This window comes from Lactuca serriola, chromosome 1 (genome assembly GCF_051521515.1).
Source record: "Lactuca serriola cultivar US96UC23 chromosome 1, Lser_US96UC23_V15, whole genome shotgun sequence".
Classification (NCBI taxonomy): Eukaryota; Viridiplantae; Streptophyta; class Magnoliopsida; order Asterales; family Asteraceae; genus Lactuca; species Lactuca serriola.
In genome coordinates, this window is record NC_136408.1 from 107,052,484 (window position 1) to 107,124,572 (window position 72,089).

Sequence of the window (72,089 nt, forward strand, 5' to 3'; positions counted from 1 at the left end):
CATGAGAATAGGTTTAAGAGGTTACCTTGATTGTTATGTAGCAATAACAATCCAATTCCTCCTTGTATTGACTTTAGAAAGCTTAGAGTCACAAATGTCACTCCTCTAATGGTTCACAAACACCATAAGCAAGAGGATGAAGAGGAGAGAGGATGGAGGCTGCCCAAAAACGTGTTCTAACCCTAGAAGAATGCTTCACCACGTTTTTGGGTCATAAGGGTCTTATATATAGTGAGGCTATTAGGGTTATCTAACAAGGAAACCCTAATTTGGATGCTTAAGCCCTAAGCAACCCATAGACTCCTTTAATTAAGGCCTTGGATGATTTCCTTATGGGCTTCCCCATAGAATTCGTCCACTCCTTAATTTAAGGCAATCCATAGCCCAAATTGCAATTATCTTATAATTACAATTCCAGTCCCTTAAGTTTAATTAATCTCTTTTAGTCACAAAACTAATTATCAATTAATTCTTGACTAATATTAATTAAACAATATGATTTCTCCTTTAATATATTATTCTCATAATATATTAATAAATCATATTTAATCCTTTCTCTCCATAATTCATCCTATCAAGTTGCTTTGGTGAAGGCAACCCAAAAGGACTATGCACCATCGGGTCAAGTACATACCAAAATAGTTATAGACTTAGACACTAATCCAACAATATAGGGGTTTGAGTTTGTGGCCCTGTGTAAATTTACACGAGACTGACATTAAACGGGGCGTATGGTCGTCCCGATTAAGTGGTGGTAACTCAACGTGGTCGTCATCTAAAAACTTTTCAAAGGGATATCGAGGATGTTTCACGTGTTTCTAATTTTTTTGGACACTCATGAAGTCAATATAAAAGTCCCAATTTAATTAACCTTATCCAAAAAGGCTAACGGAACAATTTAATAAAACGAGTTTTATTAGCAGAAAAGGGTTTACTGTGACGGGATGAATTTCAATTTGTCACACCGCTAAGCATGGTTAGCAACTACTTTTGGAGATTTACGCTCTACCGCTTATAACCTCTTTTGAAGCATGATTTTGTAATTAACTTTTAAACATGTAATAGATTGCAATCATATAAACTTTATGATATATATATATATATATATATATATATATGGTGTGTACTTTCCTTACTATGCAATTGTTATGATATTGAATATGACATCCTCCGCCTTCGAACGTTTCTGCCATTCTGGTTTGGGGTGTGACAGAATGGTATCAGAGCATTGTTTATATTGAATTAAGTATATAAAAACCATTTTTGGTATACAACTATAAACACAACTGGGCAAAAACACTCTGGTAGAGAGTCATAGTTTTAAGAAAAAAAAATTATAAAGTATGCATGCACTTCATTTCATAACAAGTTTAGTATCATAATAGAAACAATATAGAAGTATTATAGATAAGTTGTGCAGTGCAAGTATGCCTTGGAACATGTGATCAGAACTGGGATGAATATAGCCTGATCAACTATATTTGTCCGAGATCCGGCTAACGTGTACTAGGGAGTGTCTGCAGTGGACAACAAGTCTAAAACTTACCAAACCCTTTTGAATCAAGAATAACATTTAAAATAATATAGGAGTATTTGGTAACATCAGTAATTTGACTTAATGCTAAATTTATGATCTTTAGTTTATGGCAAATTCTTAACCCTATTCTCGTATAGTCACAATGGCTGGATTCCATCACCCTAGAGATCCCCATTACCCCAATCAAGGTAACGGAGGATGGGTGGAAGACGACCCAGAAGGGGACGAGGAACCCATGGAAGAGGAAGGCTCTAACGGGACTGACTCAGAACCTGAAATAATCAACCTGTCAGTCGTCCGACCTCCTGCTATTAGGATGGGTTTTCAAGGACCAACTCCCGTCTAAGGAAGTCACATCCACCATTGGAGCCAGTAGTAAGGATTGCGTCCTCCCTACGGTATGTGTCGAGACTTCTATGAGGTCAGTGGAGGAAGTTCATGTTGGGTTTTGAGCATTATAACACTCCTAAGTGTACATGCAACCCTAAATACCTTGAATCTATGTTTGCTCTATTATACATGCAAATATGAATATTCCAAGGTATTACGCGATCTAGCATACAATCTTTTAATACTTGGGTAATATAACAAGTTAGAATACATACCTCTTGATGTGACTTGACTCCATGAAGCTTGAGAGCCTAGTGCCCCAAGTGTGACACCTCAAATGGTTCACACAACATCATCAACACTTGGAATAACCATGAGAAGAAGACACTTTATGCTCAAATCGGCTAGCCCTCATATATGTATCACTAGTGCCAATTTCTTGAGGTAAAGGGATCCTTATATAGTGTCCACATTAGGGTTACACCATGTAACCCATGACTTTACCCATTCCTTATGCTCCATGGATTTTAACCTCCATGGAGTATCCATGGGTCACCACATGGGTTAAACCCAACATAAGGAATCATGGATCATAAGCCCACATATATAAGAATGAATAATTTACACAATCAATCCCCATATATTTAATTAGTTTCTTTTGATCACTAAATTAAGTCCACATTAATTCTTGATCAATACTAATTAAATAACATGATTTCATATTAATATATTATAACTTATAATATATTAATATGTCACAAATGTCTTTTTCTCACAAACGGTCTATCCAAATGTTCCGATGCCATGCAACCCAAATGGATCATGCCGAGTCGGGTCAAGTACATACCAATTATAGTTATGGAATTAGACACTAATCCAATAGTCTCCCACTTGGATAAGTCTAAAACTATTATTAAGTATGACTTCAAGAACCAACTGGCAATCGTAGCCCTCAAAAGCCGCTGTCGAACTCTGACCTTGTCGATGAAATCTGACCTTTGTCAATAACTTGTCCATTAGATAAGGGATCATATATTCCTCCATTCTGGATATCATATAGACTGAGACATGGATTATAAATCATTCTCTCTGTCCATTTGTTATTTCCTGATTTCCAATCCATGATGACTGACTGATTGAACAGATCAAATCAGTCCTGGTTGGGCCAAGCACTCACATGTATCATCATTAAATCATCGAGGGGTCCACATATATCGCTTTTATCCCGAAGGTAAAAGGAATGGATAAAATTCGACTCATATGGCTTGTTCTACTACTTGTTGAATCATACACAAAGGCACGTTTTATAACATCGAGTTACCAATGCGTTTTCGTGCAATCAATGTATAACCAACTCATAGTAACAACACATATCTCTAGGTTTGAAGAATATATGATATTATCGAATCATGATCACTCGTGATAAAATCCATGAAGTGATTCCAATGAGCACGGGTTGAATCCAATACTCAGAACTTTTGAGTACTCATGAGTGTTGTAGCATCACTTTGTCCAACATCTTAGACCTCTACAAGCCAACCCATGACAGTCTTGATTCATATCTACTTCCAATATATGACCGAATGTGGATGGTTCGAATAACTCAGTCATTTAGGAAGAATGACCTAGTTTATTCTGGAAGTCAAAACATGCAAAATGAAACACAGGAATAATTGAATCTAGTATGGTATCAAACCTATGAATATAAATAGAACACTTTTTATTTATTACCATACTGATTCCTCATTATTCATTTTTTTGGTTTTATCAACTTTATACTTGAATTAAAAACACTAGTTGTCCCATGCTCCAAGCATGTACACTATGTTTTTCTAAACAATAGCTTTGCCATACACCAAGTATGCACTCTATGTTTGTCTATGATCCTTACTTTATGAAATAAACCAATTGAACATAATTTCAATTATTCTAGTTTCACACTCCCAAATCCTTATCGAAAATGTAAGAATTCCAAATTCCTATCATTTATCGAAATCTGTTAGATTCTAAACTTATATGCATCGATCCTCTTGTAATGATTATGCACCAAGTCACTAAGACTTGACAACAAACATTACAGAGCATTCCAAAGGAGATCAATTCCATGGGAAGCATCCTTCTCGCATTAAGTTTTCTAATCTTACATAGATTTAATAACTTCCACCTATGAAACATTCCCATTTTGACTATCACTTCTGAACAAGAGTTGCCTTTTTCCAGAATTTGTCAATATGGTCCTTCCAAAAATTAACACTATACTTCCAACTGTCCCTGAGCAACCAATCTTTGGTAAACCTTAGATTGTCCTCGACAATTGCTTAATCATTTTATTCATATCCAATTCTAGACCCTTTTCCCTCTTAATTCCCCAGGCATTTGGAAAATTTAGAAATGATAAATATTATAGCACATGCAATCGATCCTGTACCCAAAGCAAATGGACACGATTCATGATGTTTCTCATAAAGACTTGATTCTAGATCAAATTTTTGCTATAATATTTTTATTTTCCATGCTTTAAAAAATTTGACTATGAAGAGGGATGCCATAATCATAATCGAATTTTGAGAACACAATATATATGAATTTTCTTAATTTGAACTAAAACAACATAAAACTCATATATATTATTTACTAAAGATGATTAAAACTCAATCTAAGCCTTTTAGAATTGAAATGAAGTATAATTTCCTCTCCCTTAATTATAGAAAAACAACTTTTCAACCCGCTGCAACTCCACGAATTGAACCTTTTGTTTTTCTATAATTAACAATGCTAACTTGCAACCTTTATCATAATTATCATGCTCCCACTAACATGATGATTATTAGCATAACACTTAAGCTCCCACTAGCTTTGACATGTATTCAGAAATCAGTTGGACGTCTAAAAGTCAATACTTTACTGACTTTCTTACCAACGTTCAGATTTCTGAGACAAGATTGCCTTGATAAGACTCTATTAAAATCATACACCTTATATTAGATAGCTCAAAGGTGTGTCCAAAAAAATTTAGAACTATGAAAAGGGATTCCGTAATCATAGTCTCAATTATTTAGACCTTTGATATCTGCTTCAAGTCTACTTGGTGGAAGTGTTTCCTCACCATCATTTTCATGAATCGGAGAGAAACTTTATGACCCTTAGATTTTACGGTGTATGTGTGTTGGATTTTGAGCAATCTAACACTTCCTAAGTGTGCATGCAACCCTAATAAACCTTGGATCTATGTTTTCTTCTAAAATACATGCAAATAATAATTTCCAAGGTTTCTTCCTAACTAGCATAGCATAAGGATTATGAATCATAAAAGTACTAGTAGAAATACATACCTTTTGATGATGGTTGATTGTTTGGAGTTTGAGAGCCAAGAACCAATAGTGTGAATGCCTCAAATGGAATCACAAATCACCACAAACACTTGGAAAACTTTGAGAGAGTAGTATACTTTCTTGTGGAATCGGCCACCACTAAGTCTCACACTCCTAGAGTCTGCCCTTAGGCCTTATTTCTTGCATCATATGCTTCTTTATATAGTGTGCATGGTTAGGGTGAAACCCTAATAACCCATGTCTTTTCCTTTCCAAGGATCCATGGGTTAAAAGCTCCATGGATCATCCATAGACTTCCATATTAGCTTAGCCCATTAACAAATGAGTATTAGCCCACACTATATAAAATATAATAGCCCATAATTTAATCAGTCTTCTTTTTAATCTCTAAATTAATTCATAATTAATTTAAGACTAAAACTAATTAAATAACATGACTTCATATTAATATATTATAACTTATAATATATTAATAAATCGTAAGTATACAATTCTCATAAAATTATCCATAAATCGTTTGGGTGAAGTGCAACCCAAATGGACCATGCCGGGCCGGGTCAAGTATGTACCAAATAAGTTATGGACTTAGACACCTTATCCAACAGACTCCCACTTAGATAAGTCTAATAACTATATTTGCGTATGTTACTTTAGGAACCAACCAGCAATCGTAGCTCTCGAAAACTCTGTTGAACTATGAAGCGCTATTTTAGATAAGTGATCATATAATCCTCTATTCTCATGATATTAGCCGGACAAATACATGGAACAACGTCGTACTTATTGTCCAACAATTTGTTTCCCAATTTTCGATTTGTTTGACAAAGAACTTAATCGAACACATCAATTTAGTTCTGACCGGCCGGTACATAGGTCACAACAAAATCATCGAGGGGCCCAGATATCGCTTCTATTTCTAAAAGGAACAGATAAACTTTGACTCATATGCTTGTTCTACTACTTGTTGAATTGTACACAAAGGCACGTTTTATAACATCAAGTTACTTATGCGTTTACGTGCAGTCAATGCACAACCAACTCATAGGTAACAACTCATATCTCTAGGTTTGAAGATTTATATGATATTACCGTCTCACGATCACTCGAGATAAATTCCATGAAGTGATACAAGTGAGCGTGGGTTTATTCCAATACTCATAACTTATGAGAACTCATGAATGTTGTAGCAACCATTGTTATGACTAAACCCATTTAGCCATTTACAAACTCGATTCATGACAGTCTTGATTCATACCTACTTCCAACATATGAACGACTGTGGAGTGTTTAAATAACTTAGTCATTTGGAAAGAATAACCTAGCTATTTAGGAAGTCAAAACATGCAAAGTGAAACACAATAATAATTGAATCCAATATGGTCTCAGAACCCTTTTGAATATAAATAGAACCACCTTTTATTTATCACCATATTGATTACACATTATTCATTGTATAATGTTTCAAACAATCAACTTAAGACTTGAATAAAAACAATAGTCGTCCCATGCTCCTAGCATGTACACTTTGTTTTCTAAACAATAGTTATGCCATACTCCAAGTATACACACTATGTTTGTCTATGATCCTTACATTGTGATGTAGATCAATTGAACATGATTCCAATGATACTCATTTCACAATCCCAAATCCTTATTGTAAATGTGAGAATCCCCGATTCCTATCATTTACCAAAAAGTCTGTTAGATTTTAAACTTTTATGTAATGTTCCTCTTGTAATGATTATTCACAAAGTCACCAAAACCTTGTCATCAGTCATCACAGAGTATTCCAAAGAAGGTCAACTTCTATGGAACGGAAGTCTCATATTCAAAGTACATTGCTTTGAACATCCTTCTTGCATTAAGTTTTTCTAATCTTACATAGATTGAATAACTTCCACCTATGGAGACATTTCTTTAGTCCCATTTTGACTATCACTTCCGAACAAGAGTTACTACTTTTCAGAATATGTCAATATGGTCCTTTCCGACATCATACTTCCAACTTTCCCTGAGCAACCAATCTTTGGCGAACCTCAGATTGTCCTCGACAATTGCTGAATCACTTTAGTCATATCCAGTTCTAGACTTTTTCCTTCTCAATGCCTTAAGCATTTGGAAAATTTAGAAAAGATGAATATTATAGCACATGCAATCGATCCTATATCTGAAGCATATGGGACACGATTCATGATGTTTGACATAAAGACATGATACTAGACTAGTCTTTTGCTACAATATTTTTTATTTGCCATGTTTTCAAAATTTAACTATGAAGAAGGATGCCGTAATCATAATCGAATTTTGAAAACGCAATATATATAGAATTTCTTCAAGTTGAACCATTCCAACATAAAATTCATATATATATATATATATATATATATATATATATATATATATATATATATATATATTCTTGACTAAAGATGATTAAAATCTCAATCTAAGATTTAGAATTGAAACGAAGTATAATTTCCTCCCCCTTAATTATAGCAAAACAACTTTTCAACCCCTGCAACTTCACGAATTGAAACTTTGTTTTCTATAATTAACATTGTTAACTTGCAACACTAAACGTAATAATCATGCTCCCACTAACATGATAATTATTAGCATAACACTTATGCTCCCACTAGCTCTGACATATTTCCAGAAATCTGCTGGACTTCTGAATTTTAGATTCATACACCCTTTCTTAGATAGCTCACATGTGTGTCTAAACAATTTTCAGAACTATGAAAAGGGATACCGTAATCATAGTCTCAATTTCTTAGACCTTTGTCATTTCTCACAAGTCCATGTTAGTGTGCCGGTTAACCACACACGCTCTACTAACGACTTTTGAAAATGCAAATAACACAATTGATATCTACGTAAAATCTACTTAGTGAAAGCGTTTCCTCACCATGATTTTCATGAATCGGAGAGAAACCTTATGACACTTAGATTTTATAGTTTATGAGTTCCTATCCATGTGAATTTGTCAAAACCATAATCACAAGATCAGGTTAGTGACAAATTCAGCCTTACATGGATTAAACTTGTTCAATCTTAGTTTCTTGTCACCTTGGTAGCACAAGGCCCACCAATGCTTCCAAGTTGAACTCTGATAACTCACATGCAAATTCAACTTATTTGAAATAGGTACAGAAATAAGAATTATGTCAACACGATAGGTTGCAAACCTTAAGTCGTGTGCTAGTGATAAATTACAGGTTTTACTCTTGATTAAATCTTGAAACTTTTTCAGGATCTTTAAGGCTCCCACTGTCCCCTTGACATATAAGTTTCCCCAGTCAAGAACCATTCTTTGACAAAACAAATATTCAAGGGATAGTACGGATTCTTATCAAGACTAACACTTTACACAATTGGTCTTAGTTGGTCTTTGTCTCACCCAAGACATCACAACTTACCAATCTCAAATGTACAAAGGTAGAAACATTTTACACTACATTTGATAAGTGTTTTAAACCTTACTTTATGTCACTCAATGTTACAATCTTGGAGTATGACTCTAAGAATTGTTTTGGAACGAAGTATGACTCATCTTCTTGATTTTAACCAATGCAACAATTCATGACCTCTCTTCTTAGCCATAACAATGCACTAAGACGTCCTTAGAGTATGAATTTGTGATATGGTTTCATAATCATTAAGATGATCATGAAATATGATACTAAAGTACTCTCCCATCCTTTCAGATTTGAGAAACTTTTATCTTTCTGCCTAATTTGATTCTTCTCATTTGTTCTGTCATACATTGTAACCTTTCCAATGTTACAGAATTATACTTAACCTCATAAGTATAATCATATTTACTAATCTTTAGTAAATCATGACAAATCAATCTTTGTGGTGGACCTTGACCAGCGCACACCCAGTGTACCTAATTCCTTAGTCCTTCAACTGACTCACATATACATGTGATCAAAGAATTAGTCTTAATTTTCAAAGATGAAAATTCTCATTCATCATACAATACAACTTGTATGATTCCAAGTTTCTGTCCAATTGAAACTTGGGTGATGAAAAAGTTTCTACATTCGGTAAATTCAGACACTACCACAAATGAAGGAATCAAATTCACTTTCCAATATTGCTATTACTGGAAACATATAATCAACAATTTTCCACAGATGCCATTGTAAGGATAATTTTTAAAATAAATAAAATTAAAACCCTTTTTTTCTTCTATTTTAAAACTTTGCGGAAAAACTTATCCTTACAATCCACATGAAAACCTTGTTGTTATCTATTCATAAGCAATATATTATAACTCTTAAGAAACAACTCAAAATTCTGATTACCAAACCATGCGATCGAAACCCACCTTCGCAATCAGAATCAACATATACTTACTTTAAGCTTCCTATTTGATTCTTAAAACATCAGCATGTGACCCATTCACATTATGTAATAAGAATCTCCAAATAGGAACTTAATAGAGTTAGACAGTGGACTTTACCCGAAGTAGAGTCAAACCTCTTGACTTGATCAACCTTATGACCTTTCAGGCGAATAGGGCAGCTTCGCAACCAATGCCCTTTCCTTTGGCAACAAAACACATGGACCCTTTGGTAATGGCACATGGGACTATCTCTGACTTAGCCTTTCTCTTTACCATTTGGTCAACCGAGTTGACTATAGCGGATCCCTTTCCATTGGGAAGAGAAATCTTTTTCTAGATATCCAATGCTACCATTGTCAATGTCCATTTAAGACTTGGGAAGTTGTTCTTTTAATCAAATTTGCTTTACTGGTGTTCCAAATCATTGCTGATTCCACAACACCAAGCAAATAGATAACATAATTAAGGGTCACGTCATAGTCTGTCTCATAGTAGTCCCAAAAAGACTCACTATGTTACTAAGAAAGTGATTGAACATCCAACTTTCACGAGACTTTGACACCCAACTCTCCCGGCTTGTCAATATGTGACTTTATCTCCAAGATGTGAGCACACATAGACTATGCTTGCCAATAGGGATTGAGTGACTTTAAACTTTTCAAGAATTTGTGGATGAGGGAGAATAATTGGAGGAGGTGGAGGAAGTGAAGCATGATGTTGAGGGACACGATCTTCAAGAGATTTGGGAAGATCATAGTTGTCTGAACCAGACATCTATAATGGTTGAAAATCAAGTTAGTTGATTCAAAATCCTTAATATAACACCCAATATGAAATATTAAGGCTAGGACCCAACACAATATTTTATAATTTGGAAGAGGGATGCCGTAATCCAAGCTATAAAATATTTGAAGGTAGGCGAATGACGATTCACCAATTTCCACCATGAAAAACGAAATAATTTATTAGGTTTTAGTTGGATTTGAAATTCCTAGATCTTTTGAGATTCATTGAACTTTTCAATGGCATGTTTCAATCTCGAGTGTGCCCTCTCAAATTTTGTGACTGGGATGCCGAGGATCACAAAACAAGGTGTGAATAACCATACCAATTCACTTGGTACCCTTAATATTATCACCCAATCAATGTGCCGGTTAACCACACACGCTCCATTGATGTATGACAAACATTAAGTCACCCTTCGTGATCCTTACTAGTCCAAGTTAGTGTGCCGGTTAACCACACACGCTCAACCAACGACTTGGTAAGGTACAAAGTGTGAATTCCATGGGATAGCACCAAATTCACATTTTTCCTAAAGTAACTAAGATTGGGAATTAAATAAAACATTTAGTTACTTTATAATAATCATTATACTTTTAATGAGAATTTAAAGTCATCGTCCTACCCGTTCGGCTAACGACCCTCCACCGATCAAGCAAGCGGTGGGTGAGAGTGGACACCCATTAAGTTGCCATTTTATAGGCAACAACCTTATACCCACCTTATAGACCGACTTCGTGAATGAGGCCTACTAACGGTAAAACGACTTGTTCTTATACATATATATATAATAATTAACCATTAATTTTATAATAGTATAAGGGTAGAATTTTAACTTTTAAAACTTCTATGGTATGGAATTAAAGTTTGTGTGAGACTTTACAAATTCCAAAACTTGAGGGCAAGTTTTGAACAATTCATAAACTTTTGGATATTCATAACTTATGAGTTTTAATTAAGTGTTTAATACTTTTAATGAAGAGTCTCTTGGAAATCCATAACTTGAGGACAAGTTATGAAGTCCATAAAAGCATTTATTAGAAAAACTCTTCAAAAGTGTAACTTATGACTTCTTAAAAAAACATTTAAAAGAAAAAACTTTTGGAATTACATAACTTGAGGACAAATTATGAATTCCATTGAAACACATTAAGATCAAGAATTAACTAACAAACAATTTGCAAATAATTCCTATGATCTAACAAAACTCATATGAACATGAACATCCACATCAACAATTTCAAGAATCATATGAACACATATAAACTTGAAATTTTGATTATAACTTTGAAATTAGTCCACCATCATCATTACCACATCAAAAACAGGTTTTATAAGATCAAAACAGTTTAAGGTAATGATTCTAGACCAATTCCAGCACCAAAACTCGAAAATCTGCACTCAGGCCTGCCAACTCGTCGAGTGCATGAACTGAATCGGCGAGTTGGTTGAATATACACATGGACTCGGCGAGTCTGTTGTGCAGAATGCAGTTTTTCGACATTTTTCAGCAATTTGCATCAAGTATTCAAGAAAACAAGCCTAGGCTCTGATACCACTGTTGGATTTTGAGCAATCTAACACTTCCTAAGTGTGCATGGAACCCTAATAAACCTTGGATCTGTGTTTTCTTCTAAAATACATGCAAATAATAATTTCCAAGGTTTCTTCCTAACTAGCATAGCATAAGGATTATGAATCATAAAAGTACTAGTAGAAATACATACCTTTTGATGATGGTTGATTGTTTGGAGTTTGAGAGCCAAGCACCAATAGTGTGAATGCCTCAAATGGAATCACAAATCACCACAAACACTTGGAAAACTTTGAGAGAGTAGTATACTTTCTTGTGGAATCGGCCACCACTAAGTCTCACTCTCCTAGAGTCTACCCTTAGGCCCTATTTCTTGCATCATATGCTTCTTTATATAGTGTGCATGGTTAGGGTGAAACCCTAATAACCCATGTCTTTTCCTTTCCAAGGATCCATGGGTTAAAAGCTCCATGGATCATCCATGGACTTCCATATTAGCTTAGCCCATTAACAAATGAGTATTAGCCCACACTATATAAAATATAATAGCCCATAATTTAATCAGTCTTCTTTTTAATCTCTAAATTAATTCATAATTAATTTAAGACTAAAACTAATTAAATAACATGAATTCATATTAATATATTATAACTTATAATATATTAATAAATCGTAAGTATACAATTCTCATAAAATTATCCATAAATCATTTGGGTGAAGTGCAACCCAAATGGACCATGCCAGGCCGGGTCAAGTATGTACCAAATAAGTTATGGACTTAGACACCTTATCCAACAATGTGTTCTTATCCATGTAAATTTGTCAAAACCATAATCACAAGACACGGTTAATGACAGATCCAAACCCATATGGATTGAACTAGTGCAGTCTTAACTTCTTGCCACCTGGCAGCGCAAGGGCCTGCCATTGCTTCCAAGTTGTTATGCAACCAATTGAGAACTATATGAACTCATATGAAAAGCCAACTTTAACTAGAATGGGCACAGAAATAGAAATATATCAACACAATAGGTTATAAAACTAACGTCGTGTGCTAGTGTTAAACTACAGTTTTTTATTCTTGATTAGATCTTGAAATTCTTTTCAGGATCTTTAAGACTCTCACTGTCCTCTTGACATATAAGACTATCTTGCTAAATATTCAAGAGATAGTTTGGATTCTTTATCAAGACAAACACTTCACACAATTGGTCATAGTTGGTCTTTGTTTTATCCAAAATATCACAACTTACCAATTTCAAATGTATAAGAGTAGGATAATTTTACTCTTACATTTGAATAGTGTTAAGAAACCTTCCTTTAAGATATGTCACTCAAGTTACAATCTTGGAGTATGACTCTAATAATTGTTTTTGGAACGAGATATGAATCATCTTCTTGATTTGACCACTTCAACAATTCATAGCTCCTCTTCTTTGCTATTAGAATGCACTTAGAGGATGAATAGTGATAAGGCCTCTTAATCATTAAGAAGATCATATTACATGATACTAAAGTACTCTCCCATCTTTTCAGATTTTAGAAACTTTTATCCTTATGCCTAATTTGATTCTTCTTATTCGTTATGCTTTACATTGAAACTTTTCCAATGTTTCAGAATTATACTTAAACTTGTAAGTATAACCATATTTACTAAACTTTTGTAAAACATGATGAATAGTCTTATTGATCTTTTTTGGTGAACTTTGACCAGTGCACAAGGATGTGTACATGATCCCTTAGTCCTTCACTTGACTCACACATCCATGTGAACAAGTAATTAGTCTTAATTTTCTAATGCTTAAAAGTTCTCATTCATCATAATGTGCAACTTGTATGATTCCAAGTTTCTATCCAACTGAAACCTTGGGTGATGAGAATCCTTCCTTATTTGGTAAATTTAGACACTTCCACAAATGAAAGAATCAAATCCATATGTCCATTATTGCTAGAAACATACAACCAACGAGTTTTTCATAGATGTCATTGCAAGGAGATATAAAATAAAGTAAAACAAACTTTTATTTATTTATAAAATGCGGAAAAAAACTTTTCCTTACAATACAACTTTAAATGAAAACTATGCTATTACATGTTTCCTAGCAATCTATCATAACTCCTAAGAGTAGCTCAAGAATCCGATCTTCAATCAAGCGATAGAAATCCATCTTTGCGATCAGATTCAACATACTCTTTCTTTAAGTTTCCTTTACTTTTCCTTTGATTCTTAAAACATCAACATGTGACCCAGTCACATCATGTAACAGGAATCTCAGAATAGAAACTTAACAGAGTTAGATAATGGACTTTACCTGAAGTAGAGTCAACCTTATCATCTTTCATGTAAATTTGTCAGCTTCGCAACCAATGCCCTTTCCGTTTGGCAATAGAACCATATGGACTCTTTAGGAATGGTACACGGGACAATCTCAGTCTTAGCCTTTCTTTTTACCATTTGGTCAACCGAGTTGACTATGACTAATCCTTTTCCATTAGGAAGAGAAAGCTTTTACTAGGTATCCAATGCAACCATTGTCAATGTCCATTGAAGGTTTGGAAAGTTGATCTACTAATCGAATTTGCTTTACTAAAGCTCCAAATCATTGCTGATTCAGCAGTACCAAGCAAATAGATAAGATCATTAAGGGTCATGTCATAGTCTATTTCATAGTAGTCCCAAAGGTAACTCACTATGTGACTTAGAAAGTGAATGAACATCCAACTTTCTTAAGACTTTGACAACCAACTCTCCCGACTTGTCAATATGTGACTTCATCTCCAAGATGAAACCACACATAGACTTTGCTTGCCAATAGGGCTTGAGTGACCTTGAACTTGTGGGTTAGGGGAATAATTGGAGGAGGTGGAGGAAGTGAAGTTCCAATAGATTTAGGAAGATCATAGATGTCTGAACTAGACATATTTTGGAAGATATTCAAGATAGTTGATTTAAAGTCCTTAATATAACACCCAATATGAAATATTAAGGCTAGGACCCAACACAATATTTTATAACTTGGAAGAGGGATGCCTTAATCCAAGCTATAGAATATTTGAAGGTAAGTGAATGACGATTCTCTAATTTCCACCATGTAAAAGAAATAATTTAATTAGGTTTTAATTGGATTTTAAACTCCTAGTGTTGGAATAGTGTCTAAGGCTGCAACTATATTAGGCAAGTATTTGACCCGGTTGTGCATGGTCCGTTTGGGTTGCCTTCACCATAGCAACTTGACAGGATGATTTATTAAGAGAGAATAAATATTATTAATAAATTATGAGAATAATATAAAGAATAATAATATTGTTATTTGATTAATATAAGTCATAGAATTAATTAGAATTAATTTGGTGACTTAAAGAGATTAATTAAATAAGAGGGTATAAACTGTCAATTGTTTGATAGTTACACTTTAGACTGTAAATCCTTAAGAGATAAGGATTAGACGAATTCTAGAGCTAAGGATAGCTCAAAATCGTCCAAGGCTTATCTAAGGAAAGGATTTGGATTGCTTTAAGGAAAGATTATCCAACTAGGGTTTAAGTTGAAACCCTTAAGGAGTCTACAAGTATAAATAGACCCCATAGCTTAGGGAAATCGGCACCTCATTAAGAATAGAGAACCCCTGGCCGATTTCCTCTTAGCCTCTCTCTCACAAATCATCTTCTTTGCTATTTGGTGTTTGTAAGCCATTAGAGGAGTGACAATTGTGACTCTAGAGTTCCAAGACAACAAGATCAAACAAGAGATTCAAAGGTATGCTTCTAGATCTGATTTTGTATTGTTCTTATACCTAATTAGTCATTAGAAGTCTTGGATTCAAAGCATGTTTAATTAGAAAGCCTAGATCCAAGCATTAGGGTTTTGCATGCGCACATAGGAAAGTTCTTATGGCTAAAACCCATCAGTGGTATCAGAGCCTAGCTTGGTTTCTATTAAATTGTTGCTTGTTTATTTGATTCTTAACTACAAAATTCGATTTTCATGTTTCTGAGTCATGGACTCGGCGAGTCCCACTGTGGACTCGGCGAGTTGGCTTGACTCGACGAGTCCCTTGGTGCACTCGGCGAGTCCAAGCGTCAGGAAAGGCCAGATTCAGGATTTTTTGATGATTATCTTATGGAAACTTAGCTTAATCATATTAGATCAACCCTAATTCGATTTTTTGATATATATGACTATAATCTTGATCTAATTAAAGATATTTATCAACGAATAAAATGTTTAATTTCCTTATATGATAATTAATTAATTATTTTGATTAAATTGGTAATTATCTTGCAAGAAATCTTGAATAAATAAAATATAGATAATTAGTAAATTAATTGTTAATTAGAATTATTTGTTATTTGATCCTCCATGTTTTAAATGTTTAAAACTTGTCCTCAAGTTTTGAAATTTATTTTTGTGATTAAAAGTTTTAATTTAGACAATTTAAATTTCAAACCCTAAGTTTTTAAAAGTTTAAAATACAACCTTATACTAATATAATATTACAAGATTAATATATATACACACACACACACACATATATATATATATATATATATATATATATATATATATATGTATATCTAAAATGTTAGTCTTACCGTTAGTAGGCCTCATTCACGAAGCCGATCTATAAATTGGGTATAAGGTTGCGGCCTATAAAATGGTGCTTAATGGGTGTACACTCACACCCACCGCTTGCTTGATCGGTGGAGGGTCGTTAGCCGAACGGGTAGGATAGAGAAACCTCATCCTCTCATTAAAAGTATAATATGAAATACAAAGTAACTACACATTTTTAAAATTTCCCAATCTTAGTTACTTTAGGAAAAGTGAATTGATGCAATCCCATGAAATTACACTTTGCACCCTTGCTAAGAAGTTAGTGGAGCGTGTGTGGTTTACCGGCACACTAATTGGTTCTAAGCAAAGGTGGCAAATGGTGATTCATTGTTTATCATAGTTCGATGGAGCGTGTGTGGTTTACCGGCACATCGAATAGGTGATCGTTACAATGAAGGCACCATGTGAATTTGCATGGTAATTCACACCCGCTTTGTGATCCTCGGTATCCCAGTCACAAACAAGAGGGGCATATCGATATTTAAACATGCCATTGAATAGTTTCAATGAATCTCATCCGAACCTAGGAATTCTCAATACATTTAGGACTTATAGTTAGGTTTTTATGGTGGAGAATTAGTGAATCGTCATTCACTTACCTTCAAATTGTTTGCATATTAGATTACGACATCCCTTTTCTAATATGTAAATATTGTTGTTGGATCCTAGCCCTAATTTTTCTTATTGGGTGATAATTAAGGATTCATATTCTAATCTATCTTTGTCCTTTCTATTTGTAGATGTTGAACGCAAAAAACGCTGCTGCTAGTTCTTTCACATTGATGAGCATTTGTCAAAAGGTCACTTTCGATGGGACGAACTTTAGCGAATGGATAAGATACATTCGCACCATTGCTCGCTATGAGGATAAGGAGTATGTCCTCGATGATAAGCTCGAGAAAATTAACCCTGAAATCGCTACTCCGGCTGAAATGACCGCTTTTGAAACTCATGAGCGCGATGCAACGAAGGTACATTGCATCATGATAGCCACCATGAACTCCGAATTCCAAAAGTCCTATGAGGACATGTACCCGTATGAGATGCATCAAGACTTATTGGAGAGATACCACCAAAATGCGAGACAAGAGCGTTATGAGATTTTCACTAACATGATTTCCGCTAAGATGGGTCATGGAGAATCTCTTACCGTGCACCTGAAAAGGATGCAAATGTATGTCAACCGTCTTCGCAAGTTGAATGTTGACTTTGGGGAAGACTTGGCGATCGACATGGTGCTTCACTCTTTGCCTCCGAGCTACAATCAATTTAGGATGACCTACCACATGAACAAAGAGGAGGTCACACTAAGCAAACTCCAAGGTCTCTTGAGGGTCGCTGAGAGCAACTTCAAAGACAAGTCTGTTGCACCAACTCCCAATCCACCCGCTGCTCCTGTCTTGGCTATTGGTCAAGGGAAGGGAAAGAAGAGGAAGGCTTCGTCGAAGAACTATCGCAAGGTTAAAGCCCGAGATGGTGCCTCTTCTAGTGGGACCAAAGTTGATCCCGCTAAGCCATCAAGGAAGGAAAGATCAAGCCGTCTTTCGCAGGTATATACATAATTAAATCTAACGATTCTAATCATGCTATTTCTTGGGTTCTTGATATCGGTTGTGGTTACCACATTTGTTCTAATGTGCAGGGACTAAGAAGAAGTAGGGATGTGGAGCAAGGAAGGATCAATCTAATCATGGGGAACAGAAGATCGTCGTCTGTGACCAAGATTGGAGTGTATTCTTTAGTGCTTAGGAATAATTTATGTTTAGATTTGAACAATTGTTGCTATTCGCCAGAAATGGCTAGAAACATCATTTCATTTCATGGTTTATTTAGACAAGGTTTTAGATTTTCTTTTAATAATGAGTATGGTTCTATTTTGGCTTATCTAAATGGTGTCTTTTAGTTTGAAGCTATACCATGTAATGGAATTTATGAAACTGTTATGATCGTTGATAACTTAGGAAATGATGTTTTAAACATAGATTCTTCCAATAGTATGGATAGAGCATCCTTGTGGGTTTGTCGTCTTGGACATGTCAACAAGAAACGCATAGCCCAACTCCAAAAGGATGGAGTGTTGGAGTCATTCGACCTTAGGGAAGATGACACGTGCGAGTCTTGTTTGCTTGGAAAGAAGACTAAGTCACCCTTCACGAGTACGTGTGAAAGGGGTGAGGGTCTATTGGACCTAATACATACCGATGTATGTGGACCGTTTAGATCAACCACGAAGGATGGGAACCGCTTCTACGTGACTTTTACCGATGATTATAGTAGATATGGGTATATCTATTTAATCAAGCAAAAGTCAGAAACCTTTGAAAAGTTCAAAGAGTTCAAGAATGAAGTAAAGAATCAATTGGGCAGGAAAATCAAGATGCTTCGATCCGATCGAGGAGCAGAGTACCTAAGTCTTGAATTCCACGATTATCTCAAGGAGTGTGGAATAGTTTCACAATTGACGCCTCCTAGGACACCACACTTGAATGGTGTGGCAGAAAGGCGTAATCGAACCTTGTTGGACATGGTTCGCTCTATGATGAGTCGTGCTTCACTACCTATCTCTTTTTGGGGGTATGCCTTAGAGACTGCCGCCCATATCCTTGACCGAGTCCCTACTAAGAAGGTTGCCAAAACACCTCACGAGATGTGGACGGGGAAAGATCCCTCGTTAGCATATATCAAGGTTTGGGGTTGCGAGGCTTTCGTAAGACGAGATACTCACGACAAGCTCGAACCTCGAAGTGAGCGATGTATTTTCATCGGCTACCCGCAGAAATCGTTTGGATATCTCTTCTATAGACCGAAGGACAATGTTGTCTGTGTTGTGAGGAGAGGAGTTTTCCGAGAACGAGAACTCATAGGCCAAGGAGACAGTGGGAGGCAAATCGAGCTTGAAGAGATTCAAGAGTCGATAGATGAAGGAACCTCTACCGCTGGCACACAACCCGAGGAGGAAACTCCGGTTGAACCGATTGACGAGTCCTTACCTGTTAGACATTCCGATAGAGTTAGAGTTCAACCCCAGTTTTATGGTTTTCATATTACTACCGAAGGGGACATGTATATTAGTGATGGTACACTAATAAATCTTGATGAACCTAATAGCTATAAGGAAGCCATGGCAGGCCCGGAGTCTGCAAAATGGAAAGAGGCAATGGATAGCGAGATCCAATCCATGTATGATAACCAAGTTTGGAATTTGGTTGATAATGTGCCCGGACGTAAGACCGTTGGGTGCAAATGGATCTTCAAGAAGAAGACTGACGTGGATGGAAACATACACACATATAAAGCGCGATTGGTCGCGAAGGGCTTTACTCAAACTCCTGGAGTTGACTATGAAGAGACCTTCTCACCAGTTGCGAAGATAAAATCTATTAGAGTGATGCTAGCGATTGCCGCATTTCATGATTATGAGATTTGGAAAATGGATGTCAAGACCGCTTTCCTTAATGGAAAGTTGGCTGAGGATGTTTACATGGCTCAGCCAGAGGGGTTTGTGGATCCGAAGCATCCGAATAGAGTGTGTAAGCTTGAGAAGTCCATTTATGGACTTAGGCAAGCGTCTCACAGATGGAATCTTTGCTTCGATGAGAAAGTCAAAGAGTTTGGATTTGTACGAAGCGAAGATGAATCATGTGTATATGTCAAAGCCAGTGGGAGCATAGTTAGCTTCCTCGTTCTATATGTCGATGACATATTACTCATAGGAAACGACATCCGGACTCTGCAGGAAGTTAAGTCCTGGCTCGGGAAGTGCTTCGCTATGAAGGACCTCAGAGAGGCTTCTTATATTTTGGGAATAAGGATAGTAAGAGACTAATTGCACTTAGTCAGAACACTTACTTAGAGAAGGTACTAAAACGTTTTAGTATGGAAAACTCGAAGAAGGGAGAATTACCGATACAAAGTAATGCCAAGTTGAGTAAGACTCAAAGTCCGAGTACCGAAGCTGAAATAGAAGAAATGAGCCGAGTACCATACGCTTCCGCAGTTGGCTCAGTCATGTATGCTATGACTTGTACTCGCCCTGATGTAGTTTTTGCTTTGAGCATGGTTAGCAGATATCAAGGGAACCCTGGCAGAGCTCATTGGATTGCGGTGAAGAATATCCTTAAGTACCTTCGGAGGACGAAGGAATGGTTCTTAGTCCTCTGAGGGAGTGATAACTTGAAGGTGCGAGGGTATAGTGACGCCAGTTTTCAGACCGACAGGGACAACTACCGTTCGCAGTCGGGCTGGGTCTTTACCCTGAATGGAGGAGCAGTGACTTGGAAAAGTTCCAAGCAGGAAACCGTAGCCGATTCAATGTGTTAATCAGAGTACATTGCAGCGAGCGAAGCGTCGAAGGAGGCAATATGGCTGAAGAATTTCATCGGTGATCTTGGAGTCGTACCTTCCATAAAGGAGCCAATGGAGATTTTCTGTGATAATGAAGGAGCGGTTGCCTTGACCAAGGAACCGAGGGATCATGGTAGATCACGACATATCGACAGAAAATATCATTTTATTAGACATCGTGTAGAAGAAGGACAACTCGTACTGAAGAGGATATCATCAGAAGATAACCCAGCAGATCCGCTTACGAAGGGACTGAGTAGGGTTAAGCACTTGTAGCATGCTAGGAGTATTGGGCTGAAGGATGATATTAGCATAGATTAGATAGATAGTATTAGAAACGTGTAATAGATAAATGTAATTAACATTTGATGATTAAATAAAGGAGTTTATTTATGAGTAATGTTACTGTCTTATGTTAATTGTTTAACTATTGTTTCATTTTTGCATGTTTTGACTTCCAGAATAATTGAATTTATTAAGAATAATCGAATTATTCAAATTGTCCACAATCGTTCATATGTTGGAAGTAGATATGAATGAAGATTGTCGTGAATTGGTGTGTAGATTGTCTAAATGGTATTAGACATAGCAAAGGGTTGCTACAACGTTCATGAGTACTTATGAACTAATTTTGAGCATTGGAACAAACTCGTGCTTGCTGGAATCACCTTATGGAATATGATATAAAAGGGTGATTGCAAGACGATAATATCATATAGTCTTAAAACCTAGATATATGGTTTGTTATTTGTTAATTGATTGTATATTGATAATGCGAAAACGCATCAGTAACTCGGTGTTATAAAACGCATTGGTGTGTATAGTTGATTAATGAATAAGTAAATGCATATAAGTCGAAGTTTATCTGTAACTTTTATCCCAAGAGGGTAAAAGCGATATCTCGGCTGCTCGATGATTTGATTTGACTTATGTGCCGGGCCCGGTCAGAACTGAATTGATGTGTTCGATTAAGTTCTATGTCAAATAAATCAGAGATCGAGAAACCTAAATGCTTGACTAATTATTCCATAGAATTGTCAGCATGATATCTAACAGAGGACTGTACGATCCGTTATCTAAAGGACAAGATTGATTAGATCAGAGTTTGACAGCGTCTTTGAGAGCTACGATTGCAAATCGAATTGTACTTGTGCATATAGTTACTAGACTTATTCAAGTGGGAGACTGTTGGAATAGTGTCTAAGGCTGCAACTATATTAGGCAAGTATTTGACCCGGTTGTGCATGGTCCTTTTGGGTTGCCTTCACCATAGCAACTTGATAGGATGATTTATTAAGAGAGAATAAATATTATTAATATATTATGAGAATAATATAAAGAATAATAATATTGTTATTTGATTAATATAAGTCATATAATTAATTAGAATTAATTTGGTGACTTAAAGAGATTAATTAAATAAGAGGGTATAAACTGTCAATTGTTTGATAGTTATAGTTTAGACTGTAAATCCTTAAGAGATAAGGATTGGACGAACTCCAGAGCTAAGGATAGCTCAAAATCGTCCAAGGCTTATCTAAGGAAAGGATTTGGATTGCTTTAAGGAAAGATTATCCAACTAGGGTTTAAGTTGAAACCCTTAAGGAGTCTACAAGTATAAATAGACCCCATGGCTTAGGGAAATCGGCACCTCATTAAGAATAGAGAACCCCTGGCCGATTTCCTCTTAGCCTCTCTCTCACAAATCATCTTCGTTGCTATTTGGTGTTTGTAAGCCATTAGAGGAGTGACAATTGTGACTCTAGAGCTCCAAGACAACAAGATCAAACAAGAGATTCAAAGGTATGCTTCTAGATCTGATTTTGTATTGTTCTTATACCTAATTAGTCATTAGAAGTCTTGGATTCAAAGCATGTTTAATTAGAAAGCCTAGATCCAAGCATTAGGGTTTTGCATGCGCACATAGGAAAGTTCTTATGGCTAAAACCCATCACCTAGATCTTTTGAGATTCATTGAACTGTTCAATGACATGTTTCAATCTCGAGTGTGCCCTTCAAGTTTTGTGACTGGGATGCCGAGGATCACAAAACTAGGTGTGAAGTAACCATGCAAATTACTTGATACCCTTAAGTGTTTACCCCTCAATCGATGTGTCGGTTAACCACACACGCTCCATCGATACTATGATAAACACTAAGTTACCCTTTGCCTACCTTGTTAAATACGAGTTAGTGTGTCGGTTAACCACACACGCTCCACTAACCGACTTAAACAAAGTGCAAAGTGTAATTTCATTGATTAGCACCTTATTCATATTTTCCTAAAGTAACTAAGATTAGGAATTATAAAAACATTTAGTTACTTTATATTTATCGTTAATACGTTTAATGATGGGAGAATTATAGTCCTTGTCCTACCTGTTCAGCTAACGACCCTCCACCAGTCAAGGAAACGGTAGGTGAGAGTGGACACCCATTAAACTGTCATTTTATAGGCAGTAACCTTATACCCCCCTTATAGACCGACTTCGTGAATGAGACCTACTAATGGTAAGACGACTTGCTCTTATACATATATATAAATATTATCAACTTGTAATATTATAAAGTATAAGGGCTTAACTTGGAATTAAAGTATTCCTAAGAAAACTTTACAAATTCCAAAACTTGAGGTCAAGTTTTGAAACTATTCAAAACTCTTGGATTTTCATAACTTATGGGTTTAATTAAAGATTTAAAAAAAAAACTTGAGGTGACTTGAGCACTAATAGATTATTTATTATAAGTATGTATGTTCAACGAGTTTATCTTTGAGCCTTTTTCATGTCACCTTCAAATTGGTATTGTTTAGATTAATATTTTTACTACTAACACATATAATACTTTAGTTAAGGAAGAAATACTGAATTTGATCTTTTGGCTAAAAGTTTTGTAATGGAACCTTGAGTTTTGAAGCTATTTCTTGGGTTCTTATTATGATTGCTACTAACACATATAATATTATAATTAAGGCTTTCATCTCATTTGGGGGTTTCTTTTACGTGTATATATGGCTTAAAAACAATCTTGATTTGGTATAAGGTGATAAAGATTTGATAGAATTTGGCATGGTATGGTATTTGATAGATCTTATATAATACACATTTCTTTTTAGGGGACATAAGAATTTCGATGCTTTGTCATGGTTTGGATGCACTAAGGTAAAACGAATAGATTTAAGATCTAAAATCTTACTTCTTTTCTCTGATTTTTTTCCATCGCCTTATTTTGCAAATGTTCGTCCAGAAAATGCATTGAACTCATGGTAGATATTGGTTTCATGAATCTTTGTAACCATTTTTTTTTCTGGGTCATCTATGAGCCACTTCAATTTATAGCTCTTCATATCTAAATTTTTGTTTGTCATACTATATTTTTTCAAGAGAAAGGTAATTTCACTTTTGTTTAGCTTCCATAGGGGTATTTGATGAGCTTGGAAAGAACTTAGCATGTGAATGGGGAAAAACAATCTTTAATGGTGTGGAATGCCAAGCATATAAGTGTAAACAATTGGCGAGGATGGGTCAACACTCTTTAACCATTATTTATTAGTTTTTATAGACTATCATCATTTGCTCCAATGACTATGTTTCACTTGGACTCTTAATTTTATTTCAGTTTTTCATTGCATTCTAAAAGATTGGTTTTCTGTTTTATACGTATTTCACTTGGAATCTTAATGGATTTTATTTTCAGTTTCACATATAGATAGTAAAACATACATGTTAGAAGGTTAACGAGTTTGACTGTAAGTTGTTAAATAAAGAGCCTTTTTAGTGTAATTGTTTTTTTAATACATAGTTTTATTTAGCACATGGTGTCGTTTCTAAAAAAAAATGATCATTTTGTCTTCTATTTGTATCTCTTTCATTTCAACTAGAATGGAACAAAATTTGTATTCAAATTTCATTTTGTCTTCTGTTTGTATCTCTTTTAACTCAACTAGAATGGAAGAAAATTTGTATTCAAATTTTATATAATCAATATAAAAGTCTAAACAAACCTTATATTATTAATTTAATAAAATTTTATAAATATTTTACCCATAGTTTACACGGGTTGTAAACTAGTGTATTGTAATATATTCAATGACTAGTTGTGAGACCCGTGTATTACACGGGTTTATTAAAAATAAAAATGTAATATTAATATTTAAATATTAAATATTTTATAAAATAATAATTTTACATATCATAATATAATCTTTTAAAACATTTATAAAAGAAAATCAATTTAGAGCATTTATGAGACTTTATTATCAAATTAATAGAATAATTCTCTTTACTTATATGAAATTTTATTTTAAAAAATGAAAATTCTAAAAAATAACAAGTGGAAAATAATAATTCTAAAATTCTCACAAAATTACATGTGGCAAAACTCTTGAAAATTTGACAAGTGGCAAAAAAAACCTTGGATTACAAGATATATATGGAATAGATATTTACATTTTGTTTCCTTCTAATACTAAATTATACTACGTTATAAACTGTAATGTATTATAATTGTGCCCAAAAGATAATTCTCCTGCAAACATTTTACTATAATAATTTAAACACGAAGCGGCATCTAAATTACAACAAGTATCAGATTGACTATTCCCACTCTTTGCTGTCTTGCGTATAATTAATGTCTTGCTCAGATAAAATAAAGGAGAAACTGCATTGGCCATCATGTGATGCAGTGTGAGTCTAAATTATGGAGGGACTTAATTATACTCAACGGTTATAAGGTTATTTATGCCAAGTATTATAGGTACCCGTTTCTAAGCAAACTGGCCGAGTTCTGTCTATATAAACAGGAACGACGAATCTCTATCTCTGCCACTTTGCCACACATAATCACCACATTTTAGTGCTTTCTTTTTTAGTTTCCTTGTCGTTTAAAAAAGTCATCAGTATTAAGAAAACCATGTCTTCATCAGGAGTAAACGTAGAAAAATATCGAATTCCACTGGATGAGATCCTTGAGATCACAAGTAAATTCAGTCCAAAATCTCTGATCGGAAAGGGTGGATTTGGTATGGTCCACAAAGGAGAACTCTCTAAAGACGGGCAAACACGCACAGTAGCCATCAAACGCCTCAAACCGGATGGTGCTGAAGGAAACAACGAGTTCCGTAATGAACTCGAGATGGTTTCCAGTTTCCTTCATCAAAACATCATTACTTTCATTGGCTACTGTGATGAGGCCAACGAGATGATCATAGTTTACGACCATGCTAAGAACGAAAGCCTTGATCATCATCTCCAAAACCCAGATAAGATGCGTAGCTTAACATGGGCACAACGCTTGAAGATTTGCTTAGGTGCAGCAAAAGGGCTCAAGTACCTTCACTCAGGTCTTGGGGAGCACAATAGTGTAATTCATAGAGACATGAAGAGTGCAAATATACTCTTAGATGTCAATCTTGAAGCTAAAATATGTGATTTTGGTTTGTCAAAATTTGGTGCAAGAAATCAGGAAGATAGCCAAGTTCATACAAAGGTCGCGGGCACAAGGTTTTACATGGATCCGGTTTACAACGAAAGAAGCAGGCTCACCAAAGAGTCGGACGTGTACTCCTTTGGAGTACTCCTTTGGAGTGGTTATGTTTGAAATGTCGAGTGGGACATTGGCATATCATGAAAAGTGTTTTGGAGATGATGATAGGCCACAATATCTCATTGATGTGGTCCGAAGCGTCTATGACGATGACAAAAAGGCTGCGGGGCCAGACAAGTTAATTGATCCTTTTATTAAAGATCATGCTGATATGAACTCTTTTCATACATTTAACAAAATTGCACATGAATGTGTTAACCTGAAGCTAGAGAATCGTCCAACGTTGGAGAGGGTCATCAGGAAAATTGAGCAGTCATTGACAATTCAATTGGTAAGTCTTTTAATTTAATCATTTTAAAAAAAAATCTTTCTGATATATATTATATAGGATAAACTGTTCCATAAATTTTCCGTGATGTGATATTGTTTGCGGGTACCACAATTAACACCGAGATTTCTTTTTAAATTGTAATTCTCACATTATTTATTATTTATATTTATATTAAAATTAGGTCAAATACCCTCCTATTTTTTTTTAACTTACCATCTTCCTATTTTTATATAAGATTGTCACACTTGTCATATTTAATAAAATTAATAAGTATGATGGATAAAAAGAATCAGTAGAAGGATATTTAATTTCTCATTAATTAATTAGAATAATATTTATGTAGCCTTATTATTATTGATGTTTTAAAATCAAGATTTTAAAGGTAACAACTAACAAATCATCTGTACACTATCTTTTTGTGTATAAAAGAACAAATACATTCTTATTCATGGCACTTTTTGGATTTCCTATACTATAATATAAAATATAGAAAACACACCACCATTATTTTCTAGGTCTTTGTTTACAAATGATGTGGTGTGATTAAATCATACTCTGTTATGTTTTTATTCACAGAAGCACCAGGAATCTACCTCTACTACCACCACACGACGCCTAGACAATTTTCTAATTCCACCGAAGGAAATAAACTTGGCAACCCAAAACTTCAATCAGGAAACACGTATCGGATCCTATGAATATGGTGTTGTCCATAGAGGACAGCTCTATGAACGGTGGCAAAACCGCACCATGGCTATCACCCGCTTGAATTCAAAAACCTACCTAAGCGCATGGGGTCAAGATTTTAAAAAGGAGCTCCGTATAACAACTCTGTGAATGATTTTGTATCTGATTATATTGATTACAGAGGAGAATTAAACAATATATATACAAAGATTTCACTCAACTGATTCCTAAATATTAGGTAAAGCTATCGACTAACATGTGAGACTTATGTACATGTGTGTTTGACAAAGTAATGTACACGTGTGTTTGACAAAGTAAGAGTACCGTTATCACCCCCTGCAAGCTCATGGGCAGAACGCACCTGAAGCTTGTGTCGAATGGATGTGAATCGATCCTTGTGCAGAGGTTTCGTAAAGATGTCAGCAACTTGATCAACAGAGGACACATGTGAGATCTGTAATTGTTTGGATTCAACTTGTTCACGGATGAAATGGAAATCGAGTGCGATGTGCTTAGATCGAGTGTTGATTACAGGGTTCTTTTTCATGAAGATGGCACCCACATTGTCGCAGAGAATTAACGGACAATTGAGTTTTGGAGCGTGTAATTCGTGAAGTAACTGTTTGATCCAAATCAATTCTGCTGAGGTATATGCTAAAGAACGATACTCTGCTTCCGTGCTTGAACGAGCCACGACGCGTTGCTTGCGAGAGGTCCAACTAATGAGGTTGGAACCATGGTAAATTGCAAACCCATATTGGGATCGACAATCATCTTTATCAGAAACCCAACCTGCATCTGAGAAAGCTAACAGTTGAGTCTTGGTGGTGGGTGAAAAGTGTAAGCAATGATCATTGGTGCCATTTAGATATCATAAAATTCTTTTGACAGCTTGCCAATGTTGAATTGTTGGTGAATGCATGTACTGACACACACGATTGACCGCATAGGTGATATCAGGTCTTGTGATTGTGGTATATTGAAGGGCACCTACCACTTGTCGATATAGTTTAGGATCAGAAAACGGATCACCAGTCGACGTGAGCTTTGAGTGAGCATCAGCAGGAGTCGAAAGCGGTGTGGAGTCGGACATGTAGGTTCGTTCAAGAATGTCACGTATATAGCCTTGTTGATTTAAGGTGAGAGAATTGTTGGAGCGATTGATTTGAATCCCCAGGAAGTAATGTAAGTCTCCCAAATCTTTGAGAGCAAAGACTCGATCAAGTTGTTGGATGAATTTCTGAATGAGAGTGGGATTGGTACCTGTGATAATCAAGTCATCTACGTAAACAAGGATATAAATGACAGTGGATGAGGAGTGATGCACGAAAAGAGATGTATCAGATTGACATGCACGGAACCCTTGTTGGAATAAATATGTTTTCAGCTTAGCGAACCAGGCCCTGGGGGCCTGTTTGAGCCCATAAATAGCCTTGTTCAGTCGGCATACATGACGTGGTTTATGAGCATCTTCAAAACCACGTGGTTGTCTCATATAAACGGTTTCAAGCAAGTCCCCATTTAAAAAGGCATTATTGATATCCAGTTGTCGTATGCACCAGTGGCTTGAGATGGCTATTGAGAAGACTAAACGAATGGTAGTTGGTTTGATAACCGGACTGAAAGTCTCAAAATAGTCTACCTCTGCTTCTTGACTGAAACCTTGAGCGACGAGCCTTGCCTTGTGACGTTCAATCGACCCATCAGATTTGCGTTTTACCCTATATATCCACTTGCAACCTACAAGATTGACATTAGAGGGACACGGAATAAGAGACCAAGTATTATTTCTCATTAGTGCATTGTATTCATTTTGCATTACATCTTGCCAACATGTATGAAGGCTGGCTTGTTTATAGGTGTGTGGTTCATTGTTGGGGGAAGGGATGAGAGTAGTAGAGAAAGCTTTTGGTTTTAAATAATTTGTACGAGCTCGAGTCACCATAGGATGCGTGTTGCGATTGGCTGGGCGATAATGAGTAGTGGATGGCATGGTGCTTTTGGCTCGTGAGCTTACAGTGGAGCCTTGAAACCGAGGGCTGGAAGAAGGAACAGGAGGGTCGTGAGGAGAGAGAGGAGTGGGGGGGGTGTGAAGGGATAATTGGTGTTGGAGGGGGGGAAGGTGGAGAGGCAGTCAAATTGGCTGCCTGTTCTAGTAGGGAGGAAGAGACTGTAGAGTGAGTTGGTAGGGATGATGTGGAAGTAGGTGGTGCAAGATTAGCATATGGAAAAATATCCTCGTTGAAGAGTACATGTCTAGCAATATATATGCGAGAGGAGGGTATGTGATAACAAAGATATCCCTTGTGAGTAGTATTATACCCGAGAAATACACAAGGTAAGGAACGAAAATCAATTTTGTGGTGATTGTATGGACGCAAAAATGGGTAATAAAGGCAACCAAAGGTTTTTAGAAAACCATAGTCAGGAATTTTAGAGTAGAGTTTTTGATATGGGGACAAAAAATCTAGAACAGTTGTAATTGTCCGATTGTGTAGATAGGTGGCTGTCTTGAAAGCATGCTCCCAAAATGTATGTGGGAGAGTTGAGTGAGCCAAGAGAGTTAAGCCTTTTTCAACAATGATGCAGTTGCGGCATTCAACTGCACCGTTTTGCTCATGAGTGTAGGGACAAGAGATGCGGTGATTAATACCGTGGGAGTGAAGAAATTGTGAGACATTTCGGTACTCACCACCCCAATCACTTTGGAGATTTTTGATGGTGGTGTGAAACTGTGTTTGAACCATTTTGTGAAAGTGTAAGAATGTGGAAAAAACTTGCGATTTATGAGATAAGAAATAGATCCATACATACTTTGTGCAATCATCAATAAAGTGCAAAAAATAACGATTTCCATTAAGAGAAAATAGGGGAGAAGGACCCCAAACATCCGAGTATATCAAGTCAAAAGGCGAAATAGAAGTAGTATGAGCATGCGTAAGAGGTAAACGATGGCTTTTAGCCATTTTACATGATTCACAAATGTTGGGAAAATTATTTGATGAAACAGGTAACTTGAATAAAGAAAGCTGGCGCCGAAGGAGAGGAGCATGGGGATGAGCCAACCGCTTGTGCCAACCGTGGAGTGTTGTTCTGACACCAGAGAGAGCAAGTTTTGTGGACGATGTGTTTGTGGTGAGCGGTAGGCGATACAGACCATGATTAACGTCCCCTTGGAGTATGGTTTGTCCCTGAAAAGACTTAACATAGCAATGCTTAGGCCAAAATTCAAGATAAACATTATTGTCATGTGTTACTTTAGAGACACTTATGACACGTTTTGTGATTTGAGGCACAACAAGAACTGTGGGCAATTTAAGATGATGCAATGAAGATGAAGCAACATGAGAAATAATGAGATTGTTACCATCACCAACTTGTAGTTTGTCTGGTCCCTTATAGGCATCTGCGATGTGAAGATTTTGGATGTCTGGTGCAACGTGGTCAGTGGCCCCGGTATCAAAATACCAAGACGGATTTATCACTGTTGAAGGGTTGTTATGATGGGTTAAGTGAGCTTGTCGTGGAGCAGGTCGGGTCTGATCACGAGGACGACGGGAAGGATAGTCCTGCTGGTTGTTTTGTTGCCAACAATCAATGGCTTCATGACCGGGCTTGGAGCAAAGTTGGCATTGGAGACGGCGACGCTGATTGTCTCCGGTGCGGGGACCAATGGTAGAGGTGGGGCTAGAAGAGGAAGATGAAAAACGTGAAGAAGGACGGTTCACAGTTAACGCCAAGGGAGTAGAGGAATTGGGGGACGGAGTTTGTGGGTTAACAACAGACTGACGGATGAGCTCAGTCTCAAGGCGTGCTTCTTCTTGTAGAAGGAGACCAACGAGGTCGTCTATGGAGGTAATGTCACCCTTAATCATAAAGGCAGTGAGAAAAGGCCCATAGGAGGAGTCAAGGCTGGATAGGATATGACCGATGAGATCTTCAGGGGATATCGTGTAGAGGCTGGCTGCAAGAGAGTCAGCAATAGTGCGTTTCTTTTCAATGTACTCCAACATAGATAAAGAGCCTTTGGAGAGGGTTTGTAGTTCAACTTTCATCTGCATACGCCGGGCCATAGTTTATAGTTTGGGCCTGATACGTTTTTTCAAGAGCAATCCAGGCCTGTTGAGATGAGGTGGCCCATGCAACTATTGCAAGGGTACGATCAGTGAGGGTGGATTTGATCCACAGAAGGAGAAATCGGTCCTTCTTCTTCCAAGTTTGGAATTCAGGATTTGGGGCTGTGGATGGCGGCTCGTCTGCAGCTTCAGGAGTTAGGAGAATAGTTTCACATGGCGGATTTGGATTGAGAACAAAGCTTTCTAGGTCAAATGTTTCCAAGGCGGAGATAATGGTGGTACACCACAGAGGGTAATTGTCCCGATCTAGCTTTACGCTACGTGAGGGAATTTGGAAATTGACTGGAGAAGAAGTTGCAGCTAGGCCAAGGAGAAGTGGAGGAGTCGCCATGGAGTGAATCAAGAGAAAAAAACAAACAGAGAAAAATATTAGGTGGCTCTGATACCATATAACAACTCTGTGAATGATTTTGTATCTGATTATATTGATTACAGAGGAGAATTAAACAATATATATACAAAGATTTCACTCAACTGATTCCTAAAGATTAGGTAAAGCTATCGACTAACATGTGGGACTTATGTACACGTGTGTTTGACAAAGTAATGTACACGTGTGTTTGACAAAGTAAGAGTACCGTTATCACTCCGTATGATTTCCAGTCTTCAACATCAAAACATCTCGCCTTTCATCGGTTATTGTGACCAAGGCAAAAAGAGAATTATAGTTCATGAATATGATGTCAATGGAAACGTTGCCAATTATCTCGAAAACAAGAGGAATAACTTGCCTAAACTAACATGGGCACAACGCCTGAAGATTTGCCTAGGGGTTGCAAGAGGACTCCAGTGCCTTCATTTGGCTTTTGGGGAAGACAACCAAGCAACACGCGGGAACATTAACTGTGAAAACATATTGTTAGATGAAACTATGGATGCCAAAATTTCGTTTTTTGGTTTGTCAAGACAATGTCACACAAACCCCAAACCCGACGAATACATATCAGACATGTACTCATTTGGCGTAATAATGTTTGAACTATTGAGTGGACGTCGGGCGCATGATCTAAACGAATATGCTAAACCAGAAGAGCAATTTTATCTATTTCAAGAGTACTATCGCAACAATGATCTCCACATATTCATTGATGAGTATATAAGAGATCAAATTGATAGCCGTTGTTTGAATATATTAATAGCAGTTGCATATCGGTGCATAAAGAAGAGCCATCAGCTTTGCCCTTAAGTCGGTTGCTTGATTCAATTTGGTGTTGCTGGTTGACTTTAATAGTTCATTGTTGTTGAGTTGTTGATCGAAGTTTAGTAGTACCTTGCTGTTGTTGAAGTTCTTTTTTTGCTGCTTGTTCATTTGTTTTTCCTCTGTTTGTTTGGTGTGGTTTTTATGGTCTCTTTTCTTTTGTAGGTTGTTGTTGTTTTCTTCTTGGTTTTTGTACCTTATTCAGCTCCAAAAAGAAAAAAAAAATGAAGTCTTTTCCTTTAAAAAATTCGGGTTGCTTGTAAGCACGGTTTATTATATTCGATCAATTATATGTTTATTGTATTTTTTATTATTAAAACTTGTCTACTTTGCCTTCGTAATCAATAAATTAAAGGACCATAATTTCGTTTTCTCGGTTAAATAAAAAACATATTCTCATCCACCATCTTGTACTGTAATGCGATTAATTTATTCGAGGGACTTGGTCATAGTCAACGGTTATATGTAATAATCTTTAAGCAAAGGGCAAAATAGGCACAGGCTTTAAAACTAATAAGTTCCGTCTAAATAAACATCTATATAAACAGGAACCACAAAGCTCCGTCTACCATACATAATCACCGCTCGTAGGTGCCTTGTTATTCACTTTCTTTGTTCAAACGAATCACCAACATATAATAAAACAATGTCTTCTTCAGGGCGAAGCTTAGATAAGTATCGAATTCCACTGGGCGAGATTATGAGGGCCACAAAAAACTTCAGCTCCGAAACTCTGATCGGAGATGGTGGATTCGGTTTCGTCCACATAGGACAACTCTCTGAAGAATGGAACAGACGCACAGTAGCCATCAAATGCCTCAATCAGGATGGTTATCAAGGAAACAACGAGTTCCATAATGAACTCGATATGGTTTCCAGTTTCCATCATCCAAACATCGTCACTTTCATAGGTTACTGCGATGAGTCCGATCATATGATCATAGTTTATGAGTATGCTATCAACAAAAGCCTGGATCGTCATCTCCAAGACCCGGATAAGATGCGTAGCTTAACATGGACACATCGCTTGAACATTTGCTTAGGTGCAGCAAAAGGTCTCAAGTACCTACACTCTGGTCTAGGGGAAGACAAAAGAGTAATTCATAGAGACGTGAAGAGTGCAAATATACTGTTAGATGAGAATCTGGAAGCCAAAATCTGTGATTTTGGTTTGTCAAAATTTGGTACAAGAAATCAGAAAGATAGCCAAGTTCATACAAAGGTCGCGGGCACAAAATTTTACATGGATCCGGTTTACAACGAAAGAAGCAGCCTCACCAAAGAGTCAGACGTGTACTCGTTTGGAGTGGTTATGTTTGAAATGTCAAGTGGCACACTCGTTTATAATCCAAAGTGCTTTGGAGATGATGATAACCCACAATATCTCATTAATGTGGTCCGGAGAGTCTATGATGATGTAAAAAAGGCAGCCGATCCAGACAACTTAATCGATCCTATTATTAGAGATGGTATTAATTTGAAGTCTTTTCATACATTTAACAAAATTGCACATGAGTGCCTTAGCCTGGACTTACACAAACGTCCACCGCTAGCTAGGATCATCCGGAAGATTGAGCATGCACGTAACATTCAATTAGTAAGTCTTCATCTAATCATATATATATATATATATATATATATATATATATATATATATATATATATATATATATATATATATATATATATATATATATTCAAATGTTTTCGCTATCTATTGTGTAAATGTATGATTGATTCTGGACCAATCATTTTAGTTAGTTTAAGAAAGTAATTAATATATATTAAATGTTGAAGATGTAATCAATACCAATTATATATTCAACATATAGTATGTATTAATTACTTTCTAAAATAACTAAAATGATTGGTTCAGAATCAAATAATACATGCACACAATAGATAGTAAAAACAAAATAACCTAACTCTCTCTCTCTCTCTCTATATATATATATATATATATATATATATATATATATATACACACACACACACACTACTTTATGACCCGTGAAAACCATGTTCGGTATATTTAAAATTTTTATTCAAATAAAAAATAATAAATGTTAAAAAAAACAAATATATGTCGGTTGTAAGTAATTATGAATTAATTTATTAACCAAATAAACATAATAATGTTATTAGGATATAATTTTGTATTTTTAAATTTTGAATTTAAATTGAATTTGATTTGTTACCATAAAAAAAAAATAATAATAAAATTAATAGAAAAATGTCACATGTCAAAGAGACATTCTAAAAAATTAACACATGTCATTTTTGAGTTTCTATATATATATATATATATATATATATATATATATATATATATATATATATATATATATATATATATATATAGGTAGGTAGGTTCAAATGTGGATTGACATCTATTGTGTGATCGTGTCGACAATGTTACTCTGTGAGAATGATAAAGAAAATAAGTTGTTTGGTAATATAAATACGTATAATTTACATAACTATTGTCATTAACACATATTCTCACTAATTAAATCGTCTATAAAGTTATTATAAAGTTTATTATTATTCTCATTCTGTCAGAATGTTTATTAAGTCGTATTCTGTCAAAATGAAAATGAGTGACAAACGATGTTTGATAACAAAAATAAATAAGAATTAGTGAGAATGCATAAAAATGACGATATTTTTGTAAGATTTTGCCGTATTCGTATTAATAAACAACTTATTCACTTAGTAATTCTCATAGAATAACATTGTCTATACGTCCAGACAATAATTGTTCATCCACATTATAACCTAGCCCTATATATATAAACCCTTTGATAGATGTATGACTTAATTTCTAATAGTAACTGATCTTTAAGAGACACCTCTATATAAGCAATGTGGTTATGTTTTTATTCACAGAACCACCATGAATCACCTTCCTCCATTACCACACAAAGCCTAGACAGTTATATAATTCCACTTGAGCAAATAAACTTGGCTACCGATAACTTCAGTAGGGAAACATATATCCGAGGCTATGGACGTGGAGTAGGAGATAGTGGACCACTCTATGCACGGTGGCAAAACCACACCAATGTGATCAACCGCTTAAATCCGAAAAGCTACCCAGGAGAGAACGAATTCAATAAGGCGCTCCAGATAGTGTCCAGTTTTCACCATCAAAACATATCTCGTTTCGTTGGTTACTGTGTAGAAGGCGATGAGAGGATTATAGTTCATGAATATTGTGTCAACGGGAGCCTTTCTAGTTACCTCAATGACTCGAAAAAGAGGAGGCTTCTGACATGGGCACAACGTCTAAAGATTTGCTTAGGGGTAGCACGAGGACTCCAGTACCTTCATTTGGCTCTTGGGGAGGACAATGTAGAAATAACTGGAAACATTATGTGCAATAACATATTGTTAGATGAAAGTATGGAAGCCAAAATTTGTTTTTTTGGTTTGTCAAGTCAAGGATATTCCACAAGAATGGGACCACGCGAACACATATCAAACATGTTCTCATTTGGCATGATTATGTTTGAAATTTTGAGTGGAGGCGAACGTTATGCACTAGCAGGAGATCTTGAGCCAGGAAATGAAATAGATATACTTCTAGAGTACTATGATAACAATGAACTCGATCAATTCATTGATAAATATATAAGAGATCAGATTGATGGCCGTTGTTTGAAGATATTTAAAGAAACCGCATATCGGTGTGTAATGAGGGGCAGGTGGTTACTCAGGAGCCTTCAGCCAGGAGGCCGTGGGATGTACCGTGTTGCAGCCCGCAGGGATCGTGGAGCACGTATTACCATGGATGAAGTCGTTCAGAAGCTTGAGGATGCAGCGGATTTTGAATGAAATGGAAACTAGGAATACCATGGACTATACAACTTTCTTTATCATTTTTTTTTTTAATTTTCAAAAAATAATGGTGTTGTTTTTTAGTTAGTCTTAAAAAATCAATGATATATTTTTTTCATGTGTGATCAATATATGTGATTCTATTACTCTATTAAAATTTTAGAATATGTTTTATCTATTTATTTTTGTGTATTGTATTATCATTGTTCTACTTTTTTTTTTTGAACAGTCACATATTATAAAAAGAAAACTAGCAAAAACTAGTGAAAAGAAACCAATTATAAAGAGTCATATAAAGGGGGATTTCGCAACCACTGGTCCAAGATATACTACTTTTGTTATTTGTAATAGAGAACCAATTAAAATAATGAATGACAATGCGTTAAAAAATATGACTTTTCCGCATGTTCTATTTCTTGAACACATCACAATTCCTATAGGCCCAAATAACCCAGATCGTGGTATTGAAAATAACTTCAAGCTTTTGCTTTTTTGACAGACCAGAAGGAATTGCATCCATCCAATCCAATAACTCTGCAACATTTGCAAACAAAGGAAAACGGAGATCAAGCCACTTAAGCACTTTATTCCAAATTTCCTTTTCCACATCACAACTGACAAACACATGACTACATACTTAAATCTGAGTAGAGCATAAAGGACAAACCACCAAGAACATGTCAACACCCCTTCAAGCCAAATTATAACGAGTGGGAAGTCTATCAAGAATAGTTCTCCAAAGATGAATATTAACTTTGATAGGCACCATCTCGTTTGAATCATACATTCTTGCAATAAAATCGAATCAATATATTTTGTAGTGTTATTAACAATAAAGCCTTCATGTGGATCAACACCCCGCCCCCAACGATCTTCCTGACACACGTAACATGAGAAAGAACTCTGGTCAAGGCGGAGAACTGAGAGGCCGTGCTTCCGCTACCACATAATTGACAACTCCATCTCCAAAGATGAATATTATAATTGTTGTACTAAGATTGATTTTCATTTTTATTAAGTAGTTTGTAAATATCCATAAAATAAGAAAATAATTACAATGTATTTTGTTATTATGTACAAATCTAAAATATTTATTTTATACATGAAGATCCATAAAATAAGAACATATTAGTATTTTATTAATGTATTTTTAGTAGTTCTTATAATTCTTATACACCTTTATCCATAGAATCATATAAACAAAATGATTTATTAAATTCAGAGGGTTATTTGGTAGTCTCTTAATTGACAAATTAAGAGGCAACCTCTTAATTATTTAGATTAAGAGTGTTTGGTAGCCTATAAATTAAAGTCACTTAAACTTTCAGATTTCAGCTTATATCTGAATAAAAAAGAAACGCGCTCTTCCCTCTTTTGCCCTCAAACACATTCATCCATCAAACACACACAGATTCTACGATTAATCGTCCCTTTGTTCTCTTCCCACATCCGAACAACTCCAGCGCCGATCATCTCCTCCCATCGCCGGCTAAAAATCCGCCAACCTCTTCCCGTTGTTGACCTCGGACAGCGTAGCTGCCCCCATCTTCGACCACACACACACGAGTCTTCAATAACGCCATCGTCGCCAGTGATGGTATCCGCCCTCGACAGCGCCGACGATAGCCACTAAACCGCCTTCATGCACCGGGTTTGTTTATCTCTAATTTTCTAAAATCGATTTATGTGAAATCTATTCTTCTAATCTACACATGAAACCATTCCCCCCTAACTTGTTATTAGCTATGATACATGATTTTGAAGTCTGATCGGCTACTAGGGTTGTTTGACCACTTTCAATTTTGCTGCACAGGAATGGAATTTAGGTGAAAATTGGTTTTTTCTTTTTTTGAAATCTGATTTGGTGAAATTTCAAGAAATTCAGAAATATGTTGGATGTATCATTTAGCTGATGATTGTCTCCCTAGACTACTAGTATAATTAGGCATTTAAAATGAAGGTTATGGTGTTTCCGTGGAAGAGGATCAATATTAGTTATTGAGGAGTTTTTTTTTTCAAAAAAATGATTAACAATTTGATGTGTTGTGCCTGCAAAGAATCTTACATGTGACTGTTAGATGTGGAAGATGAACAGAAAAACCATATGAGAATTAACGTAATCGAGTCACTATAATTTTGCATATATATTGTCAAGTTTTCCCGTGTTCCTTTTTAACTTGCCTTGTTCTTAACTTTTTTAAACAAATAATCATTTTTTCTACCTTCACACACCTACTACAGGTACTTTCTTTAATCTCCTAAAAGTTTGCATTTATACTTTCTTATGTATTTGGGTTTTAGTGATTTTACATAAATATTGTTTATCTTTTGTAAATTTGTTATTTGTATTAGTTAAAAAGGTTCAACAACTCAACAAGATCTGTTAGATGAGAATCTCGAAGCCAAAATCTGTGATTTTGGTTTGTCAAAATTTCGAGCAAGAAACCAGGAAGATAGCCAAGTTCATACAAAGGTCGCGGGCACAAAATTTTACATGGATCCGGTTTACAACGAAAGAAGCAGCCTCACGAAAGAGTCAGACGTTTACTCCTTTGGAGTTGTTATGTTCGAAATGTCAAGTGGCACACTCGTTTATAATCCAAAGTGCTTTGGAGATGATGATAACCCACAATATCTCATTAATGTGGTCCGGAGCGTCTATGATGATGTAAAAATGGCAGCCGATCCAGACAAGTTAATCGATCCTATTATTAGAGATGGTATTAATTTGAAGTCTTTTCATACATTTAATAAAATTGCACATGAGTGCGTTAGCCTGGACTTACAGAAACGTCCACCGCTAGCTAGGATCATCCGGAAGATTGAGCTTGCACTAAAGATTCAATTAGTAAGTCTTCATCTAATCATCTCTAAGAAAATCATTATACAAGCCCTGTGATAGACGTGTGACTTAATTTCTTATTGTGACTGATCTCTAAGCTAGACACTGTATTATCAAATGCGGTTATGTTTTTATTCACAAAACCACCATGAATCACCTTCCACCACTACCACACGAAGCCTAGACACTTATCTAATTCCACTTGAGGATATAAACTTGGCAACCAATAACTTCAGTAGGGAAACAAATATTGAAGACTATGGATATGGAGTAGGTCATAGAGGACAACTCTATGGACGGTGGCAAAACCGCACCATGGCGATCAACCGATTAACTCGGAAAAGCTACCCAGGAGAGAAGGAATTCAATAAGGCGCTCCAGATAGTGTCTAGTTTTCACCATCAGAACATATCCCCTTTCATTGGTTACTGTGTAGAAGGCGATGAGAGGATTATAGTTCATGAATATTCTGTCAACGGGAGCCTTTCTAGTTACCTCAATGACTCCAAAAAGAGAAGGCTTCTGACATGGGCACAACGCTTGAAGATTTGCATAGGGGTAGCAAGAGCACTTCAGTACCTTCATTTGACTCTTGGGGAGGACAACGAAGCAATAACCGGAAACATTATGTGCAATAATATATTGTTGGATGAAAGTATGGAAGCGAAAATTTGTTTTTTTAGTTTGTCAAGTCAAGGATATTCCACAAGACTGGGACCACGTGAACACATATCAAACATGTTCTCATTTGGCAAGATAATGTTTGAAATGTTGAGTGGAGGCAGACCTTATGCACTAGAGGGAGATGTTGAGCCAGGAAATGAAATAGATCTACTTCTAGATTACTATGACAACAATGAACTCGACCAATTCATTGATAAATATATAAGAGATCAGATTGATGGCCGATGTTTGAAGATATTTAAAGAAACTGCATATCGGTGCATAATGAGGGGCAGGTGGTTAGTAAGGAGCTTTCAGCCAGGAGGTCGTGGGATGAACCGAATTGCAGCCCGCAGGGATCGGGGTGCTCGCATTACCATGGATGAAGTCGTTGAGAAGCTTGAGGATGCGGCGGATTTTGAATGAAATGGAAACTAGCGACAGCATGGACAAAACAACTTTCAGTGTTTTTTTTTTTTTTTTTTTCTTAACGATAATTTTCAAAATATAATGGTACTGTTTTTTAGTTGGTCTTTAAAAATTGGTGATAATCTTTTATGTGTGATCAATATATATGTGATTCTATTACTTTATCCAAAATTTTAGATTACATTTTCTATGTTTTATCTATTTATTATTCCGTATCATTGTTGTATTAAGATTAATTTTCATTTTTAATAAGTATTAAACATAAGTATTTTTAAAGTATTTTGTAAATATCCATAAAATAAGAAAATAATTACAATGTATTTTGTTGTTTTGTACAAATCCAAAATATTTATTTTGTATATGAAGATAAATAAAATAACAATTTATTAGAATTTTATTAATCTACTAGATTAAAATCTTTAGAGCCCATGGATGTTAATTTTAAATAAAATTAAAATTTTAATTATGTAATCAAATAAAATATCATTAATTTAGAAAACTTATGAATTGTAAGATTGTATTTTTTTTAATAATTTTGTGATTTGTAAGTATTTTATTTACACAGTAATTTGGTGAGACTAATAGAAATTGTTGTTTTTAGTCAGTTTTTTTCAAAACTTTACATTGATTTACTGCATCATGTGTTTCTTTTTTAAACTTTCTGACCATAATCTTGAAATTCGTGTAATGGTAGTGTTTTTCTTAAGATATGTTCCCTATTTTTAGTAACGTTGTAAATGCTAATTAGTTAATTACAAATAGATATTTTTAAAACCTTTACTTTTGGTGCATTATTTTTGTTGAATATATTGAGATGATGACGCAACCACAAGGGAGCACGGGGGATGAAAAAAACATTTGTTGGCTTAAACGTCACTTTTGCCATTGTAACTTACAACCCCAATAAATTTTCTAACTCCACTGTCTTGATGATTCTCATTGTCATTGTAGGATTTTTACTCCTTCATCGTTCTTAGGATATGTTCCCTACATTTAGTAACTTTGGAAATTGTAAGTATTTAATTACAGATGTAAATCCACCTATTTTATAAAAGTCATGACTTTATATAATGCAACATACGTTTGTGTAATGACAGAAAAAAACCCAAAAAATATTGAAATTAATTTGATATAAAACAAAATAAAACATGCCAGTAACGAAATTAACATAAAAAAGACAATACATAATTATAAATAAATAAATTAATATGATGGATGAAGTGTGATTTGCTAAAAATTACTAAAAGATGCTACAAAAAAGTTGGTTATAAATTGCAAAAAACTTCCTTATAAACAACATTGGAAGTTTTATTTATGAGTCTACAATCTTCGTCTAAAATTAATAATTTTAATCCATCTTTGTTTTAAACTCTAGATAAGGCAAATATAATTACCCATGTGAAAAAACTGGATCTTTGAGAAACAAATCAACTTTCGATAACGATTGTCCTTCACTCTTATTAATAGTCATTGCAAAAGATACGATCAAAGGAAACTGTCTTCTTGTGAATTTGAAGGGAAATTTTTTTTCTGATGACTAAAACATATTCTAGGAATAAAAGTCTGGTTTCCAATATTAGTTCTGGATATTATACGTGCCTCAATAACACGTTTTCCCAATAATATCACACGTAGTCATGTGCCATTGAATAAGCCGTTTTTCTGATCAATATTTCTTAATAAAATTACTAGAACACCAATTTTTAAAACTAACTTATGATTTGATAGAACGTATACTTTGAGACCATTTAATACATCTGGGGAGTATAAATTTGGATCAAGCTGATCCTGGACAAATTCAGACTTACATATGCTATCTAAACTTAAATATTCAACCTCATCTCCTAGAAAATCAACAAACACAAAACCATTCACCGGACCTGAAAAATCTTCACATTTTTTTAGAATACTTTTCCAATTCAAATTTATGGCCAGTTTGTGATTTGTAGTATTAAAACCATTATTTATAGCTGCCATGGTGGGATTTATAATGATACAAGTTTTACATTTTTTTAAAAGATCACCAAATCTGGAAAAATTATGATTGAAAACACGAGAATAGTATTTGGTACGTTGTTAAATCAAATAAATAACAATTATTTTATTTCTTGAAACATATATACTATTGAGTGGGATATTAAAAAAATACTACAACAAACCTTCTCATCCATTACTATAATGCTTGGAATTGGATATGTTCCTAGTTGCCCTTTGTAGTAAATAATTTAATTATTGACCCTTGTAAGTAGTACGCGAGGCGTACACCACGTTAAGCTTGGTGTACCAGCTGAGAAGCAAGTACGCGGGGGGTACCTCAGGTGTACACTTAGTGTACTAGTATATGATGGTCGCGGGCCCGAAGCCTCGAATGTTGGGCGTCGATGAGTATGCATGGCGTACGAGGGGGAGATAAGAAAACCCTATTTTTCAAGTTGTACCCTATATAAGTTGTATGTTAGGCTCTTTTGATCATTTCCTAGTCAACCTCCATATCCTAAAAACCCTAATTCGTTCCTTAGCCTATGTTTGGTGATTTAAAGCTCTTGTGAAGCTTTTGTGGAGGATTTTTGTGCATCTAGCAGTGGAACGTGAAGCTTGAAGACTCATTCTTTAGAGGAGGTTTTTGAGATCCAACTTAAGCATCTTATTTTGGTGGCTTGTGTGGTATAAAGTTCGAACCTTGCCATATCATTCCTTAGATCTTCTGCTTGGCATGTTTTTGGTCATTTTGCTCCTTTTGGTTGGTGATTGGGAGTTAAGACCATTTTTAGAGCTTAACCTTATAGATCTTGACATATTGAGAGTTCTTTGGGCATAAAGGTGCAAACTTTATAGTGGTTTTGTTCGCATACATGTATTAAGTAATTACTTAAGCTCTTTTCAGCTCTAGAGCCGCATTTAGCCATGCATGCACATAAAGTTGGCAACTTTATGTGATTAACCACCTTGGGGAAGTCAAATCTGAGTTTGGATCGAAGTCTTATTGGGTTAATAGCTTAATTGGGGAAGTTAGCCAAGATGGTGAGTACGTGGGGCGTACAAGCATGTACGTTGTACATACTAGCCTTTTAAGTTGTACGATGCACGTACAGGCTGAGTACGCCCAACGTACTCATTAGCTTAGACTTCTTTTGGTGTTGGTTATGGGCTTGAGTGGGCTTGGTTGTCTTGGGCTATTTTGGGCCATCATAATTTGTGTGATAGACTATTGAGATTTTGATGCACTTTTTCGAAGAAGGCCCATGAAAGGGATTGGGCCCAATTTTGGAAAATTGGGCCATATTTGTGCCTTAGATGCTTATTTTAAATTTTGTGCTTTTGGACATTTGGATTGGGCCTTGGACTTGGGCCAAGTTAGAGAAAGGGTAAAAATGTCATTTACCCAAATTTGGACTCTGAGTCTGAGTCAGGACTCGGTTTTTAATTGGTGGTCATTATGCTATTCAATAGCGCGGGGATTTTATGGATCTACAGTCAGAGTTTTATCTGTGGGTTCCAGCTATCTGAGATGAGTCTCCTTACTGTACTATGGGTCGAAGGCACCAATACCGGACCATTTAGGTTATGTTATTAGAAGACCAGGGGTGGCCCTTAGCATTTGTAAGAAAGATGCAAAGGTGGATCCTTGCAAATTTGTATGCAAGACCAGGGTTTGGACTCTGGCATTTAAGTAGATAGTTAGTTATAGATTGTATAACTAGTTGTCTTTGTGATGCTTGCATGGAAGACTAGGAGGTGGCTCCTGGCATTTGCCTATAAGACGCAGTGTTTTGGCCCCCAGCCTAGCAAGAAAAGACCATGATACGGCTTATGGCATAATAACAAGAATATGGTTGGCATATAACACCTTCTTCTGCTTGTATGATAAGTATGATAAGTATGATGTTATGGTATGCAGTATTTTAAGGAACACACTAAGCTTTGCACTTACAGAGTTTGTTTATGGTTTCACGTACTTCCAGTTCGAAAGGGAAGGGCTCGTCTTGATCGCAACGCACACACCCAAATTTTCCGCAACCTTGAGAATTTTGGGATTGTACTCTGATAATTGTTTTTTTATTATAAAATACATTTAAGTGTTTGAGTAAATGATAAACAAGTGTTTTGGTTGTTTTAAAAATTAAAATTTTACCTTCATATTTTGGGGTAGTGTTACAATTATGATCATTTCAATTAATAAAACCACATTATTCTTTATAAAGTTCCACACCTTTACCACCCATACTTTGATATGTGAATCATCATCAATTTGTTCAATGTTTTTGAGGTATACTTTACTACCGATATTCATTTCCTGCAAATAATTGAAAGCAGATTGAAATTGAAACTTAAGTATATATTCCATTGATATTATTTATCATATACTAAACATAATCAATGAATTTAATAAAAAATAAAATTAAAATTTTTAGTGAAAGAATGATAAATGAAAAAAGATGTCCAGTTTCAGTTTAATAGTTTGGAAAATAGGATCCTACTTAAAGATTAAACGAAAAAAATGGTATGCCTAAATTGCCCCTGTTCAGGTAAATGTATGAGAACGAAAAAATATGTTAATTTATATTTAAGGGTCCCTGTGGGAAAGTGTATTACAGAACATGTCCATCTATACATTTAATAAATAATAAATAAATGGTAGAAATTCACAATAAGATTTGAACACAACAAATGATAGAAATAACAATATACTTTCATTATATGATGAATAAGAAATAACAACATCATTTTTAGTTTCTAATAAAAAAACAGAAGTATATATTGGTAAATAACTACTATTCACAATATTTAAAGTTAAAAATAAAAGAAGTGGTTGGAAAAAAGAATATTGTTATTTCTGGATTTCTATTAGTAATTGAATCTTGATTGTCATTTCTAGCATATGACAATAAGATTTGACCACAACAAATGGTAGAAATAACAATACACTTTCATTACAAGATGAATAAGAAATAACAACATCATTTTTTGTTCCGAATCAAAAAAAAGTATACATTGGTCAATAACTAAGTTTCATAATATTTAAAGTTACACATAAAAGAAGTGGCTGGAAAAAAGAATAACAAATATGTAAAGAACTAATATCTTAATACATTAAGCTAGTCAATATATCTTATTTAAATATGTAAAGAACTAGATCTAAAAGTATGGTCGCATTTAATGGTACTCACCTAAAACTCAAGTAACCCTAGGATTTAGGGGAGAGGGAAAACCAGGTAACCCTAGGATTTAGGGGAAAGGGAAAACCGGGGGGGGGGGGGGATAATTTTGTTCTCTACCTTTTAGGTAGAGAGAGCCATGAAATCTTGGTGCCCAATGGTCCTATTTATATTTGTTAGGTAACTTGCAGACGAATCAAGATTTGAATAATTAAATAATAGATTTAATCAAAATTCAAATCCTTATCTTATCTACTACCATGAGGCTTCCAGAAACCCTAGAAACTCCTCCAAAACCGTCCATGCCATAGAGGGTTCTAGAATTGCTTCTTTTGTTCGACTATTGAATAATTAAAAATCACCCCTTGTACCTCTAATGAATTCCAACTAATCCCAAATTCATTTCAGATTATTTTTGATTAATAATTAATCAATTTCAACTATCTTTAATTCCTTCATAATTAATTATTAACTTTTTCTAATTAATTTATTAATCGCAAAATAAATTAATAAATCATTTTTCTCTCTCTCGTTTGATCAAACCAAGCCATTTCCGTGTTATGGTTATCAGGGCAACTCCAAAATGACTTTACTTTTATTCATTAACATTATACTAATTTAGTTAGGACCTTAGACTGTAAAATCCCAAGTTCAGAAGCAAGAATTTGAAGGTTGTTAGGTGAAAATAAAGGAAGGGACTCGGCGAGTAGGTCTCTTGACTCGTCGAGTCGAAGCAGGTGCCGAGCACGTAATTAAGTGGCCTGACTTGCCGAGTCGGCGGCTGGACTCGACGAGTCAGTGCTGGACGAGGAAAACCCTAATCTTCGGGTTTGCACCCTATTTAAAGGACTTAATATCCACCCCTCAGCCCTCTTGCTACCCTTCGAGATCCAGAAACCCTAAATCCATTTGTGAGAGCCCTTGGAAGCAAATTAGAGCTTAGATAAATACTTTGTGAAGAGATTTTGAAGATTAAGAAGCTTGGATCAAGGAGATTTATAGAGATTCGGATTACTCTTGAGTAGGAGGTCATTTTGGAGGTAATAAATCGTTATCCTTGGCTTTCTCCTTTCCAGACCCAACTTTCATGGAGTTTTAGGGTTTGTTTGGAGATAATATGATGAGATCTTGGTGCATGAGTTAGATCTGGAGTTGAAACTCCAGATCTGATTTCTTTTTGGGTCAAAGATGCAGAAATCCCTTTTAGTTGCTATGCCAAGGTCGTTCCCCATGAGCTAAGTTCCTTTCTAGCTTGGTTTTCGGTACTATGGGACATGAAGCACGTAACGGTAGCAACTTTATGTTGCTAATGGACTCTAGAGACCCAGGTCTATCGTTTGGAGCAAAGGGGTAGCTCTTTGACTCGAGATTATGAGTATGCACGTAAGAACTCGGCGAGTTGGGCTAGGGATCAGACTTTGAGTCGCATGGTGACTCGGCGAGTCGTATGATGATGAGCTTGGACTCGAAGAGTTGAAGAACAACTCGGCGAGTCTGATGAAGACTGTAGTGGACTCGACGAGTCTGTTCTTGGACTCAGTGAGTCATGACGCAGAACCCCCAACCTCATCTGGTTAAGACTCAGAGCAATGAGTGGAGTGGTGATTTAGTGAGTTGGCAGATTAGGAGTTAGAGATTGTTGGACTCGACGAGTCATGGGGTGACTCGGCGAGTCGAGTCAATCGGAAGGTTGACTTTGACTATGGACTTTGACTTTGACCTTCAAGGGTATTATGGATCATTGATGGCTTTAGGTGTTGGAGTTGGAGGCAGTGCTTCGGGATCTAGCTTTTGCGATTTGGTTAGGCATATTTCAGATGAGTTATCGTCACCATATCGACAGGGTCTACGGCACCAAGGCCGGTGTGACAATAGTCAACTTTGGTTCAAGTCAATGTCAAACAAAGTCAACGAGTCAAACCGGTCGAATTTTATATATATATATATATATATATATATATATATATATATTATTAACTTATAATATTATAAAGTATAAGGGTTGAATTTTAACTTTTAAAATTCTAGAGGTTGGAACTAAAGTTTATTAAGTTAACTTTACATGTTCCAAAACTTGAGGGCAAGTTTTGTAACTTTACAAAACTCTTCAATTCATAACTTATGAGTTATTAAAATGAAGACTCTTCATTTTATAACTTATGTGTTCTTCTAATGGTTTTTAACACAAAAAGACTTTTGGTTATCCATAACTTGAGGTCAAGTTATGGACTCCATTAAAACACATAAAGATCATGATTAAGCATTAAACAAATAATTCCTATGATCTAACACAAAACTCATAAGAACATGAATATGAATATCAAAATTTCAAGAACAAATGAACACATATAATCATGTAATTTTGATATTGGCCATTGTAAATGGATTAGAACACACATTACACCATCCAAAACAAGTTTAAAACACCAAAACAGTTTAGGGTAATGTTTCTAGTCCATTTCCAGCAGCAAAAATCGAAAAACTGCACTCTGCATGACCAACTCGTCGAGTGCATGAACTGACTCGTCGAGTTGGTTACAGATTCGCTTGGACTCGTCGAGTCCCCCATGGGCTCGGCGAGTCCCCTATGCAGACAGCTTAAAAAATTCGATTTTTACACTATTTTGCATCAAGTATTAATCAACATGCCTAGGCTCTGATACCACTGATGGGTTTTAAGCATTCTAACACTTCCTAAGTGTACATGCAACTCTAGAAAACCTTGGATCTATGTTTGTCTAAAATACATGCAAAATTGATTTCCAAGGTTCATATTCCTATCTAGCATACATGGGGAACTTTTAACATATTAAGATGGCTAGAATTACATACCTTGTAGTTGATTTGATTCCTTGAAAACCTTGTGAGCCTAGCACCCCAAGTGTGATGCCTCAAATGTCTCACACAACACCAAGTGCTTTGGAATAACTTTGAGAGAATGTAGAACACTTCAAAATTGGCTTTGCCCTCCACTTATATTAGTGTAGCCGATTTTTTTGAGTATGATGCTCTTTATATAATGTGTTGCATTAATGTTACACCATGTAAACCCTAATGTAACATGACTCTTCATTTCCATGACCCATGGGTTCGTAACTCCTATGGAGCATCCTATGGACCTTATCCCAACTTGATAATCCATGGAGCATTTAGTCCACTATACAAGTTATAGATGATTTACATAATCAACCCATATATTTAATTAGTCATCTTTTGATCACTTAATTAATTCTAAATTAATTTTTGATCAATACTAATTAAATAATATTATTAATATATTAGAACTTATAATATATTAATAAACCATCAGTGTTATTTCTCTCATTTTAGTTAATCCAAATGCATGATGTCATGCAACCCAAATGGACCGTGCCGAGTCGGGTCAAGTACATACCAAATATAGTTATGGACATAGACACCTTATCCAATATAAACATCTCAGGCTAAACAAATGGTGTGTGCACTGCAATCTTCCCGAGATCATCTTTTGAAAACTGAGTACCTGAAACCAAAACTGAAAACTATAAGCACGAAGCTTAGTGAGTCTCCCCAAACTACCACATACCATAAAATAACATATAAAGCAAATACTAGGCCTTTCCTACTGCATCGGACCGAGGTCCGGAATAACTAGGGCCTCGGCCACTACATCAGACCAAAGTCCGGACTAACTAGGGCCTCGCCCACTGCATCGGACCAAAGTCTAGAATAACTAGGGCCTCGCCCACTGCCTCGGACAGAAGTCCGAGCTAACTAGGGCCTCGCGCACAGCATCAGACCAATGTCCGGAATAACTAGGGCCTCACCCACTGCATCAGACCGAAGTCCGGACTAACTAGGGCCCCGCCCACTACATCGGACCGAATTCCAGACTAACTAGGGTCTTGCCCACTACATCGGACCGAAGTTCAGACTAACTAGGGTCTTGCCTACTGCATTAGACTGTAGTCCGGACTAACTAGGGCCTTGCCCGCTGCATCGAATCGAAGGCCGAAATAAACTGAACATAGCATAAACATGATCATAAACATATAACATAATCATATATACATGCATGAATCACAAAGACATCAAGCATACAAAATTACTTCTCGGGACTACCCCGACATCGCACCACAGTCCGGACCTACTATCATCTAAACGGGTCGGCATTATGGTCATAGACCCATTCCTACTGGAACGAAACTCACCTCACATGCTGAAGTCCCGCTGACAAAACCATAGCCGCTAGATGACAGATTCCCGATCTGTCAATATCAAAATAACACCCAGTTAATAATTGGGTTCCAACTTATAGTCATAATTCCATGCTTTGGTAAGAGACTACCTTACCCCTATCTTAGCTTGACTCAAGCTCAAGGCCCAATCCAAAGGCCCAAAGGTCTAATAATGGACCAAAGCCCAACTATGGCCCATTTATGGCCCAATTTTCCAAATTGGGCCCAAACCCTCACATGGGTCTTACTCTAGGCCCATTAAACTATTTTATACCTATTTGCTTGTTCTTGGATGGCCCATTGTCATCGAAATCATCAAAGCCCAATAGAAAGGCCCAACTCAAAGTCCAAGTGAAATTAGGGTTTCACGTAAAATGACAATTAGGGTTAAGTGTTTTTCACTTAACCCATTAAGGACTTAATTTATTAAATCCTTTACTCTACTAGATAAATGATATGAAATAATTTAGACTTAATACACAATCTAATCCCAATGGCTCAAAAGTGCGTCCAAATCAGTCCATGGCCCAAATACTCACAATTAGGGTTTTCCACCCAAACATGGCCCAATAGGCCCAAAATTAATATTTAAGCCCATTAGGGTATTGGCTAGGTCCATTAGGGTTTTTGTTGTGGTGCACAACCTACTACCACCTAGGGTAGTGATGGTCAATGGCGACTCACGGCGGCGGCCACCACCTTACGGTGGTAGTTATTATTATTTCCATTATTCAGTGCTAATTACAGTTACAAGGCTTTTATCCAAAATAATACACACACTCTGATGCTAAATATACACACACACATAACCACCTAATGGTGGCTGGCAGTGGCTCATGGCGGCAGCCACCACATCATGGTGGTGGCGGTGGATTTTCCAGAGGATTCTGACTAAACAAGGCACACACAACACACACTTCCACAGAAAGCACACCCACGCATAAGTCTTGCACAGAGCAAGAGCACCTCCACCCTCTTGGTGGCGTTTGGTGGCGGTAGTAAGGTTCTCTAATGGCAGTGGCAGCGGAGACACTTGCTTCACGAAGGCAGCCACCACCTCACGGTGGTGGCGGTGGTTTCCTTTTTGCTTCCAACATGCAGCAACACAAAACACGAGCATACAACTCTCGAGCCGATAACATTTCATCTTCAACGGAACTACAACAGCAGGGTCATCGGATGGTGGTGGTGGCAGATCACAATTGACGGCAGAACAGGATGGAAGCCGAAGAGGATGGCGATGCCAAGGCATGACGGCAACAGCAACGGCGGACGTCGGGACAGCGGGATGAATTCCTAGGTGGGCGTTGGTCACATGCAATCTCCGGCCATACACAACATAATAGGCGGCATCAGGTGGTGAAATGGTGACCTTCACAGATGAGGCAGCAAGCGGAAATGAGAGCTGTCGAACTCGGTGATGCCATTGGCGGTGGAGGGGCTTCAATGGTGATAACGAAGATCGGAGGTGGAGGATGAGGGTGGGAAAATGGCGACCGATGCTTGGGGGGTTGGCGGATACAACACATGCCTTAGGTATAGGGTTTCACGAGCTATATACCCCGACCAAATAGAAACTTTCCCATAATTATAGTTTTGGTCCCTCCCCAAGGGATCTTTTAAATTTAAACCCAATATTTATCCTTTTGCACCTTCTTCCATAATTTTATTTCATCATAAGTCTTAATAATTACTGAATGTACCCCCGCTTCTAAAATTCTTCTCAAATCAACTCCGTAATTTACTAAACAGCCCTCCACTATCAAAATTCTTCACAAATAATTTGGGAATTACACTTGTTAATTTATTTAAATAAATGAGGTGTTACAACTGCGAGCAGCAGCTAGTGCGAGTTCAGACCCCATGTGGGGGATGGTTGGTCATTTAGAGTGAGAGGTCGCAGTGTGGACTGGCTTTGTGTTCGGCAGCGAGGGCGAGATGCTACCTTCAGCAGGTTGTGCAAGGTACGTCGCCTATGTTATGGATACCCGTGATAAGGGTAAGGCAACTTGTAACGACCCAATTTTCACGCCCAAAAATTTCATTTAAATTAAGTAGTTTGTAAAACATTTTAGTAAAACATCATCCGATCATATCATTTCATAAAACATAACTCGTATCTGAAAACCCCAAAACATGAAAATAATAATAATGATGTTAAAGTACAATCCCAGAACATCTCATAATGTGGAAAACCAAAGTGTGTGTGTATGATGTGCTGCTACCGCGCCAGCTCCTTCCCCTTCGCCGAAGAGGTACCTGAAACCAAATCTGAAAACCGTAAGCACGAAGCTTAGTGAGTTCCCCCATAGTACCACATACCATACTACCACATAACATACAAACTGCCAGGCTATTTTGGGGTGCTTGACTACCCGGTACGGCCATTCTGGGGTGTCGACCAACCCATGCGGCCATTCTGGGGTGCCGTCCTACCCATGTCAAGCCATTTTGGGGTGCTGACTACCCGTCGGTCCTAACAACCGATCCTCGGGGACTATTTCACCCCTATTGCTGCCATCACATAGATCATAACATAACATATTATCAGACATTTCTGGGGGTCTGAACTACCCTTCGGTCCTAACAACCGAACTCGGGGACTGGTCCCCTCCTACTACCTCTATCGCAATATAACATAACAGGCCATCATGTAAACATATCCTCACATACTGTCAGACGTTTCTGGGGTGTCTGACTATCCTTCGGTCCTAACAACCGATCTCTACTTCTATCACATACAACCTATCATGCTGGCATATAACATATCAAGTACTAGCAAACCTAGATGATATCACAAAGACAACCATCTAACATACAACTCCTACCAATGGGCCAACATTGTGGCCGTAGACCCACCACTACTGGAAGGTAACTCACCTCAAAGTAGTTGCTGATCCGTGCAGGAACTGGATGACTTCTGTTGTTGGTGCTCCGGAAATCCTCCGGCTATAATTGCCACAAAACACTCAGTTTAGGCACTCATAGATACCCTTAGGTCAAATGATTGACCCACGCTGGTCCAAGGTCAACTCCTTGGTCAAAGTCAACTTCTAGTTGACTAAACTCGCCGAGTCATAGCACAGACTCGCCGAGTCCCTCTCCTACTAACCCGGTCCTACTCGCCTTGTCCTCCTTCCCACTCACTGAGTCACCCACGACTCACTACTCGGGACGATTGGTCCGACTCGCGATCAGAATTGCCGAGTCCAAGAACAACTCGCCGAGTCCCTATGAGCAGATCTCCTACTCGCTTCCAAATCCTCTCCAGAGCATCCTTTAAGTGCATTTGGGTTTCTGGGACTATTGCTATACGTTAAATTTCTAATTTTGCATGCAGTTACGAAGGGTTGGACTTCCAACACTTAAGCCCCTCTTACTCAGTAACAGTTCATATGACTCACCGAGTTTGAAGAACAACTCGTCAAGTTCCAGGCAATCATCATAGGACTCTTGCAGGGTAGATGTCGGATCTACTTCCTTTGCTTGCACTCTTCCACTTTCTTCTTCTTCTCTTAAGCTTCAAACTACCTTCATAAGGCCAAAATCACTCACAAGAACAATAAGGGGGGCTAGGGTTCGTCTTTCAACTTCTCTGGGAGTGTTAGGGGCAAGGGATGTCGAGTTAGTGTGCTTAAATAGTGTGCAAATACCCGGGTTAGGGTTTTGTCCAGACAGGGCCTACTTGCCGAGTTCAGGGGGGTCAACTCGCCAAGTTCAATGCTTAGACCTCGTGCCTTATCCCGCTTCTACTCGGCGAGTTCGTTCTCCAACTCGTCGAGTCCAAGGCAAAAATGCATTAATTAAGGAATATTAATTACAAGAGATAAATACCAGGATCCAGGTGCTACACAGTTGTTCATGATGTACCATTCGTGTGGGAGTACCCGGACGTGTTCTTAGAGGATTTGCCTAGTGTACCTCTAGGGAGGCATATAATATTCAGGATTGACCTAGTTCCAGGTGCTGCACTGATGGCTAAGGCACCATATCGGTTGGCTCCTCCTGAGACGTAGGAGTTGTGTACATAGCTGCAGGAGCTGTTAGACAAGGGATTTATCAAGACGAGCAGTTCACCATGGGGAGCCCCGATTCTATTTATGAAGAAGAAAGACGGGTCAAATCGAATGTATATAGATTATCGGGAGCTGAATAAGGTAACGGTGAAGAATCATTACCCATTTGAAGGATTGACGATTTGTTCGTAACGACCCGTTATTTCCGGGCATTATAAATCGAGTCTTGTAACCTCTTTGGAATGTAATAGGAATATCATCGATAAATGAATTATTCAAAAGCTCTGATTGGAGTACACTATGTAGTAGATATCGTCTTAAGGTTTCCAAATATATAAAGAACACTAAAATCCGAGTTATGACGAAGAAGTTATGACCATTCTAAGATTTCCGACAAAACCGACAACAACGATTAAACGGAAAACGCAAAGTTTCAATATGATAGCATTTAGCCTTAGGTATCTAAATGAAAGTTATAGATAACATTAAACCGTGAGCGTACACAAAAAGAACGTCCAAATCTGACTTCGTATGAGGAAGTTATGATTTTTCCAAGATCCGAATATAACAGTAGACAGCTAAAAACTCGAATCGGAGATCGAGCGACTTTTGGCCGGAATGACCTAAACGAGAATCGAAGATCTCGACAATGGTATTTCAGCGGTAAAAAGTCTGTCAAAAACCGACATCAGATAAAGAAGTTATGAATTTTCAAAGAAATTCCTTAAACACGTTGAGTTATAAAATAAATAATAAAAATAATTTCGGAATTTGCCAACGGAGTCTAAACGAAAGTTGTAGAGCGTAGTCTCACCTACGCGTGGATATAAGGACCATCGAAAACGGAGTTCGTATGAAGAAGATATGAATTTTAGAAGTTTGTTAAATAAATTATATATTTATTTAAATCAAAATTTCGGACCTTATCCGAAGAGGAGTCAGCGTCCTCATCCGGGTACGCGCTGCGTACCCCTATACGCCCCGCGTACCCGAGAGACTTGGCCTCTGATCGTCCACGTCACCCTATCCGAGCCATCTGACCCGTCCGACCCGTCCGAAGTACCTGACTCGTCCGACCCGCTGTCCCATCCGACCCGCCGTCCCATCCGACCCGTCTCCCCAGCAACCCGTCCCATCCGACCCGCGTACCCAGCAACCCGTCCCATCCGAAGCCGAGGCAGTCGAGGCTTCGGTCATGCATGACGTACGCGTACGCGCTGCGTACGGGCGTACGCCCCGCGTTCGGAGGCGGTTCAGCCTTCCTATAAATAGGATGCGAGGGCTTCCGAGAAAAATGCTCATTTCTCTCCTCTCTCTCACAATCTTGCCTCGTTTTCCGTGCCCGTTCAAACCCAAAGCTCTGGTCTTTTTGCTCAAGTCCCGAGGGTCGATTTTACTCCCGAGATTCCCGAGAATCCCGAGGAAAATCCGTTTCCCGAGACGAAACTCTGTCCGGTTTTCCATCTCGCTATCTTCAAACTATCAGGTGAGTTCATACCCCTGCAAGCACACTTCAAATGCGTTTTTAAATGCTTTTTATACTCTTTTAGGGGGGGGGGGAATACAAGTAAACACACGACTAAAATCGTGTGAAACATCGATCTTTTTATATACTTTTCATACTGTTGTCTTAACTGTCTTATGAGGTCATTATCATGCAAAACACCTCACAACACAACTTTACCCTCTTGGGATACAATATGCTTATAAATAGAAATATGTTTTATTTATACGGTTGCATACAAATACATCATATCAAGGGTAACATTCTTTACTAAATCATTTTATGCATTCAAAGAACTTATGATTTATGCTTTGTCAAACATTGTGAAAAAGGATAAACTTTGCATACAAACTACTACTTTAATACAGACTTAGTTGAGAATCCATGAGACGTGTACATCTTCAAACACTGCCTTTTTGATAAAAGGTATCGCTACAAGTCCTGTCTATAACCAGAGTCTCCCGTTCGGAGAACGTGTCAAATGTGTATAGATCTATACGGGAAGTCATGATCCCGCGCCCTGACTGTTAGCTACAGTCCATCTTTTGGGGTGACAGTTGTCATAACGCTACGACGCCTGAAGAACGTCGCTACAGGCATATTATGTTTAGTATGGTTATAAAACTCATCGGATATACAACTATTATGGTATTATGCTTTTATGAACGAGTAGCTATTAAAACTATTCTTCATCTAACAAGTGCGAATCTTCGTATAGCTTTACTATGTAAAACTATGACACAACTTACAAGCACGTCGTTTGCTTGCGATTTTCGGTCTTAGAGACTGCCAGTTATGTCAGGAAAATAAGGGTTTTTCCTGTATACAAACCAAACAACTAATAGGAAAATAAGGGATTTTCTCGGTACAATTAGTTGCAACTTATATCACGATCATTCATATGCATTTCATACTTTTATAAGAAAATAAGGGTTTTTCTTGGAAAACACAACAAATCATATCTCAACTATTAGGGAAAATATGGGATTTTCTGGATCTAATACATTCATTTTCAACACACGAATCATAACTCGTTACAATTGAAATGCTACATCTTTTGGAAAACATACAAACACTTTCGAATGGCATACATCTTCTCAAAACACCACTTATGAACTCACCAACTTAAATGTTGACACTTTTTCTTTGAAAAAACTTGTATTCTCAGGAAACCGCTAGACCAGGTAGCAACTACTTCTGAAGACTAACGCGCTGGCGTTAGTAACATATTTTGGATCACCATTTTGTATTTGATTCCTTTTGCAAACATGTAACATATACAATCATGTAAACTTTTCAAATATATTTATATTATGGTGGTGTGTACTTTCCTTTCTATGAACTGTTATGATACTGAATATGACGTCCTCCGCCCCCGAACGTTTCCGCCGTTCTGGTTTGGGGGTGTGACAGATTGGTATCAGAGCTTCGTTTATAGTGAATTAAGTATATCAAAACCATTTTTGGTATACAACTATAAACTCAACTGGGCAAAAACACTCTGAGAAGAGTCATACTTTTGAAATTAAATTTATTTAGTTTTTGTAAAGTAAGCATGCATTCATTTCGTACTAATAACAGTTTCACATCGGACTATCTTAGAAGTATTATAAATAAGTTGTGCAGTGCAGGTACGCCTTGGGACATGTAATCGGAACTGGGAAGGATATAGCCTGATCAACTATATTTGTCCGAGAGCCGACTAACGTGTGCCGAGGGGTGTCTGCAGTGGACAACAAATTTTAAAACTTACGAAACCGTTACTAGAATCAAACACAAGAATTTAAATACTATAGGAGTATTTGCTATCTAAACTAATTTAACTTACATGTTTTGCATGTTTCGGCTTTATTCAATTCTTATAACCCTATTTGTCGTACTTTCAAATGGCTGGATTTCACCACCCCAATGACGCCTACTTTCCCAACCAAGGCAACGGAGGATGGATCGAAGATGATCCCGAAGAGGATGAGGAACCCATAGAAGTGGGTGATGACTCCGGTACTGACTCAGAGCCGGAAGTGATCGATCCACCACCCATTCAACCTCCTGTCCATGTGAGGAACTTCCAAGGACCCACTCCCGTCTGGGGGAGTCACCTCCATCATTGGAGCCAACAACAAGGCATACGCCCTCCCTACGGCATGTGTCGGGATTTCTATGATGTCCGCGGTGGAAGCTCGGCTGATCGAGCACTCCCAGTAATGGTGGGTAAGTTAGCCAATCAGTCCTATCAATCCGGAGTTCAAGCAAGCCGACTCCGGGATGTCAACGTGGAAGTGCAGGTTCACACTTCTGACATCCGTAGGCTGGACAAGATACAAGATTATGCTCAACTCCAGTCCGAGGCATTTCAGGCACAGATGATTGCAGCCCTAGCCGAATTAAGGGAGCAACAAGCCGCTTTTGATCGGCGCCTAATGGAATCGAAGCAATCAGATGAGGAGTCAAGCTCCAAGCGCAACCTACGTCGCAAATAGTGCCTGCCAGGATTTCAAATTTTGTTATAAATTAGGACTTCGGATAAGAGTATTCTTTTCATTAAAACTTTCTGTAATCGGAGACCTTTAGAAAGGTCAAAAAGTTTTGTCTAAACTCGGATGTAACACAACTATATGTTTAATATATATATATATATATATATATATATATATATATATATATATATATATATATATAGGGCATATCTCTTTCTTGTATTAATTATGTGTAGTCCGTTCAATTCATAAGTGCATCCATTCAAACGTTATTAATGAATCAAGCTCAAAACCCAGTGTTGGTCAAACCAAATTCTTAATCTATTTAAGGTAGTTAACTCAATAACATTCAACTCGCAACCACCGAAACTTATAATATCTCATTTTTTTTCTTTTGGCAGCGCAATGCCTCCTTGTAGATCAGCACGTACCAATGCAACCCCACCACCACCTCCACCACTAACTTATGATCCGGCAATGGTCCAGGCCGCTATCACAGCAGCAGTAGCAGCAACTCTCTCTCAAATAAACTCCAATGCAAATGGAGGTACAGGAAGCAGCACGAATCATCCCAATCGTGGCCCCGGCCAGGGTCACGTAAGGGAGTGTACTTACAAGGAGTTCTCCAACTCGAAGCCAAAGACTTTTAATGGCAGTGGCGGAGTCATTGCACTAATGCAATGGTTCAAAAAGACCGAAACGGTCTTCGAGATCTGCTCGTGCCAAGAAACAAGCAAGGTTAAGTTCGCTTCTTGCACCTTCATAGATCGAGCCCTCACTTGGTGGAAAAGCCATGTGAACTCAGTAATGCTCACTGTCGCTAACGCCATGAGTTGGGAAGAACTGAAGGTACTACTACTGGAAGAATACTGCCCGAGGGGTGAAGTGCAAAAGCTTGAGCAGGAGCTCTGGAATTTGAAAATGACTGGGTCTGATCTAGTCGCCTACACAGCTAGGTTCAACGATCTCGCTGCTTTGTGCCCTACCATGGTCAACCTAGAATCAAAGAAGGTCGAAAGGTACATTTGGGGGTTGTCACCCCAGATTCAAGGGCATGTCCTAGCTTCCAACCCTATCACCTATAACAGCGCTAAACGCCTGGCACAACGACTCATCGACCACGGAGCGAAACAGAGTACCATCACAGCAGCCGCAATTCCACCTAGGGAGGCTCAGGGCCAGAGTAAGCCTTGGAACAAGAGGAGGGGACAAACCCTCCAGGAGAACCCCAAGAAACAACAAGAGATAGCGACCCACTCTATTAATGTACCTACCAATTCTGCCCCCACAAGCTCATACAATGGAAAGCTACCGAAATGTAACCAGTGCAACTTCCACCACCACGGTCCCTGCTATGACCTTCAATGCACCAGGTGCAATAAGAAGGGTCATACAACCCGCTATTGCAAGGAGCAAACCCAACAATTCACCCCCACTGCTAATACCGGAGTGAGCCGCGCTTGCTTTGAGTGCGGGGGCACAGGGCACTACCGCAAGGACTGCCCGAAGGCAAACAACAGGAATACCGGCGGAAGAGGCCGAGTTTTCGCAATGGGACAAGATGAAGCCATTGCGGACCCTACTGTTGTTACGGGTACGTTTCTTCTCGATAACTCGTATGCATGCATTTTGTTTGATAGTGGAGCGGAAAGGAGTTTTGTGAGTCACGACTTTAAAAGCATGCTAAAACCAATACCACAATCATTAAGTGAACCGTTCATAGTAGAAATGGCCAACGGGAAAACCGAAGGCACTAAGGAGATATATTTAAACTGCACCCTAACTCTAAACGATAATCTTTTTCAAATCAACCTCATGCCAGTCTCGATTAGGAGTTTCGATGTCATCATTGGCATGGATTGGCTGAGTTCACATCGTGCGGACATCCTATGTTACGATAAGGCCGTTCGCCTTAATCTGCCAACCGGCGAAACCTTCCTTGTCTTGGGCGACAAACCTTGTACCACTCTTAGTATCATCTCAAGTATCCAAGCTCAGAAGTACCTACGCAAGGAGTGTCACGCATTTTTAGCGCATGTTGTAGACGTGAAACGCGAAGTCCGGGACATCAAGGATGTGCCCGACGTATGCGATTTTCCCGACGTGTTTCCCGAGGACCTTCCAGGGATACCACCCCTAAGACAAGTCGAATTCAGAATCGATCTGATTCCCGGAGCTACCCCAGTAGCCAAAGCGCCCTATCGATTAGCCCCGGCAGAGATGCAGGAGCTGTCCAGCCAACTGAATGAACTACTTGGAAAAGGATTCATCAGGCCGAGCTTCTCACCTTGGGGAGCACCCGTGTTGTTTGTGAAAAAGAAAGATGGATCGTTCAGGATGTGCATCGACTACCTAGAACTCAACAAACTTACCATCAAGAACCGATACCCCCTACCCCGAATCGAAGACTTATTCGATCAACTCCAAGGAGCCAACTACTTTTCCAAGATCGATCTAAGGTCGGGATATCACCAACTGCGAGTCCTAGAGAGTGATGTTCCCAAGACGGCCTTCCGGACGAGGTACGGACATTACGAGTTCGTAGTGATGCCGTTCGGACTAACCAATGCCCCAGCCGTATTCATGGATCTAATGAATCGGGTATGTCGTCCATTCTTGGATAAATTTGTGATAGTATTCATAGACGACATACTCATTTATTCAAGGAATAAAGAAGAACATAGTCAACACCTGAGACAAGTCTTAAAGACGTTACGGACTGAGAGACTTTATGCAAAATTCTCAAAATGTGAGTTTTGGATTAGAAAGGTGGACTTCCTTGGTCACGTGGTCAGCAAGGAAGGAATCCACGTGGACCCCTCGAAAATCAAGGCTATCGAAAACTGGTCTGCACCAACTACACCAACAGAAATTCGCCAATTTCTAGGTCTTGCTGGTTATTACCGAAGGTTCATCCAAAATTTCTCCAGCATCGCAAAGCCTCTTACCGCTTTAACCCAAAAAGGTGTGACCTACAACTGGGGAGAAAAGCAAGATGTCGCATTTCAAACCTTGAAACAAGCCCTTTGCAGTGCACCTATCCTTTCTCTTCCGGAAGGGACCGAAGATTTTGTGGTGTATTGCGACGCTTCAAAGCAAGGGCTGGGTTGTGTACTAATGCATAGGGGAAAGGTGATTGCATATGCCTCACGACAACTGAAAACGCATGAGGTCAATTACACCACTCATGACTTAGAACTTGGAGCAGTGGTCTTCGCTCTTAAAATCTGGAGGCACTACCTTTACGGTACCAAGTGCACAGTCTTTACGGACCACAAGAGCCTCCAACACATCTTCGACCAGAAGGAATTAAACATGAGACAACGACGTTGGGTCGAATTGCTCAACGACTACGAATGTGAGATTCGCTATCATCCGGGAAAGGCAAACGTCGTAGCCGATGCCCTTAGTCGAAAGGAGTACTCAGGCCGGAGAGTGAAGTCATTAGCTATGTCGATCCATTCGCACCTGTCAATGCAAGTCAAGGAAGCTCAAATAGAGGCCTTGAAACCCGAAAACGTGGCAGGTGAGGCCCTTAGGGGAATGGACAAGAACTTAGAAATCAAGAGTGATGGAGCACGCTACCTCATGAACCGGATCTGGACACCCAAGTTTGGTGGATTGAGAGAGGTAGTTATGAGTGAGGCACACAGGACCCCATACTCCGTACACCCAGGGTCAAACAAGATGTATCTAGATCTCAAGCAACTCTACTGGTGGCCAAACATGAAAGCGGAGATCGCTACGTATGTGAGCAAGTGTTTAACTTGCGCAAAAATAAAAATAGAACACCAAAAACCCTCAGGTCTACTCCAACAACCTGAAATACCTGAGTGGAAATGGGAGCAGATTTCCATGGACTTCATAACCAAACTGCCCAAAACTCAGAGTGGCCAAGATACTATTTGGGTAATCGTCGACAGATTAACCAAGTCAGCCCATTTCTTACCGATCAAGGAAACCGATAGGATGGAAAAACTATCAAGAACCTACATCCGGGAGATCGTACGACTTCATGGAGTACCGATGTCCATCATCTCAGATAGAGACAGCAGGTTTACTTCCAGATTTTGGCAATCATTGCAAAAAGCCATGGGAACAAGGTTGGACATGAGTACAACATACCACCCTCAAACTGACAGACAGAGTGAGAGGACGATCCAAACCTTGGAAGACATGTTGCGAGCATGTGTAATCGACTTTGGCAAGGCATGGGATATTCACTTGCCTTTGGTCGAGTTCTCTTATAACAATAGTTACCATACTAGTATCAAGACCGCTCCATTCGAAGCCCTTTACGGCCGTAAGTGCAGATCACCCCTGTGCTGGATGGAAGTGGGCGACACACAATTGGCAAAAGGTCTAGTCCCTAATAGCACCCTCACTGGTCCGGAGATCATCAGAGAAACTACCGAAAAGATCGTGCAAATACGAGAACGACTGAAGTCCTCAAGGGATAGACAAAAGAGCTATGCCGACAGGAGACGTAAACCCTTGGAATTCCAGATTGGCGACCGTGTACTACTGAAGGTCTCACCCTGGAAGGGCATGATACGCTTTGGGAAGCGTGGAAAGCTAAATCCCAGGTACATTGGACCCTTTGAAATCATTTCGAGAGTTGGTCCAGTGGCTTACAAACTCCAACTTCCAATCGAGCTTAACAAAGTGCATCCAGTATTCCACATATCGAACCTGAAAAAGTGTTTGTCCGACGAAACACTTGTAATTCCACTCGATGAAATCGAGTTAAACGAAAATCTTAACTTTGTGGAAGAACCCGTCGAGATCATGGATAGGGAAGTTAAACGGACTAAGCAGAGTCGCATTCCAATAGTAAAAGTTCGATGGAATGCTAAGAGAGGACCCGAATTCACATGGGAACGGGAAGACCAAATGCTTCAGAAGTATCTGCATCTCTTCCTCAGCCCCTAAAACTTTTATCTTGTATTTAATTTCGGGACGAAATTCCCTCTAACGGGGGGATGATGTAACGACCCGTTATTTCCGGGCATTATAAATCGAGTCTTGTAACCTCTTTGGAATGTAATAGGAATATCATCGATAAATGAATTATTCAAAATCTTTGATTGGAGTACACTATGTAGTAGATATCGTCTTAAGGTTTCCAAATATATAAAGAACACTAAAATCCGAGTTATGAAGAAGAAGTTATGACCATTCTAAGATTTCCGACAAAACCGACAACACCGATTAAACGGAAAATGCAAAGTTTCAATATGATAGCATTTAGCCTTAGGTATCTAAATGAAAGTTATAGATAACATTAAACCGTGAGCATACACAAAAAGAACGTCCAAATCTGACTTCGTATGAGGAAGTTATGATTTTTCCAAGATCTGAATATAACAGTAGACAGCTAAAAACTCGAATCGGAGATCGAGCGACTTTTGGCCGGAATAACCTAAACGAGAATCGAAGGTCTCGACAATGGTATTTCAGCGGTAAAAAGTCTGGCAAAAACCGACATCAGATAAAGAAGTTATGAATTTTCAAAGAAATTCCTTAAACACGTTGAGTTATAAAATAAATAATAAAAATAATTTCGGAATTTGCCAACGGAGTCTAAACGAAAGTTGTAGAGCGTAGTCTCACCTATGCGTGGATACAAGGACCATCGAAAACGGAGTTCGTATGAAGAAGATATGAATTTTAGAAGTTTGTTAAATAAATTATATATTTATTTAAATCAAAATTTCGGACCTTATCCGAAGAGGAGTCAGCGTCCTCATCCGGGTACGCGCTGCGTACCCCTGTACGCCCCGCGTACCCGAGAGACTTGGCCTCTGATCGTCCACGTCGCCCTATCCGAGCCATCCGACCCGTCCGACCCGTCCGAAGTACCTGACCCGTCCGACCCGCTGTCCCGTCCGACCCGCCGTCCCATCCGACCCGTCTCCCCAGCAACCCGTCCCATTCGACCCGCGTACCCAGCAACCCGTCCCATCCGAAGCCGAGGCAGTCGAGGCTTCGGTCATGCATGACGTACGCGTACGCGCTGCGTACGGGCGTACGCTCCGCGTTCGGAGGCGGTTCAGCCTTCCTATAAATAGGATGCGAGGGCTTCCGAGAAAAATGCTCATTTCTCTCCTCTCTCTCACAATCTTGCCTCGTTTTCCGTGCCCGTTCAAACCCGAAGCTCTGGTCTTTTTGCTCAAGTCCCGAGGGTCGATTTTACTCCCGAGATTCCCGAGAATCCCGAGGAAAATCCGTTTCCCGAGACGAAACTCTGTCCGGTTTTCCATCTCGCTATCTTCAAACTATCAGGTGAGTTCATACCCCTGCAAGCACACTTTAAATGCGTTTTTAAATGCTTTTTATACTCTTTTAGGGGGGGGGGGGAATACAAGTAAACACACGACTAAAATCGTGTGAAACATCGATCTTTTTATATACTTTTCATACTGTTGTCTTAACTGTCTTATGAGGTCATTATCATGCAAAACACCTCACAACACAACTTTACCCTCTTGGGATACAATATGCTTATAAATAAAAATATGTTTTATTTATACGGTTGCATACAAATACATCATATCAAGGGTAACATTCTTTACTAAATCATTTTATGCATTCAAAGAAGTTATGATTTATGCTTTGTCAAACATTGTGAAAAAGGATAAACTTTGCATACAAACTACTACTTTAATACAGACTTAGTTGAGAATCCATGAGACGTGTACATCTTCAAACACTGCCTTTTTGATAAAAGGTATCGCTACAAGTCCTGTCTATAACCAGAGTCTCCCGTTCGGAGAACGTGTCAAATGTGTATAGATCTATACGGGAAGTCATGATCCCGCGCCCTGACTGTTAGCTACAGTCCGTCTTTTGGGGTGACAGTTGTCATAACGCTACGACGCCTGAAGAACGTCGCTACAGGCATATTATGTTTAGTATGGTTATAAAACGCATCGGATATACAATTATTATGGTATTATGCTTTTATGAACGAGTAGCTATTAAAACTATTCTTCATCTAACAAGTGTGAATCTTCGTATAGCTTTACTATGTAAAACTATGACACAACTTACAAGCACGTCGTTTGCTTGCGATTTTCGGTCTTAGAGACTGCCAGTTATGTCAGGAAAATAAGGGTTTTTCCTGTATACAAACCAAACAACTAATAGGAAAATAAGGGATTTTCTCGGTACAATTAGTTGCAACTTATATCACGATCATTCATATGCATTTCATACTTTTATAAGAAAATAAGGGTTTTTCTTGGAAAACACAACAAATCATATCTCAACTATTAGGGAAAATATGGGATTTTCTGGATCTAATACATTCATTTTCAACACACGAATCATAACTCGTTACAATTGAAATGCTACATCTTTTGGAAAACATACAAACACTTTCGAATGGCATACATCTTCTCAAAACACCACTTATGAACTCACCAACTTAAATGTTGACACTTTTTCTTTGAAAAAACTTGTATTCTCAGGAAACCGCTAGACCAGGTAGCAACTACTTCTGAAGACTAACGCGCTGGCGTTAGTAACATATTTTGGATCACCATTTTGTATTTGATTCCTTTTGCAAACATGTAACATATACAATCATGTAAACTTTTCAAATATATTTATATTATGGTGGTGTGTACTTTCTTTTCTATGAACTGTTATGATACTGAATATGACGTCCTCCGCCCCCGAACGTTTCAGCCATTCTGGTTTGGGGGTGTGACATTGTTTGATCAGCTTCAGAGTGCATCTTTGTTCTCCAAGATTGATCTGCGATCAGGTTATCACCAGATGCAATTCAGGGACGACGATGTGCAGAAGACAACCTTTTGGATTCGCTATGGTCATTACGAGTTCGTGGTGATACCATTTGGGCTCACCAATGGTCCTGCCGCGTTCATGGATCTCATGAACCGCGTGTGCAAACTGATGTTGGATCGCTCTGTGATAGTTTTTATCGTTAACATCTTGGTTTATCCAAGACTCAGGAGCAGCATGAGGTGCACCTGAGGGAGGTGCTGGAGACACTGGGGAGGGAGAGAATTTTCGCAAAGTTCTCCAAGTGTGAGTTCTGGTTGCATGAGGTGCAGTTTTTGGGGCACCATGGCAACTAGAAGGTTATTCTAGTTGACTTGGCGAAGGTAAAGGCCATGATGCATTGTGAAGTTCCGAGCTCTCCATCTTAGATTCAGAGTTTTCCTAGTCTGGTGGGTTATTATTGGAGATTCATCCAGGATTTCTCCAAGATTTTTGTTCTATTGACCCGATTGACCAAGAAGTCAGTGATATTTTGTTGGGGGCCTGAGCAGCAGGCAACTTTCGAGACTCTAAGACAACGGTTATGCGAGGCACTAATTCTGACTTTGTCGGAGGGTGTCGGTAATTTTGTGGTTACTATGATGCTTCGATCACTGGTATGGGTTCAGTGCTGATGCGGCAGGGTCGAGTGATAGTGTACACTTTGAGGCAATTGAAGCCTCATGAGGCGAATTACCCGACGCACGATTTGGAGCTGGGGGCTATGGTTTTTTCCTTCAAGGTTTGGAGACACTACCTCTATGGGGTTCGTTGTACATTTTCCACGGACCACAAGAGCTTGCGGTACTTGATGGATCAACCGAATCTGAACATGAGGAGGTGTCATTGGTTGGATGTGGTGAAGGATTATGATTGCAAGATCCTTTATCACCCGGGGAAGGTCAGCGTGGTGGCTGATGCTCTCAGCCGTAAGGCGGTCGCGACTTCGATTTGGGAGATATGCTTGAGGATGACAGTGATTACTTCATTGCTGGAACAAATTCGGGAGGCTCATGTCGAGGGTATGAAGAACGAGCACCGAAAATGTGAACGGATCATAGGTCAGGTGGCTTCATTCGATTATGATAGCAGTGGGTTGTTGACCCTGCATCGGAGGGTTTGGATTCCTTACTGGGGTGGTGTATGCCAGGTTTTGATGGAGGAAGCTCATAATTCAAGATTCTCCATTCATCTAAGGGCGACGAAGTTGTATCAGGATCTTCACCCTAATTATTGGTTTCCCTGCATGAAGCGGGACATATCTTGGTATATGGAACGATGCTTAACTTGTAGGAAATTCAAGGCCGAGCACCAGTGACCACACGGCAAGATGCAGCCATTGCAGATTCCCATGTGCAAATGGGAAGACATCAACATGAATTACATTATAAAGTGTCCCAGTACTGCACATGGAGTAGATTCAATTTGGGTCATCGTGGATCGTTTGACCAAGAGTGCACATTTTATCCCTATCTAGGAGAGTATATTGGCTGAGAAGCTAGCCGAGATTTACGTCCAAGAGGTGGTGACACGTCATGGGGTGACGGTTTTGGTTGTGTCTGACCGAGATGTTCGCTTCACTTCTAGATTCTAGAAGCGGTTTCACACCGATATGGGTACTCATCTTCACTTCAGTACAAATTTTGGTGGGAGTTGGGATACGTATCTTCCGTTAGTTGAATTTTCATATAACAACAATTATCACGCCAATGTAGACCAACCTCACTTTGAGATGCTCTATGGGAGGAAATGTAGTCCCCCAATATGTTAGGGCGAGGTCGGCCAAAGAGTCATGGGGAGTACTAAGGTGGTACTCAAGACTACTGAGAAAATCCAACAGGTCTGGAGCATACTTCAGATAACTCAGAGTCGCCATAAGAGCTATGCTGATAGGCACCGATCGGACCTAGACTTTCAGGTAGGAGATATGGTTCTCCTGAAGGTGTCACCCTGGAGGGGTGTCATCCGATTTAGGAAGCGGGACAAGTTGGGTCCTAGGTACATCTAATCGTTCAGGGTTTTGGCTCAGGTGGGCTGGGTTGCGTATCGATTAGACTTCTCCGCCAAGCTTAGTCAGATCCACAGTACTTTTCATGTCTCCCAGCTGCAGAAGTTCTTATTTGATGATTTCGTAGTTATGCCTTTAGAGGATATTCAGGTGGACGAACGCCTGAACTACGTTTAGAGGCCAGTAGTGATTCTAGATCGGAAGAAGAAGACCTTGACGAACAAGGTTGTTTAGCTAGTGAAGGTATAGTGGCTACACCGCAAGGGGTCAGAATGGACATAGGAGCCAGAAGAGGAGATGATGGAGCATTACCCAGAATTAGTTGAGTTAGCAGACTACGAGGACGTATTCTGAGACAAGTGGGGGAGAATTGTAATGTTTGGTTCCTGGTATGTAATTAACTTATAATTTATTCTATTTTATAGAGCAAATCGACATGTTGGGAGCCCTAAACTCGTCGAGTAGAGAGCATAAGGGCCCTGTATTTTAAACACCTTAACCCCAAGGTGTTGGCCTCATTTCCAGCCTCCAAGTCCCTAACACTAGATCTCGAAACCCTAAAGCTATTATGAGTGTTTGTGAGCCATTTTTAATGTTGTTAGTGTGTGTTTGAATCCATTGGAAGAAGGAAAAGCTTGAGGACGCAAGAAGGAGCTTATAGATCCATAATCCTTGCCTCATCGACGACATTTTACTGGTAAAAAGCTTCAACATTGCCTTGTGGTCATTTAGATCTGCATTTTCGAGTTCCTTGCTTGTTTTTGGTCCAAATGATATGAATCTTGGGATTTGGACGTCCCAAGTGGAGAACACTTCAGATCTAGAGTCTTGAGGGGTTTTATGGCTTAAAGTTGCCAACTTTATGGCCATGGGAGTCCCATGCAACCTTTAGCGCATCATTTTAGTCTTTTGGAGCATCTAATGGCCATTCATGTTGAGAAAGCTGAGACTTTATGTGATCTTTTTGTCCCTAGATCCATAGATCTATGACCTCATGGTCTATCTTGTAGTTTTGGTGGTGTTTTTATTAAGACTTTGGCCTTTTTAGGTGAGGGTTTGAGCTTAATCCCTTTAGGAAAGGTATTAATGGGTAAAGTTGGAAACTTTACCCTTCTAGAGGCTTTTCCAGTCTAGATCTGGAGTATAGGGTTTAGATTTGAAGAATAAGGGCTTAATGCATTAAGAAGGGTTAGCAGAATAAAGAACTCGACGAGTTCATAGAGGAACTCGACGAGTTGGGTCGAAGTGACCTGATTCTATTAAAGGAAGAACTCGACGAGTTGGAGGAAAAATCGACGAGTTGGATCGTGACTTCACGATTCTTTGATTTATGGGAACTCGGTGAGTTGAAGGGTAAACTCGACGAGTTGAGTCAACTCGTAGCGTTGACTTTGACTTTGACCTTAACTTTGAATTTGACCATAGTTGAACCTAAAGGGCTATGAGTATGAAATGGTATCTAAGGGGTTGTTTTGGTTCAAGGAGTGAGTAGAGTTGATTCTGGGGTAGAGATGTTTCAACTATCATCCAACATTGGAGGTGAGTTTTCCACCTATTTGAACGGGTTGAAGGCACTAATGTTGGCACATATTTATGACTGTATATATATATATATATATATATATATATATATATATATATATATATATATATATATATATATATATATATATTCCAGACTAAGGTCTGATGCGGGGTGGTGCCTGATGTATGTTTATATGCTTTCCGAATTACGATGCAATGTCGGGCGGTGTCCGGGGAATGTTTGTATGCTTGATGTCTTCATGATTCTTGCATGTGTCTGTATTGGTATGTTTCTGGATTACGGTCTGATGTCGAGCAATGCCTGAGGAATGTTTGTATGTTTTCTGGATTACGGTCCTGTGTCGTGCGGGGCCCGAGGAAAAATTATATGCTTATGTTATGTTATGTGATTATTATATATGTATTTGTTGATATGTTTATATGTATATCGAGCTTTGCTCGATGTTGACCACTATCTGATGCCAGCCAAGGCCCGATGAAGGGGATGGGCGCACGATATGTTTACATGTGATTATGTGATTATATGTATGGTATGTGAAACTCACTAAGCTTTGTGCTTAAAGTTTTTAGTTTTGGTTTTAGGTACTTCTAGTAGCAAAGGGAAGAGCTTGGTATGACTGCATTGCACACACCATAATGTTTAGCCTGAGATATTTACTCTGATATATTTGACATATGTTTTGATATCGATGTACCGTTTATGATGTTTTGAGATACTATGACTTATGATTTGATAAGACGGTTTTAATAGGTATGGTTTTATTTAATATTTAAAAATGAAATTTTTGGTCATGGATTTTAGGATGTTACAATAAGATTTAGCTCATCGAACGGTGTGTTTTTTTTATATTATTGGTCTCCGATTTTGATACTTTTAATCTTTATAGTAAATTAAAATTTTTATATGAAATATTTTAAACACTAAAATTCTATAAAACGACGACGTGTTTGTTTCCATGTCAAATCTAGAGTTTTTCATTTTCCAAAGTCTGTGTATTTTAAAAATATATTTACCAAAATGGTGTGGTTTTAAAAAGATTTACCATTTAGGTTAAATTTTATACCAAATCAAATTAGAAGGTAAAATAGAAAAAGAAAAGAAATTGACTTATCTTGGTAATTAAATTTTCTTTTTGTTCACATCTTGGTAACTATTTTTTTATACACATATAGGTAACAAAATTTTTGGAAGTGTTCACATATGACCATTATGAGTGGATGTAACGTATTACAGCCGGTAATAATGGTCATACGCGAACACTTCCAAAAAGTTTGTTGCCTAGATGTATACTGAATGTTTTTATCAGTCGGATACGTTTCAAGTATACATATATAATAATTAATTTTATTCATGACTAACCCATAAGTAACGAATTTTATTCATTACTAACCCATAGGTAGAATACGATTGAGAATATATAGTTTTAGAAAATATATATATTATTGTATAATCCAAAATAATTAATGTTTTATATTAACTTAATATAAAAATTATTATATGAAAGTAAACGTCATTATTATATTTCAAAAGCATATATTTGCAAAAATTTTAATTATATATTTGTATTATGTAGAATTCGTCTAACCAAATATTAATTTCGGTCAACATACACTACAAGGAAAACGATCATTAGCGGCGACAAAAGTCGCCGCTAATAATTGGGGTTGTCGCCGGTAATAGCAATATCGGCGACGCGTCGTCGGTAATAACTCGTCGCTACTATTTCGTCGCTATTGATGAAATTGTCGCCGCTAATAATGCCTGTCGCCGCTAATGATCAAGTCGCCAATATTGTTGTGTGTCACCGCTAATAACATTGTCGCCGGTAATAACGTTGTCGCCAGTAATAGTGTCGCCGATAATAACAATTTTCATTTTTTTATTTTTTTAATTAAATATTTTGGTTGCCGGTAATAATGTCGTCGGTAATTACATAACAACATTCGATTAAATATCAAAAATAATATTGTGGACGCTAATTACGTAACAAACATCCGATTATAATTAATTGAATATCAAACGTCATAATATCCGATTAAATATAAAAGTAATAATGTTGCCCGGTAATTATATAACATCCGATTAAATATAAAAAATAATAATGTCGCCCGGTATTAGTGTCATCGGTAATTACAAAAAACAACCAAAGTTTTACAATCTACGAAGTAGCAAAGCGTGACAACGTATGCAAATAAAACTCATCCCTACATACCATCATCTTCGTTCCCATCATTTCCTTGATTATTTTAGGATTGAAAAAACGATTAAAGCTCATCCCTACATGCCGGGTCGTTGAGCATCGCATAAAGATTTTCAAACTACATATTTAATAACAACATTTATAAACTTTTAAGTTAAATTATCAAACTTAAACAAAAACTACCAAAATACATTGTTATTTTTAAACTAAGACAAAAAACCAAAGTACGTTGTTAGTTTTTGCACTTGGGACAATAGCCTAATTACCAAACTTTTTAGCAAATAATCACCACAAAACCAATATTACCAAATCAACATGCATTTTACGATGCTAAAGTAGATTGTTATTTTTAAACTAAGACAAAAAACCAAAGTACGTTGTTATTTTTTGCACTTGGGACAATAACCTAATTACCAAACTTTTTAGCAAATAATCACCACAAAACCAAAGTAGATTGTTTTACCTGTAATGGTTGTGATGGTTGTGGTGGTGGTTGCGAAGGCTGTGGAATCGGTGGGAAAGCACCATGTTTACGGCCAATGCCTCTAATATGGTCACGTCACTCTCCTAATACTTTTTTCAAACGCAACTCTTTCTTGAGTGGGTGTTAACTGACTTTCACATTGAGTTTGTTCTAACAGCTCTTTAACTAACCGATTCTGTAACTCCTAAAAGTGA

General features: G+C 37.7%; 2 protein-coding genes and 1 pseudogene across 2 annotated transcripts; all 3 read left to right on the top strand.

Moving 5' to 3' along the window:
- The first annotated feature begins 25,740 nt into the window (after nt 1-25,740).
- Nucleotides 25,741-26,427, top strand: LOC145060025 (putative receptor-like protein kinase At5g59700 pseudogene; annotated as a pseudogene).
- A 5,692-nt stretch (nt 26,428-32,119) lies between these two features.
- Nucleotides 32,120-32,713, top strand: LOC145060033 (putative serine/threonine-protein kinase PBL22). Its single transcript, XM_079007774.1, has one exon. It carries the CDS (start codon nt 32,120-32,122, stop codon nt 32,711-32,713), a length of 594 nt encoding a protein of 197 aa, XP_078863900.1.
- A 570-nt stretch (nt 32,714-33,283) lies between these two features.
- Nucleotides 33,284-36,747, top strand: LOC145097071 (proline-rich receptor-like protein kinase PERK15). The gene is made up of 2 exons (XM_079034567.1): nt 33,284-34,322; nt 35,615-36,747. Exons 1-2 carry the CDS (start codon nt 33,372-33,374, stop codon nt 36,560-36,562), a joined length of 1,899 nt encoding a protein of 632 aa, XP_078890693.1. The 5' UTR covers nt 33,284-33,371; the 3' UTR covers nt 36,563-36,747.
- Nucleotides 36,748-72,089: the final 35,342 nt, after the last annotated feature.

Excerpts from the sequence above, each read along its gene's own strand:
- LOC145060033 (XM_079007774.1), top strand. The coding sequence starts at position 32,120 with ATGATTTCCAGTCTTCAACATCAAAACATCTCGCCTTTCATCGGTTAT.
- LOC145097071 (XM_079034567.1), top strand. The coding sequence starts at position 33,372 with ATGTCTTCTTCAGGGCGAAGCTTAGATAAGTATCGAATTCCACTGGGC. Across the intron at positions 34,323-35,614 it reads ATGCACGTAACATTCAATTA|AACCACCATGAATCACCTTC; the intron begins GTAAGTCTTCAT and ends TTTTATTCACAG.